We start from the raw sequence: 72089 nt of genomic DNA, 5'->3' as shown, positions 1-72089 counted from the left end.
CTTTTCAATACCAATCCCGCACCTGCACCTTCAATACACGATGCACCATCTGTATATAAATCCCAGATTTCGTGTTAAAGTGGTTTTAATTGCGTTCTTTCATGGATAACCTCCAGTTCACCCATCATTTCTGCAAGGTAATCTACTAAAACCTGACCTTTTACATACGTACGCGGTAAATATGATATTTCAAATTCTCCAAGCTCGATCGCCCATTTTGTGAGTCTTCCTGATATCGCAGGTGTGCTCAAAACATGTTTAACCGGCAAATCAGTTAAAAAGTGTATTGGATGACCTTGAAAGTATCTACACAACCTTCTTGATGTCAAAACTAACGCGTAAATAAATTTTTCAATTGGCGCATAGTTTATTTCACTTCCCGCAAGCGCCTTGCTAACAAAATAAACTGTCTTCTGGACTTTATTCCATTCCGCCATAAGTACTGAACCAAATGCCTCATTCGTAACCGAAATATAAAGGTATAAAATTTCACCATCCTCATGCACAATCAATGTAGGTAACGTAGCAAGCAATTGCTTCATTTCTTGAAATGCCTTGTCTGCCTCTTCTGTCCATACAAAGTTCTTCTATTTCAAACACCCTTTAAGTGTGCGAAAGAAAGGCAACTGCCTTTCCACAGCCTTTGAAAGGAATATGGTTAAAGCCGCAATCTTTCCAGTTAAAATTTGTACTTCTTTAACGGTTTTAGGCGCGGTCATGTTTTCAATTGCGGCGATTTTCTTAGAATTTGCTTGTATGCCTTGCTCAGTGACATAGTACCCTAGAAATTTGCCTTTCTTTTCCCCAAAACTGCATTTAGACGGATTCAACTTCATATTGATCTTTCGCAAATTTTCAAATGTTTCCTTCATATCAAGCAAAATATTTTCTTGCGTTTTGCTTTTTATAACAAGATCATCAACATACGCCTCAAGGTTACGGCCTATTTGGCCCTCAAATGCTTTATCAATTAATCGCTGATAAGATGCTCCCGCATTCTTGAGGCCAAAAGGCATTTTAATATAACAATAAATGCCTTTTCCAGTATGGAATGCGGTTTTATCTTCGTCTTCTAATGCCATTGGTATTTGATGATATCCTTTTGCGGCATCCAAAAAACATTTATAAGGATAAGCATGCAAGGATTCCACTTTGAGATCTATTTCAGGAAGCGGATAGTTGTCTTTTGGACAAGCTTTGTTTATGTCTTTAAAGTCTATGCACGTCCTCCACGAACCATCAGGCTTTTTTACCAATACTGGGTTTGCAACCCATGTTTGATACTATACTTACACAAAATGCCTGCATTAACTAACTTGGCCACTTCCGCACTCAACCATTTTATGCAATCAGGAGCCATTCCTTTACGCTTTTGCACAATTGGTTTTAGTGCAGGATTAACATTTAATCGATGCTCTGCGACATTACACGGAACTCCAGTCATGTCCTGCTCACTCCAAGCGAACACATCCTTGTACGCAACAAGCATTTGCATAATCTTTTTTCGTATTTCTTCATCTAACTCGATGTCGATTTTTACTTTTTGATCTGGGTAACTTGTGATGACCCGTCCTAATCCATCCGAACGAAGTCCATATCGATTATAAACGATTCACAACAGTTGATTACATCGCGAGGTACTTGACCTCTATATGATACATTTTACAAACATTGCATTCGTTTTTGAAAAGACAATCTTTCATTACATCAAAAGTTGACAGGCATGTATACCATTTCATAACATATCCAACTATAATTGACTTGATAATAATCTTGATGAACTCGACGACTCGAATGCAACGTCTTTTGAAATATGCCATGAATGACTCCAAGTAATATCTATAAAATGAGTAAATGCACAGCGGAAGATTTCTTTCGTACCTGAGAATAAACATGCTTTAAAGTGTCAACCAAAAGGTTGGTGAGTTCATTAGTTTAACATAAATAATCATTTCCATCATTTTAATAGACCACAAGATTTCATTTTTAGTTCTCATAAATATACGTCCCATACATATAGACAAAAATAATCATTCATATGGATTGAACACCTGGTAACCGACATTCACAATATGCATATAAGAATATCCCCATCATTCCGGGATCCTCCTTCGGACATGATATAAATTTTGAAGTACTAAAGCATCCGGTACTTTGGATGGGGCTTGTTGGGCCCGATAGATCTATCTTTAGAGTTCGCGTCAATTAGGGTGTCTGTTCCCTAATTCTTAGATTACCAGACTTAATAAAAAGGGGCATATTCGGTTTAATAATCCAACCATAGAATGTAGTTTCGATCACTTGTGTCCATTTCGTAAAACATTTATAAAAGCAGCGCATGTATTCTCAGTCCCAAAAATATATATTGCAAAAGCACTTAAAAAGGGAATAATGAAACTCACAATATTGTATTTTGTAGTAAAAATACATACAACGACATTGAACAATGCAGGGTTGGCCTTGGATTCACGAACCTATATCATTTGTATATCTATTAAAACATATAATTGTAATCGAATAAATATTTATATTATTATTAGTGATAATTTTTATTATATGTTCATTGTATATATTCTAGATAACTAGAAGTATGAATTTATTTAGATTATGGGTGTTAAATATATTTTCGTATATTTACACTTTTGTTTACAAAATACTAATTATAATAGCACTAAAATAATTATAATGTTATTAATAATAATTTTCATACTATTAATAATAATGATAGTATTAATAATAGTTTGTATAAAAACATAGATTTTAAGTAATGATACTTTTAGTAATAATTATATTAATTTTTAATAATAACAGTAGTTGTTAATAATATTCATACAAACGAAAATGCTAAAATTAATAATAATACTTACGTCAATATTAATAATATTAATAATTATAGAATGATACTAATACTAATAATAACAAATTGTATGATTTTAATGTTAATAATAATAATAATCATAATAATAATAATAATATTAATAATAATAATAATAATAATAATAATAATAATAATAATAATAATAATAATAATAATAATAATAATAATAATAATAATAATAATAATATTAATAATAAAAGTAATTGTGTATACCCTCAAAGCTTTGTCTAAAAAGAATGCTCCAGACGGGACTCGAACCCGGGACCTTCCGCTCACTCGTTAACACCTTTAAATTAATGAACCAACGATTTATTTTTAGTCTTAACCCGCATGATTAACTTAGTTCATCATCATCAAACACTTATCATTTCATCATCATCATCGTCATGAACTAATATCATCATCATTCTTGTATCATAATCATCTTATCATTATCATATTCATAATCACAATCATAACTATAATCATATTCATGATCATAATCATAATCATTATTTTTCCCGAATCTTAAATATCATCACCATCCATTATCATCATCATAACTAAACCATAATCATCTTATTGTCCAATCTCTCGTCCCAATCTACCAGAATCGGCCCAACAGAAAACAACAACAAAATTCGGCCCAACGGACAGACAAACACACACGGCCCAACAGTATCTTTTCTGAGTCCAACTATAAAGTCCAAAAAAAATATATATATATAACGGCTAAATTTGAATTCGTTGGCTTTTAGATTACAGCTGCTTTCTATATCTCTACCCCATATATAAAATTAAAAAGCACTTCCCTTGACTGTCACCTTTATTTGATTGTACACGTCCCAATCAAAAGGAAGAAAAATGGTTTCCATTTATCTTCAAAAAGTAGCTCTTCCACTAAGAGTTAATTATAGCCACTTAAGTTAACTAGTTGTAAAGTTAAACACTTATATAATACAGCATCGTATCACTAGCTGGGTTGATGATATATATCAATAGTCTGCGAAATGTTTGTTGGGCAGTAAAGCCGCTATCCAAAGAGAATAAGCTTCATCTTCTTCGCGTTCTATGTTTTCATTAGCAACCGCAAGTAGCAGCAGGTTCAAGGTTTTGTTGGGTGATTCATTAATGGTGGTTTCATTTTGGTTTATGGTTCTAATCGAATACTTAGCAGTCGGTTGTGGCCTGAATAAAAAAAAACAGCCATCGAGAATAAAATGAGGTAAGTGGTTTATTTGTTTAACAATCTTGTCGGCTGTAATCTTATAAAATCTCACCATCACGATTAAATTAATCATGAACATATTCCTCATCATTCACGTGTATGTCGTTCCCCCCACAATCATTAAACAAAAAAAAAGATTCGTTGTTTGTATATCCCACAACAAGTCTAGCGAAAATAGTAAAAATTGTGGGGTATTCGGTTATGATTAAAGCAAACGAAGAAAAAGGAGAAGAAAGAAATTAAAGGTGGGGTTGGAGCCATGGTTCGAGGTTTTAATGTTGGTCCACGGTGGTTGTGGGTTTCGGTTTAGATGAAGGTGGTGGTGATAATTGTCGACAACCGAAGTAAGAGAGAAAGAGATTGAGATGGTGGTTGAGAGTGTGAATCAGAAAAGAAAAGAAAAACGTAGCAATAGCATTGATTTGGTAGTAGTTTTTGTTACTTTAATGGTGGTGCTTAAATGGGTTTAAGGTGATGTAAGGTGATGGTGGTTTGGGTCCTCGGCTAACAACAGTGAACAAACGTGACATTTGAATGTGAGTGTATTCGATGATGGTATGTTGGTTGTTCACAAATATAGAAGTAGGAATTGATGCAGGTCATGGTCTTGACGGTGATGGGTGTTCGGTGGTAGTGATGGTGATGAAGATTGTAGGTGTTCGCAACCGGGACGGTAACATAAACGATTTAATGGCTTTTCGAATAGTAGTAGTTCGGAGTAGAAGTGATCATGGTGGAGTTTCAAAGTGGGTTATTTGATGAAGAAAAAAGAAAACAGAACTAATGGTAGTAGCAAGCCAAGATGATCCATTTTTTTTATATATTAAATGTGTGTTGACATGATATCACAAGTTGAATAATAAAGCATAAGAATAATTAGAGTTGAAAGTGATATGAAACTAATTTTGGTTTTATCTGTGCTTCAATTTCAACTCGTCGTTTAGAGACAGGAAAATAAACTCACTAAAGTTTGATGTTGATGTAAATCAGATTCTGCATTATTTATTTGATATATCGATTAATATTAAATATTAATATTTAATAACTATAAATATATTAATAATAATAATACTTCCAATCTTAATAATAAAAATAAAAATGACGATAACAACATTAATAACAAGTATAGTGATAATTATTAATATTAATAATATTGTTAACAATGATATTAATAATAATACTATTATTAATGATACTAATAATGAGTTGTATTTTAATAATAAAAATATTTATAATAATTTTAATAATAATAATAATAATAATAATAATAATAGTTAAAGTTATATTTATTATACTAATTATAATAAAAATGATATTAATAATGCTAATAATAATATTAGTAATTATAACTCATTATATGTATCAATTTCATATCTATATATAATATATAGTAATATTAATAATACTGATATTAATATTAACATTAAATATTAGTATAACAACTATATTTTTCTAACTTGTAATTAATATTACATATGTCATTTTTTACAATTATATAATATATAATAACATATTTTATTTACAACAATTGTTCGTGAATCGTCGGGAATGGTCGAAGGTCAATTGAATATATGAAGCGGTTCAAAAATTTTGAAACTCAACATTACAGACTTTGCTTATCGTGTCGAAACTATATAAAGATAAGTGTAAATTTGGTCGAAAATTATCGGGTCGTCACAGTACCTACCCGTTAAAGAAATTTCGTCTCGAAATTTGAGTGAGGTGGTCATGGCTAACAATAAAAATGTTTTCATGACGAATTTGAGTTGATAAATAGAGTTTTATCAATATTGAGTAATATTCGATTACTCTAAGCGTACGTGTGAAGTTATCACAAAAGGTGAAAAAGTAGAAAGTCAAAATTGTCTTAACTTTTGACGTAGTCAGGGTTGAATTCCGGAATTCAAGGGATTTAAAGAAAATCTTTGAATCTATGTAAAATTTGATTCTTCAGTGATTAAGGAAATTAGAATCCTCTTTGATTAAATGTGATAGTCTGTTTTCATTACTTTGTCGGATATTTCACCATAAATCCACCCTCTTCCTTTCCTTTATATTTTGGAGTTCCATCCTTTTGTTTCCTCTTTCCGACTTTAAGTCAAGCGATTAATGGTCCAGAATTCGTAGATATTGAGTTTCAAATGAACATGGCAAATGTTCTAAGAGAGAAATTGTAATAGCACGATCTTGATTGGTTAAATTACCAGAATTCAAGAGAAAAGATAGAACTATCAAGAAAATATGTTCTTGATTTGTTTGGAGATTAGGTAGAATGTAAGAGTCGTGTAACATGGCACATGATGACGTTATGGTCTGTGAATCGTCATGTTCCATTAGAAACTCAGCATGACTTACTGTAAAATAATCACGTTGATCAAGTGTCATTATATTATACTAACTCATGCTTCAGTTCCCAACACTACTTCAAAATTATTCATAATTCAAACTCGAATTTTAAAGAAGTTTTAGAAACTAAAGTAGTTTCCTTTATGATGTAATATAGATAGCACGAAGAGATAAATAATTTCGAACGAGAATATTTATGAAAATATCTTCAGAAATATCGAAGATATTTATGATGATATTTTGGAATTTCTAAGTTCGATGGTTAATGAAGAAAGATTTTCCGCAAGATTTTAACATGAGTACGGAGCAAGATATTCGTTGAAGGTTTCATTGGATCCAGAATTACCTGGATTCTTTAAATATAGAGTATGGTCCTTGTATTTGTCCTTAGTCTCCTTCATGGTTTGCTCAATCTGTTTTTTCAGTACCAAATTTTCTATCGAGCGTTCCCAACACTCTCTTCTTTATCATCAAACTTTTGACCGTTTAGACCATCTACAATTTTTCTGTTTCCTCTGCATTTAATGCTATGATATCTGAATCATTGGTTATCATTCCGAAGTGGTTTCAACAGAATTGTGTTTTTAGATGATTAAACGCTGATGGTAACATGGTGGAATATAAAAGGTTTTCCAGTAACAATAAAGAGTACGCATATATATCAAGGTTATAATGAGGTTGTTTCGGACGAAGAGTCAGAGTTGACTTGCTGGAGCTGTGAAAAATTTGGCTAATTTGAAAAGAGATTGCAAAGTTATTTTCGGTAATAATAACGCTAAAGGAATTAGCACAGCTATACGTTAAACGTTTACTCAGTTTCCGAGTGTTTTCAGGTGCATAACTATATGCATCAATCTTTTCTTCCATAGATGAAGTGCGGTTGGTTCAACCTCTCGATTGAGGTGTTTTTAAGAATCATGAAAGGTATGAACGCAGATTGGAATCATCCAGATACAAATGAGGTTTAAGATGAAATCAAGTGGCAAACTTGAAGAGTTGTTTAGTTTCATATGTTATAATCAATATTTTAATTCATTTTAATTGTCCAATGTTGGTAATCCATAGTTCAAAGTCCACAGTTAACAGTCCAATAATTCATATATAGCTTAATATATAATATTCGAATTAATTAATACGTATCGTGACCCGTGTACATGTCTCAGACTCGATCACAACTCAAACTATATATATTATTATAGAATCAACCTCAACCCTGCATAGCTAACTCCCGCATTACTGCATATAGAGTGTCTATGGTTATTCCAAATAATATATATAGATGGGTCAATATGATATGTCAAAACATTGTATACATGTCCCGATATTTAAAGTGCGTAAAATAAATAATAGAAATTAAATGACGATAAATAAAGTGCGTAAAGTAAATAACAGAATTTAAATGACGATAAATAAAATTGCGATAATTAAATTGCGATAAATAAACTGCGATAAATAAAATGTAATCAGTTAGCTAGGAACAGTTAGCTAGGAACTGTTAGCGTGGATTCTTAACAAAATTTCTCATAGTTAATTTGTTTGTTTCTAACAAATTTTATTTTGTCCAATGTTTTCTTCATTATGCCACTTGTTGGATTATGATAAATCAAAATCCAAATATGAATTTGAATAAAAATGGTTATTCTGCGGTGAACGGATACACATATTGGTGGATGTAAGTAGGATAGTAAACGACTGTTGAATCAGCTTCGAAGAATGTACAGTGTAACTTATTAACGTGAAATCTAAATATTTCTCTGGTATTACCTACCCGTTAAAATATTTTCACCATTAACAGTTTATACAAAAGAAATTTTAATTACAATCTTTAGGAAAACATATATACATATATATTTTCTTCAGATGTAATCCTGGATTTAATGAGTTAATATGATATTAAACTCATTTGATTTACCGTTAGAACTAGAATATATAATCTCTAAAACATTAGAGATTTCATAATCACCATGTCGAACGAAGATAAATGATGTAAAACGATACGTAGAATGATGATTATGCTCGGGGTACATAATGAGATGTTGAGGCGTGTGATGTTGAAACTTGGGTTGTTGGTGGTACTGGTATTGATGTTGGTGGTACTGTTGCTGCCAGTGATGTTGCTGAAGCTGGTAAATTTTTGCACCATATTTTTCCAAGACTATAACTCGGGCGCGAAGTTCGCTGACTTCTGGTATTACTCCGGGTTGATTGTCAGTCGGAACGAATGGATGAATAAAGTTTAGAATTTTAGATAGAATATAATCGTGGTGAGATATTCGGGAAATGAGGGTGAAAATGGTGTTTCGGTGTGGTTCGTCGGTAAGTGCTTCAGGTTCTTCACCAAGAGGTGAATTTGGTTGATGGAAAGGATTACCTTCTTCTCGTCTCCATTAATTAAGTCGACTACGAACTCATCATATGAATTGGGGATGGTTGGTTGGTTAATTCATTCTGGTGACACTGCTTTCGGAGCTTAGGTGAACGTCCACGTCGGAATAGCTGTCGGAATAACTATCGGAATAGCTATCGGAATTCGAGGGACTCGAACTGGTTGAAGGATTCATCCCGTACAATCAGATGAAGAATTTTCGATAAGAAATAGATTATAGGATGTAGATTAGTAACTTGCAATACATAATTTACATATGTATATATAATACTAAAATCCCATAAGTTACGGAGGAATCTACGAAAGCTGTCAGGCAAAGTAACAACAACAGATATGCTAAGATATGAATTTATCTATACACTGTCTATACAATAGCGGCAGTAAGACGTGTCTAGACTTTAAGGATGATAAACAAGTAATTTTCGACACGAAATAATAAGCAAACCTTTTGACATGCAGACACGGTCGAAGTCCAGACTCACTAATGCATCCTAACGACTTATCAGTTATACACACTAATGCAGACCTGGTTCGCTAAGACCACCGCTCTGATACCAACTGTGATGACCCGTCCTAATCCATCCGAACGAAGTCCATATCGATTATAAACGATTCACAACAGTTGATTACATCGCGAGGTACTTGACCTCTATATGATACATTTTACAAACATTGCATTCGTTTTTGAAAAGACAATCTTTCATTACATCGAAAGTTGACAAGCATGTATACCATTTCATAACATATCCAACTATAATTGACTTGATAATAATCTTGATGAACTCGACGACTCGAATGCAACGTCTTTTGAAATATGCCATGAATGACTCCAAGTAATATCTATAAAATGAGTAAATGCACAGCGGAAGATTTCTTTCGTACCTGAGAATAAACATGCTTTAAAGTGTCAACCAAAAGGTTGGTGAGTTCATTAGTTTAACATAAATAATCATTTCCATCATTTTAATAGACCACAAGATTTCATTTTTAGTTCTCATAAATATACGTCCCATACATAGAGACAAAAATAATCATTCATATAGATTGAACACCTGGTAACCGACATTCACAATATGCATATAAGAATATCCCCATCATTCCGGGATCCTCCTTCGGACATGATATAAATTTCGAAGTACTAAAGTATCCGGTACTTTGGATGGGGCTTGTTGGGCCCGATAGATCTATCTTTAGAGTTCGCGTCAATTAGGGTGTCTGTTCCCTAATTCTTAGATTACCAGACTTAATAAAAAGGGGCATATTCGGTTTAATAATCCAACCATAGAATGTAGTTTCGATCACTTGTGTCCATTTCGTAAAACATTTATAAAAGCAGCGCATGTATTCTCAGTCCCAAAAATATATATTGCAAAAGCACTTAAAAAGGGAATAATGAAACTCACAATATTGTATTTTGTAGTAAAAATACATACAACGACATTGAACAATGCAGGGTTGGCCTCGGATTCACGAACCTATATCATTTGTATATCTATTAAAACATATAATTGTAATCGAATAAATATTTATATTATTATTAGTGATAATTTTTATTATATGTTCATTGTATATATTCTAGATAACTAGAAGTATGAATTTATTTAGATTATGGGTGTTAAATATATTTTCGTATATTTACACTTTTGTTTACAAAATACTAATTATAATAGCACTAAAATAATTATAATGTTATTAATAATAATTTTCATATTATTAATAATAATGATAGTATTAATAATAGTTTGTATAAAAACATAGATTTTAAGTAATGATACTTTTAGGAATAATTATATTAATTTTTAATAATAACAGTAGTTGTTAATAATATTCATACAAACGAAAATGCTAAAATTAATAATAATACTTACGTCAATATTAATAATATTAATAATTATAGAATGATACTAATACTAATAATAACAAATTGTATGATTTTAATGTTAATAATAATAATCATAATAATAATAATAATATTAATAATAATAATAATAATAATAATAATAATAATAATAATAATAATATTAATAATAAAAGTAATTGTGTATACCCTCAAAGCTTTGTCTAAAAAGAATGCTCCAGACGGGACTCGAACCCGTGACCTTCCACTCACTCGTTAACACCTTTAAATTAATGAACCAACGATTTGTTTTTAGTCTTAACCCGCATGATTAACTTAGTTCATCATCATCAAACACTTATCATTTCATCATCATCATCATCATCATGAACTAATATCATCATCATTCTTGTATCATAATCATCTTATCATTATCATATTCATAATCACAATCATTACTATAATCATATTCATGATCATAATCATAATCATTATTTTTCCCGAATCTTAAATATCATCACCATCCATTATCATCATCATAACTAAACCATAATCATCTTATTGTCCAATCTCTCGTCCCAATCTACCAGAATCGGCCTAACAGAAAACAACAACAAAATTCGGCCCAACGGACAGACAAACACACACGGCCCAACAGTATCTTTTCTGAGTCCAACTATAAAGTCCAAAAAAAAAAAAATATAATGGCTAAATTTAAATTCGTTGGCTTTTAGATTACAGCTGCTTTCTATATCTCTACCCCATATATAAAATTAAAAAGCACTTCCCTTGACTGTCACCTTTATTTGATTGTACACGTCCCAATCAAAAGGAAGAAAAATGGTTTCCATTTATCTTCAAAAAGTAGCTCTTCTACTAAGAGTTAATTATAGCCACTTAAGTTAACTAGTTGTAAAGTTAAACACTTATATAATACAGCATCGTATCACTAGCTGGGTTGATGATATATATCAATAGTCTGCAAAATGTTTGTTGGGCAGTAAAGCCGCTATCCAAACAGAATAAGCTTCATCTTCTTCGCGTTCTATGTTTTCATTAGCAACCGCAAGTAGCAGCAGGTTCAAGGTTTTGTTGGGTGATTCATTAATGGTGGTTTCATTTTGGTTTATGGTTCTAATCGAATACTTAGCAGTCGGTTGTGGCCTGAATAAAAAAAACAGGCATCGAGAATAAAATGAGGTAAGTGGTTTATTTGTTTAACAATCTTGTCGGCTGTAATCTTATAAAATCTCACCATCACGATTAAATTAATCATGAACATATTCCTCATCATTCACGTGTGTGTCGTTCCCCCTACAATCATTAAACAAAAAAAAAAGATTCGTTGTTTGTATATCCCACAACAAGTCTAGCGAAAACAGTAAAAATTGTGGGGTATTCGGTTATGATTAAAGCAAACGAAGAAAAAGGAGAAGAAAGAAATTAAAGGTGGGGTTGGAGCCATGGTTCGAGGTTTTAATGTTGGTCCACGGTGGTTGTGGGTTTCGGTTTAGATGAAGGTGGTGGTGATAATTGTCGACAACCGAAGTAAGAGAGAAAGAGATTGAGATGGTGGTTGAGAGTGTGAATCAGAAAAGAAAAGAAAAACGTAGCAGTAGCATTGATTTGGTAGTAGTTTTTGTTACTTTAATGGTGGTGCTTAAATGGGTTTAAGGTGATGTAGGGTGATGGTGGTTTGGGTCCTCGGCTAACAACAGTGAACAAACGTGACATTTGAATGTGAGTGTATTCGATGATGGTATGTTGGTTGTTCACAAATATAGAAGTAGGAATTGATGCAGGTCATGGTCTTGACGGTGATGGGTGTTCGGTGGTAGTGATGGTGATGAAGATTGTAGGTGTTCGCAACCGGGACGGTAACATAAACGATTTAATGGCTTTTCGAATAGTAGTAGTTCGGAGTAGAAGTGATCATGGTGGAGTTTCAAAGTGGGTTATTTGATGAAGAAAAGAGAAAACAGAACTAATGGTAGTAGCAAGCCAAGATGATCCATTTTTTTTATATATTAGATGTGTGTTGACATGATATCACAAGTTGAATAATAAAGCATAAGAATAATTAGAGTTGAAAGTGATATGAAACTAATTTTGGTTTTATCTGTGCTTCAATTTCAACTCGTCGTTTAGAGACAGGAAAATAAACTCACTAAAGTTTGATGTTGATGTAAATCAGATTCTGCATTATTTATTTGATATATCGATTAATATTAAATATTAATATTTAATAACTATAAATATATTAATAATAATAATACTTCCAATCTTAATAATAAAAATAAAAATGACGATAACAACATTAATAACAAGTATAGTGATAATTATTAATATTAATAATATTGTTAACAATGATATTAATAATAATACTATTATTAATGATACTAATAATGAGTTGTATTTTAATAATAAAAATACTTATAATAATTTTAATAATAATAATAATAATAATAATAGTTAAAGTTATATTTATTATACTAATTATAATAAAAATGATATTAATAATGCTAATAATAATATTAGTAATTATAACTCATTATATGTATCAATTTCATATCTATATATAATATATAGTAATATTAATAATACTGATATTAATATTAACATTAAATATTAGTATAACAACTATATTTTTCTAACTTGTAATTAATATTACATATGTCATTTTTTACAATTATATAATATATAATAACATATTTTATTTACAACAATTGTTCGTGAATCGTCGGGAATGGTCGAAGGTCAATTGAATATATGAAGCAGTTCAAAAATTTTGAAACTCAACATTATAGACTTTGCTTATCGTGTCGAAACTATATAAAGATAAGTTTAAATTTGGTCGAAAATTACCGGGTCGTCACATAACTAGTGTTCACAACAACCATATCATCTTCTGCAATCTTATGCGCAACACCGGCATCTTGCGTGTTTATAGCAGCACAAATTGACTGCATAGCCATAGAGTTTATTGTTGCCACACCCTTGCACGTAGTAAATTGAACCATTCCATGTATTGTAGATGGCACTATGCCATGCCTACGCAACGCAGATCTTCCCAACAACATGTTATAAAGTGAGGCAGCGCGTATGACATAAAAGTCTAACTGCGCTTGCCTTGTGAGTTTCACCTCTATTTCATCACACAACTAAATTTTTAGTGATATTTGCCCCATTGGCCAAGCAGATTCACCCGCGAAACCAGACAAAGATATCGCGGTTGGCTTCAATTCTTCCTTAATACATTTCGGTAATTGACGAAAACACTGCTCGTATATCAAATCTATACTACTACCAGTGTCCACATGTATTTTCATAATTGTTATTCCAGTATCCGCGATTTTACACGATATAACTAGAGGTGTGTCATACATGTCGCGGTTTTGCTCAAATGGGAAAGTAATGTGTGCGAGTTGCCATTTTTCAAGCATTTCTGCTGCTTTTCACTTTTTAAAACCTTTCTTCTTGTGTATTGTGCTTATTGTTTTCGTATCATGCACCTTTTGCAGCTCTTTTTGCGAATTTTTATTCAGAAAAGCTTTGCATACTTTATGCACCTTCAAATTCATATTCCACTCATTTACCACCTTTTTGGTAGCTAAAAACTTTCATTGCTTTGTCATTTTGCGTAGCTCACAACTTTTATTAGAGAAATTATGTTTTCCTGCAATGTAATAAAAAAAATAACACGATTAGAATTGGAAAATGAGTTTAATAGCTCGATTAAAACGAACATGAATTTCTCATTTCAATTCTATTCGCGTCCCACGAATGGCGCCAATTGATCAATCCTAGATTATCCAATTAAGGCTAATCAAGGATTTAGTGCAATGAGGGGGTATAATGGATGTCGATTATGGTTTTGGGACCTTATTAAAATATTTCGTTAAGTGCTAAACGATCAACAACCATGTCCCGGTCTTCGTAAATTACCTTAACCAACAAAGATCAAGTCTGGGGCAAATTCATGAGAGAGATCAATATGGCTAGAGCAATTCTTCCAGAATCAACAACCTCAAATGAGAGGCCAAGCTCCCTATTTATAAGTTCGGGACTTACGCAGAAGTAAGATGTGCGGGCACTTAGGCATTCCACACAAGTACTGCGAGAATCCTACACACTCTTTAATATTCTGCGTAATCCTACCGCATTCATTAAGATTTATCGCGGTTTACGTGTCTTGTATCTTTACCTTTAAGTGGCTTTTCGCACTAAAAATAAACATACACATATGTATGTATATGATCATTAGTCATAACCTGTTTGGCATTTTGCAAAATCAAGAAGTGATTAACTTCTCGTCCTCATGCCCTATCCTTCATACCTCACTCTTTAGCAACGGCTTTGCACGTGAACATTTTTGGCCCAAAGACTTATGTCCTGATGATTATCAAAACTACATTTAATTCATTAAGTTTTCATTACCTAGTAACATGTAACCCGATGATTCAAAGAGTTTTCACTCAATCTTTTTCAACTCGTAACCTCTGAAATACGAAAAACTATGTTTATCAAAAATTTTACACGTTGCTTATTTGTGCGGTCCTCACAAGATTTATAGACAAATGAAAGTACTAAAAACTTTTCTGTCACTTATGCGATTTATAAAATCATATATGTATAAATTTACCCATACTTATTTTGGTTAGTACATACCAAGTTATACCTCCAAATTATTTAAAAATTGCTCCTTTATTGAGTTGTTTAACTGAAGTCAAATAGTTTTGTGCAAAATGGTACACGTTGTACATACTTCTAAATTTACTAGGAACTTCGTTCCATTTATGTTGTCACATCAAACGTTTAAAGGATTTTCAAAACTTCCTTGGTTGATTTTACTAAAGGTTTTCGTATTAGACTACACCACGTATGGATCACACTTCTTCTCGCCCTCCGTTAGGGATGAAGCTTACTATTAAGATCTTTGTTAAAAACTCTTGAGCCACTTTGGATGGCAATTTTACAAAATTTGTTAAGAAGTCTTTGCGCTCATGAAATGTTCCTTTTAAGGTTAGACATGGCAAAAACGCGGGCCGATAAATCAGTTTTCTGGGAAACGCTCAGTGATCACCCTCTCGTAGAAAAGGCACTAGGCAGGTTTCTACTCTCAATATTTCATGACTAAACGCAACACCCTCGTAAACATCATCTCTATGAATCAGTATGTTGAGGTACAAGAATCATTTTTGAGATTCTTTTCACTCGGAGAAAACCATTCTTTATGACCTAGGGTTCACATATCTTCTCATTCGCGCATCCCCTTAAGTATAAGGATAAATTCAGAATAAACCGCTCGAAGAGTTCACTCTCGTTCAAAGACCACACCTTTCGTGCAATTTTCTTTCAAAAATGTAATATAAAATACTTTAGGAATCTATGAATCTTGTTATCCTCTTGGAAGGGGACTGCTTAAAATATCTACTACACTGATGTGGTTACTCTACATATTCCTTCCTTCATTAGTTACAACTATATGTTTTTCTAGTTAATGTTAACCCTAACTTCAACATGTAACTGAAAGGATAAAGTAACATTATGGAACTGTGCTTTCATTCCATCTAAGGATGAGTTCACCTGCAATATGGCAAACTAGGTGATATCCTTCATTGTTCGTTCAGACCGTCCTGAAGACACAATAAATAATTATGGCTTGCATTGCATATAAGTCCGATTAGTCACTTTCAGCTAAAATTTCAATTCATTTAGTCAAATGAAACGTTCTTAAATATCGGGTTCTTTATACCTATGGTCTCCTTTCGAAATTAAGGGATTAATAAAATCTGTGGTTAACACTATCCAGACATCAAATCGCATGGTTATGATCACCATGTTTTCCATTCTACCTGTCAGCTTTGTATTGCAACATAAGTGCTCAATGTTTTAGATGAGCTTGGTAACATTCATGATGCATTTCATGCATCCAGCTTACTGAAGATGCCTGTAAGGCTAAAAACATCATCTTTCCTTTTGTGGGTATATATATTCAGAGGACATGTTCATGTTAACAAGAAACGAAATCAATTTGTTGATCTCTTAGGACAAGAGACTTAATTAATGGCATATACCTATTCTTACTTTTATGCGCCCAAGTACCTTTCAAGGCAACTAATTCACTTCTGAGCCCTCGAGTCTCTCGGAACTTCGATACGCTCCTTCTTATTCAAATACGGTACCATTGTTGGTCACTCCTCAAAATTTCGGGACGAAATTTTCTTTAACAGGTGGGTAATGTAACGACCCGACTTTTTCGACTTGCTTTTGTGCTTTGTGCTTTCATGAAACTGCGTATATGTGCGTACTGAGCTAGCTTAAGCTCTGGGATCTTATTTAATTATTAATTACTTTCATTAATATCTTACAACGTGCTATTAAGTGTGTAATCACTTAACTTGATCCCCGAATGCTTTTACGACCGTTGGTGTCACTTGACGTTTGAAACGAGCTATGTACTTGGTACATGTTTAACTTTGGTCATAATCGGAATATTATGACTACGTAATACTAAATGTTATTTTATAATAACAATTACTTGGGTTTTTTAGATGCCTAATTACGCTTAGTAATTTACTAGAACAAACTAGTTAGTCTTGTTGGACTTTCTGCCTTGTTGGACTTTAGTCCACCCTACTCTAGCTAATGGACTATTTAATTAGCCCAATTTTAATAAGTTTATGACCCATATAAATGCAAGACAAAAACCAATTTATTAGAGGGAACATACTAGCATTTTTGTTAACCATAATCACAATTGTTGCATGGGATCCCAACATAAGCACCAACTTTACACAACCATTAATCAAAAAGCAAAAGTTGTCTCCCTCTTGTCCCCCGTAAACCCACGGCCAAGCACCCCTCTTTCCCTATAAATACCACTCAAACCTCACCCATTTTACACTTGATCTCATTCACAAATTACACACACTTACTCTCTAATTCTCTCTCTAGTCTTTCTCACTCTAAAAAGTGTAAGTTTTAAATTTTCTTCTTCTTCTTCTCTTCTAAATGTCGACATCATCATCATCATGCAAGGATCTAGATTTTTAGCTTTTTGATCTTGCTATGTCTTGTAGATTCAAACTTGGGTTTGAATCCTTCAAGAACATGAAATATTCAAGCTTTCTAGCTTTGAATCTTCATTTACTTGTTAGATCTAGGTTTTCTAGCTTATGATTCTTTTATTTGTTATAAAGATCAAAACTTGTGTTTATGATCTTCATGTAACTTGAAGATCTAGCCTTTTGCTTTAAGGATCTTCAAGAACATTAAAGATCCAAGCTTTCTAGCTTAGAGTTTCATTATTTTGTTAAATATCTTAGCTTTTTAGCTTATGGTCTCATTACTTTCATTAGATCTTAGCTTTCTAGCTTATGGTCTCATTAATCTTGTAAAGATCCAAGCTTTCTAGCTTAGGGTTTTCTTAATACTTGAGATCTAAGTTATTATTATAGATCTCACTTACTTGGAACCTTTTTGTGATTGTTGTGATGATAAATATTAAGTCTTCATCATCTCATATGATGAAGATACATAAACTTGTGTAAAAAGGACAAAGGTTGAAGCTTTATTGGGTTTATGCAATAAAGAGGCAACCTTGATGTTCAAAACTTGAAGAATGATAGCTTTTGCTCTTGGTTGTGTGTTGATGGTTGAAACTTGGTCAAAGTAATGCTAAAACATCAAAGAGTTGTACACTTGAAGCTTACACGCATCAAGGATGAGAACCGTGATGAGCATCAAGCACCAAGAATCCCACCGGAATACTTATTTACTGTTTTTCGGGGTCTGATCAGACTCTCTGGGCTTTTGAAAAGTTGATTTTAAAATAGTTCATTTCGAATAGATGACTTTTCGTTTAGGCCTCGCCTAAATCCGATATACGGTTTAGGATTTATAGCCTCTCGAAAATCACTACGCCTTTGTAACGTTATGCTAAAATTTCTGACCTACTCGCACTTAAATCGTCGCCACGGTCAAATGAAGACGAGTTAGGTTCTGAAAATTGGTCAGTGGTTAGAGGACTCACATACGGAGCCTTGGCCACTGACTACTCGTCTTTTTGATTTGTATAGAGGTCGTAACAGCTATCCAAAGTCAGCCTTTTATTTCAATCTCTATTCTTGTTAAACTTACGTTAGCTTTGATGAATGATGATGATGATGATGATGACACTTAAACTTAATTTATGCACTTTTAAACTTATGGGGACAACATACCGACCTAGTGACCTTTGACTTAGGTTGATGACCTTTCGGACCGACTTACTGCTTGCATACGTTTCATATCAACTTTTACTGCTTATCCACTGTGAGTTATAGCATCCCTTACTACTTTTTACTATTTTTGGGACTGAGAATACATGCGCTTTTTATGTTTTACATACTAGACACGAGTACTTAAACTTTATATATGTGTGGGTTACAAAACGGCACAAAGATTCCCCTTAGCTCGGTAACATTTAATCATTGGTTTTCTAACCGTGAATGCGAATCTTAGATATGGATCCATAGGGTTTGACAACCCCACTCGGGCTAGTCGCGCTAGCAGACAATGGGTGTTTAATACTTCGAGGACAAACGCACTCGCCAAGTGCAATTTAAGGGAGTGATATACATATGTTAAGTCTAGTTACCGGGTGCCCACGGTTAAGCATATACTTTTCATACTGATTTTTAAACTGTTGGTTGAAGCACTAAAATCTCGTGGTCTACATTACTTTACTGATTACAAACAAACTATAGCTCATCAACATTCGTGTTGACTTTTTAAGCGTGTATTTCTCAGATGCTTAGACGTTGTTGCTTCCGCTGTTAGACTTGCTGTCTTGGTGTTAAACTTGCTGTTACAAACTTACTGCGTTAGACTTTCGCTGCATTACTTAGAGATGTCTCAATCATGGAACTTTTATTGTGCATTCGCAACTTACGTTATTTTTAAACAATGGCTTTGTAACGACCTTTGTGTCACATACTTATGTTAATGCTTCTATTCATAGGAAGCACGTTATCTTTTGTAAAACGCTATCTTTTTATGAATGCAAAACTGGTTTTCAAACAGCATATAGTGTTTGACCTTGTAATGATCCTGTTGTTGATGATCCGTACATGTTGATTTTGTACGGGGCGTCACACGTTACAAAATGTTTCAAGGTGTATTGATGTTTTATATTCAACTGTGTATATGCGAGAATCTACGCATTAGGATGCAGAACGTTATATTCAAACCATGAGGAGATTCACGAATTTCTGGAGATATTGGGTAGCATAGATTGTATGCACCTGGCTTGGGATAGATGCCCAAATTTCTAGCGAGGTCAACTCATTCGAGGTGATCATCAATATCCAACCATCTAAGTAACTAGAGGGGGTGATGTAACGACCCGGAAATTTCCGATCAAATTTAAACCTTAATCTTTATAGGTTTCCGACACGATAAGCAAAAATCTGTAATGTTGAGTCTAGAAAGTTTGAAATCTATTTTCGGATAATCAGTTACACTTTTGACCGTTCTCGACGATTCACGAACAATTAATGGTTTGTAAAAATACATACATATGTTTGGAAATGGATCACTCAATATAACAAACACGTTTCTTATTTATATTATTATTATTATTATTTTATTATGCAACTGTGATTGTATGTATATTGATATTAATTGATTTGGAATCCAAGAGAATAAGTATTATTACTCCCGTGATATTTTGATATGTCTGCACCTCTCATTCCCTATATATGATATCTATATTTATGCATGATACATCACAACATTACACACAATACATCATCGCCTTTTCTTATTTCTTTCTTTTGGTTGAACATCTCCCCATTTCTCTCTACGTTTCTTGATCAAGAACTACCATCCAAACTAACTCAACTATCATTCATCATCACCCCAAAACTAAAACCCATTTAGGTTCAGCCTTTGAATCTCTGCTCAAGTCTTCTTCTGTTTACTATAGCCACGACCGAAAGTCACTAAAGGATTGTAGCTGCTCAAACACGAACCCAAAGATCACCATGAATACTCCTATTTCTTTTCTTTCGTTGTTTCCTTTGTGAATCTACACAAACCCACCACTCTTTGCTCTCTTTCTTCTTCTAAGATACAACCACACACCACCACTTATTCACACCCGTAATCACCATGCCACTTCCACCACCACCGGAACACCTCTACTATCACTCTCTCTCTCTCTCTCTCTCTCTCTCACTATATCACTTCTTTTTCTGTTTAGAAACCAAAAACAAAACATAACCACCTTCATCAAACATTCGAACCATCACCATCTTTCACCTTCCATTTTCAAGAACACACCATGCATTCTTTATCTTCTTTCTTTTCTTTATCCCAAACCAAACCGAACATCACCTAGCTACATATTAAGGTTACTGTACGAAGGATATTGCTTGTGGTTTATTTTTTTTTTATCATGTATCACCCAAGAACCCAAGAACCATGAAAAACCATCACCATCATCATTAAACTGCTGCTGCAGGTTTTTGTTTAGATCACACGCTAAATCATCATGGTTCCTTCTAGTTTCTTCGTATCCAACTCTGTTACGTTTTAATATATAATAAAAACGCCTTTTGACTTATGATATTCGACTAGTGGGTGGATATCATTAAACAAGTATATTGACTACTAAAGTGATGCATGTGGAATTGTTATTTACGTCCCCAACATCTGGTTCAATTTATTTTAATATTGGTGGACCTCACAAAATGCCTTTAATTAGTGTTTATGGTAAGAGGTGATGTACATGAGCATAATACTTCTCAAGTGCCTTCCAACTTGTACAAGGGAGTTATTAAAGTTAATAAAGATCCTGTTGACAATTAAAATAATGTATCTTGAAAATTTCGCTGGATGTATCGTTTTGAGAACAGGCTGTAGGCCTTAAATTCCTATTATCTTGGGCCGTAGTGATCTTGGATCATTTAACCACTGAAAACGGGCTGGACTTGTTACTTAAGCTGGGCCGTAAACTTGATTTGGGCTTATGATTTTGGATCACTACCAGTTTTCTATTTCGACCGTGATCCCAACCCGAACAACGTCACCATCACGTCTTCTTTTTCCTTGTTCGAAGGTATAAAACTTAAATATAAGTTTTGATATATTCTTTAAGCATATAATACATTATGACACTATGACTTTAAAAGAAACTAGTTAAGTATTATGATTAGGCCTAACTTTTGATAAAGGGTTATGATTTTGTTAAAACATATAAAAGATTTACGTTAATGAATAATAATACTAGATACAAAGTCTTGAGTTAAACTAATTATATATAGGATAAATTTAAATGGTACGAATAATAACCAAATATGTCTTGGTCATTTTAAATAATGAATCAAATATCATATATTACAATTTTATATAATTAATATTAAAGATTTTTAGTTATTATTAGTATGTAATATATTAATATTTAAGAACTTACTTAAGTTAAAAATAAATATTAACTAATTATTAATAAGATAGAAAATGAAAATATAAAGAATATTACTAAAATTAATATATAAATTACTTGATTACATTATAGGTTTTAATATATGTATTTGATATAGGTTCGTGAATCCGAGGTCTACCCTATAAAATGACGTCATATGTATTTTTACTACAAAATACATTAGGTGAGTATATAGTCCCTTTTAAACTCTAAATATTTTGGGCTGAGAATACATGCGCTGTTTTTATAAATGATTTACGTTATGGACACAAGTGATCAAAAATAAAATCTACGTTGAGTTGTACCATGGCATATTTCTTTATACTTGGTAGCTCATATTTACGTGAGGAGCGTAAACGCGAATCCTGTTGATAGATCTATCGGGCCTGACAACCCCAACCGGACTGGACGACCAGTATTTAACGGTTGCACAGTACTTCGTTTCGTTACTACACTTTGGTACAGTGTAGGGTTTATTTAAGAATATGCTGCTATGATTTAAATGTTAAGTATGGTTACCAAGTGCTCAACGACTTTTCATACACGAGGAGTGTATTATGTATAAACATTAAATCTTGTGGTCCATAGTTATTACGCTGCTAGCATCAAACCTATATATCTCACCAACTTTATGTTGACGTTTTAAAGCATGTTATTCTCAGGTACGAATTAAGTCTTCCGCTGTGCATTAGCTCATAATAAAGATATTATTTGGTGTCGATCATCGTAATGGGACCAACTGTTGAAGACTTCGTCCGGATGGATTAGTTGCGGACGTTTCAGGTGAATAGTTACTTAATAAGATTTTAACACTTTTTCGATGATCAACAAGATTTGAACAATCCTTGGTCACTTTAATCAACTCAAACCAATGTGTGTCGTGTTTATGTTTGTAATAGTGCGGAATGTAAAGTAAAGAACATAAACACAAGTATTTATAGTGGTTCAGGTGGATGTTAACTAATCCACCTTAATCCACTCCCCGATTCACTAATCGAGAGTTTTGCTTCACTAAGCACCTTTCTCCAAATTCGGTGGAGATTCGATTTACAAGCCTTGTACTTCTTCTTAGACAACAAACCTAATCCTTTTATCCCTTTGAAATATTACCTCTAACTTAGATCAACTTGTCTTCACCTTGGACAAGTATTAATTTCCAATGGAAATCAACTCCCTAGTTCCCTTTAAGGAAGATGATAGCTAAGCTAGCATATGCTTCTAGTTACAAAGTACAAGACTTACCCTTTCTAGTGTTGACAATCCTAAGACAATGCTAAGGATTAATACAACACTATGTAAACTCACAAAGATAGTAATTTAATAGTAAGTTTATAACCCCTTCTATAATCTATGAGATTATAGAACTTCTCTTGCTAATCACAAACATATGTATAAGTGTTATGTTCTTGTGATTCTATCATGATTTTGAGTTGTAGCATGCAAGAGGTCCAAGTCTTCAAAGTTCTCAAAGTCTTGCTATTTATATGGAGAGATAAAAAAAAAAAGTAGCCATTGCTGCGACTGGGACCACGGTCGACCGTGGGTCGACCGCACGTGGTCCAGTCAAAAATTTCTATCCGCCGTTTGAATCGGTTTTGAACTTTAATCTTTGGACTCTTTACTTAATTTAACACCTGCAAAAGATACCCAACATCCTATACAAGTAATATATGCATTAAGTGTTTATTTACCTTGGATGTATTGCCTTGATAGTGACTTGTCATGCTTAAAGTGGAAAGTCTAACATTCTTGAATACAAGTCATGATTATCATTTGAGGCAATCTCAGTTTTGTCATAATTTTTTATTTGCAATTAACACATTTGCTAAATCCCTATTGGTTGGTCAACATGTCATTGATGACAACAACCTACTTTAATCACAATGCACACTAGCATTCAAATTTAAACTTGTTTGTGAATTAATTAAGTATTTTCATGATGTCTTAACAATTTAAGCAAGTAATATCAACTAAGCATGTTATAAGACATCAAGTAAACCAAGTCTAAACCATTCATAAACTAGATTTTAGACTTAAGCAAACATATGCGTGTTAATGATTCGTTGTCTTTTAAGATCACTAGATTATGACATGTTAAGCATTATCTAAGTATCATAAGCATACATTGAAGTAGTCCAAATACAAGTTGATGAAATTTCAACTTGTAGCATATAGCAAGATAAGGTTCATACATATTAAGTAACTACTTAGCAAGTTAGCATTTAACACATATTCGAATAATACTCATGTATTAATAGCAAGTAGTCAAGTAATATTCATGTAATGACTAGAAAGAGATTACTAATTAATCTAGAATTAAACATATAGTGATAACATAGCATTGAACTAAGACTATGTAAGTTTTACTTGCAAAGTGGCATTTGCAAGATTAAAGTATAAGTATACACTAGTGAAATGACCCGTGGAACCACGGGTTTGTTTAAAAGAAACAGTTTAATGATATGCTTTAGGTATTAAGTAAACGTAAATGCTAAAGTTATTTAGTTTAATGACTCGTGGAATCACAGAGTCCGACTAAGAAACTCGCCAGCTGAACATTTCATCAAACACCTAAAATGCATACTAAACAATTCACATCCAATCATAAGAGATAATATTGGTTGTGATTTTATTTTAAAAGTGTAAATTAAAATATAAATTTAGAATTGGTTTCCTTCTGCCTAGATTTTATACCTTCTCGTACTCAATTCAAAATAATTAATTAATATAATTCAAAATTATTTAATTTTAATAATTAAAATAATTATTAATAAGATTTAATAATAATAATTAATTAATAAGATTTAATTTTAATTCAAAATTATTTAGATTAAGTTATCACCCACCATGTTTAGATTTTTTTCATTTTCTTTTTGATTTTTTTAAACAAAGTAATTAGCCTAATAATGACATCATCATTATAGAATTTTAATATTAACTATAGATTAATATCCAACACATGTACAAGGAAGGAGCAATTCTTGATTGGGACTTGTTGATCATTCTAAGTATGTCTAAATACATATTAGATGTACATATATATATAATATATATATATATATATATATATATATATATATATATATATATATATATATATATAACACATATGTATTTTCCTTAATCAAGGTTTAATCGTCATTAAGGTGTCATTAGGTGTGATTAACCAAGATTGGTGTTTAGTGATCAAAACTCCTTTGAGTATGAAGGAGACAACTATTCTAAGCATGTTTAAACGGATTTCATAAATTATGGATGCCTCAAAATGGTCGAACTAAAATTGGTGGAAATTCGGGCAAAAAACTTTACGGTCGACCCACGGGTGACTGTGGGGTCGACCGTGCACACCTGGTTTCACAAACCAGGGTGCAAGGTTCCACGGTCTGACCTACGGTCGACCGTAGACCTAACCGTGAAGCTTATGTTCTCATTTTAAGTTTTGTTTGGTTTTGATCTTTTGCTAGAGTAAGTGTGGATTGGTATAGTCATTAAGAATAATCCCACATTAACCCACATTCTCCCCCAACAAACCATTATACTAGAAGTTGTTGCATCTTATGTCATGTGGATTTGGCATGCCTATCTTGGGGTTGCAGATGCAAATAATGACTTGAATGTTTTAAAAGAAAGTCCCTTATTTAACTCAGTGCTACATGATTGCACCCGAGCTTCCGTATAATGTAGCGGGAGTAGATTACCACAGAGGATGCTATCTACCTGACGGTATTCATCTTTCATGAGCATCGTTTTGTTAAGGGTTTTCAAGTGTTGCTGAGGCTAAGCGGTCATATTTTTAAAGGAAAGAAGCATCTGCACGAAAGGATGTTGAAAGTACTTTTGGTGTTTTACAGCACATTTTAGAGCAACCAGCAAGAACATATAGTAGAAACGCAATATGAAGAATCATGTATTGCTACATAATCTTGCATGATTATCGAAGACAACGGTTATAAGTTATAACATTGCTAAAAGTGAAAAGTATTAAGTGCCGGTAGGAAATATGCAATGTACGTGGATCGTAAGATGTGAAACGTATAGAAGAAGGTCAAAAGAGCTTCGTGAATCGTGATAGAGATATGCATAAAGAATTATGATCTGATATGATTGAACATCTTTGATTTAATCCACAACTGCAAAGTCAAAGTCAAATTCAAAGTCAATATGAAGAATCATGTACCTTTGATAATCAACATTGCTTTTGTGCAAGTCACCGCCCTAGTTTAGCCCTTTAAATCTCATATGGAGCGTCTGATTGAATGCTATCAAACGTCCAATAATTTTTCAACGGTCAAAAAATCCAAAGCTACAAATTCTCTCAAATTCCTACATCCCTCATAAAACCCTTTACAATCTCTGTAGAAATGAATGTTTATAGCGAATACCAGGGCATGATTAATGCAAAGAAAGATGTACAGATATGGAACAATGGAGTTTTCGATAATACTAGCGATTCAGAGTGTTTGAAATCTAACAATCTGATTCAATCAAATAATTGGTTGTTGAATAAACCACCTGTTTCAATAAACCCGTGCTCTGATTCTTTCGATTCATCGTTTTCTAGTAAAGAGAATCAAAGCCCAATTGGATTAACAAATTCCTCTGTTCTTGTTCACCGGTCGAAACCGAAACCAAAACCCTTGAAGAATCTTGAAATCAAGAATGGTTCGTTGAAATCTGAGGATCGGGGAAAAAAGACTGATGAAGAGATTGAAATCGAGAATGAAATTAGTAGATTGTATGCGAAATTGGAATCGATTCGATCGAAAAAAGTAGAGCAGAATGGAAATAAAATTCTTGAAAAACAGGGGAAGAATAAAGATTCAGGTGTGCAGAAGATGGAAGAATCTGGGTTTTCGAAAGGGCAATTTAAAAGAAGAGGTTTTAGTCTGGGACCGAATGAGATCATGTCTGCATCGAATTCGAACTCGAAACAAATGGGTACAACTCCAGTTCAATCTACAAACAGAAGGAAATCTTGTTTTTGGGAACTAGATGATATTCAAGAAGAAAATTTTGGGTTTTCTAAAGTGAGGAATTCAAGTCTTAGACAAGCTGTTACAACTGTTGGATCAAAAAAGGGAATAAAGAAAGATGATTTGATTCTTGCAAGTGTTCAACCCAAAAAGCTATTTGGAGAACAATCTGTTCCTGTCAAGAAGCCATTGAAGCCTGGTAGAGTGATTGTTAGCCGTTACAATCAACCTACGATCAATTCATCGATGAAAAATAGATCGTTTACTGATAATCCTGACCGAAAGTCACGTGGTGGGACCGAGGGCCGAGTGAAGAAGAAATGGGAAAATCCAAATGAGATTGTGGTGCCAAAAAGATTGGAACTTTATGATGATAGTGAGAATGAAACTGATGAATTTGTAGGCCCGATTGGTGCGGTAATGCCGATAGTGTTACCGAGGATTAGAGCAGTTCGAATTGTTGATAATTCGGGTCAAGATTCTGGCCCTGCTAAAAGGGTTGCTGAGTTAGTTGGCAAGAAATCTTACTTTCAAGAAGAGGATGATGAAGAAGAGGAAGCTGTTTCTCAGAAATTAAGTTTTGAAGAAGATTGAAATTAAAAAAAAAAAAAAATAATGTAAGCAAATGTTTTGTTGCTGATTTTTTTGTGAATTTGTGAATTGTGATTGATTTGTGTTGGACATGAAAGCTTGACTTTCGCTTTTATTTTATGAATATGTGGATACAACAAGATGATTTCATTACAGATGAGTTATAATCATCTATTATCTTCAAGAACTACATTTAGTTCTTAAAGTAACACAGAATTATGAACTTTTATACTAGCAGTTTATTTTGACACATAGGAATAGGAATAGGAAGTAATGGTAAAACATGCAAGTGTTCTTGAGTGAAAGTCACCAGGAGTCTTACTCTATAAGCCAATTTATTAATTTCTTGTCATAGTTATATATGCAAGAATTTATAGCCTTAGTTCTCTTAGCACTATTGTAAGTTTAACAACGATACAAATGATACCATGACATAAAATTTGTGACAACAAAGTGTTGTGGATGCTGTTTATCAATCCAACGTTTGGTTACTCAATCGGGATGTTTTCTACTTCATTCCTTAACGAATCAAATAGCACCGTGGACAAATAACGTTCACCAAAACTTGGGAAGACCACCTGTTCATATATTATAAGTTTGTTTGAAAAATAACTTGGTCATCAAACTTATAAAACTTAAAATGTGTCAAGTATCATTTTCTTAGAGGTAAATTTAAGGAAGATTAATCATCTTACAACAATGAGCTTTCCGGCATATTCTGGCCTCTTTGCTATTGTGATTGCAGCAGCAGCTGCTGCACCAGATGAGATGCCCACCTACAGTTGTCACATTGCAACAGAATCAAAATATAGTTAAAGACAAAGAGTGATGGATACTAAAAATTACAGTTGCCATATAAAAATAGGACTTTCATGGCCATAAATATACACTCTCCCCACAATTTGACCCGTTCCCTCTTGAGCGAATTTTCTGTTTGACCTGTTTGACCCGTTACAGATATAATTACTACTATCATTTCCCAGTCATAGCATATGTCTATTTGTGTAAAAAAATGCCACCTATTTAAAACTTTACCAGTAAACCTTCTTTGAGTGCAAGAAGCTTAGCAGTTTCAATAGCCTCTTCACTAGATACCTGAAAAAAATCAGTATAGTTGGAATGAGAATTATCTTGCAGTGGTTTAATTTGAGACGATTTAGATTCTCCAGTTGGTTTTAATTTATGATCTTAGCTTAAAAAGAAATGATTCAAGTGTGTCAAATGGGTAAACGGGTGTAAATTCTCCCAAAATATATCATAACACTTACAAACTCCAATCTGGTTGATATTAGTGCTTGATCACAAACATTGATTTAAGGGGCTCTGATTTTAGTAAATGATTACTATTTTTGACTAAGATCACATATAATAACTTAAACTACTGAAACTAAAATTCAAAAGCTCACCATTATAGTTTCATCAAGAATACTGACATCCAAAACATCAGGAATCATCCCAGCACCAATCCCTTGGATCTTATGAGGTCCTGTCGAATTACACTCAATTTAGCGAACCAATATGAAAGCATTTCAACAAATCCGCTCACAATGTCGAGTCAACCCAATATGCAGCACATAAAACATACTTATTTAAAAAGTTCTGTTATTCAATGCACAATACATATATTCTTCCACCTTATATAGATTATTCAAAATCTTCAAATATACTTTAAGACGTAGCGCAAGTCTTAAATGATAAATACAGTTAACTGTAAAATGTATCAACGATCATGTCCAAGGTTAGAAGTCTGAGCTCTATTATATAACATATTAACTTACCAACAGTTCCTCCATTTAGAATAGCACTTTCAGCTGGCTCTACACCATATATCTGTGTTCATTTAATATATCAAATCAGGCAATCAGCCAGTTCAAAATACAACTTTACCGTGCTTTTAGAAGATAATAAACTCGCCTTTATATTTGGATTCTTCTCCTTAAGAAACTTCCCTACACCAGTCACAGTTCCACCTGTTCCTATACTCGAAACAAACGCATCTACCTTCCCTCCAGACCCATTCCATATCTCCGGCCCTGTCGTTTCATAATGAATCTACAAAAAAATAAAGTACATAGTAATACCCACATTATTGACCCATGTGCATATGAATCATGAATTGATTGATTCAGGTTATATTTATGACTTCTTCTCAAACCGAGCATTTTAAAAAAAAAAAAGTTTAACAAGAAACGGGTCAAAACTCACCCATTTTGACACCTCAAGCCTCACAGTAATATTCATGCATAATTACCTGCGGGTTAGCTGGATTCTCAAATTGCTTAAGGAAATAACTATTGGGTGTTTTCTCTAACAACTCGTTGACCTTGTTTAGAACACCATCTATGCCCTTAGCAATATCTGTAATGCACAACTCTGCTCCAAAAGCTCGAATAATAATCATCCTCTCCATGCTATATGTTGACGGCATAACCAGGATAAGTTTGTAACCTCTTATTGCTGCAATAAAGGCTAGCCCAATCCCGGTATTACCACTAGTAGCCTCAATCAACACCGTCTTCAAAATGCATCAGTTTAAAAAGCTCAACCAATAAATAAATAATAGTAATAGTATGAAATAATAAATTTATGTTCAGTTCAGGCGGATATTTTTTAAAAGCGCAGATGTGAGGATGTTAACTAACTTTCCCAGGAGTGATTAGTCCCTTGTCTTCCGCGTCTTTAATCATGCTATACGCAATCCTGTTTTGTTTTTGTGGAATTATTTAGATTATAAAAGGGATCAAATTTTAATTAGAATAATTAAAGAACTATATTAATAGTGAAAATGTAACGTATAATTTACCTGTCTTTCACACTAGAACAAGGTTCCATAGTTTCTAACTTGGCAGCAACACGTCCAACGCAGCCATCTACGATATTTTTAAGATACACCATTGGAGTATTTCCTATAAGCTGCAGATTATAATGGGTGAATAATAATAGTACTATTTATTCAACTTCATGGATATTAATCTTACTTACAAGTTTATACAATTGTTAATCTTACTTCAGTAACATCTTCTGCAATTCGGATTGTGGGTTCCATATTTCCTTAAATTCACTGAAGAATACTTACATAAAAAAAGTCAACGTTCAATGATCTGATAATCAGTGTATGAGGAGGTTAAGTTGTTTAATATGGTAAAGTACTAAAATGATATGGGGTGGGTGAAGAATAAAATAACATCACTGCTTACGTTGAAATAAAAGGTTACTTAGCAGTTGATTATATCATGCATCTGTTGTTTGTAGATAAAAATTGGCAGTATAACTTTTTCAAAAATGCATTAATAAAATAGAAGTCAAGCTTATGTGGTTGCTTCATACCAGATTTAATCTTTGTTTTAACAGGACATTGTTTTGACTTTGACTTTTATTTTACACCAAACATTTTCACCCAAGTGTTTGAAAAAAAGGGAGTAAACAATGGTGTAGTAGTTTATTTACTACTCTTCTCCGTCCTAATTTAATTTCTTTCAACAAAAAATACACATTTTAAATAATAAACATAATCATTACTATTACTTTCTGTGTATACAATGACAATTTTACCCTTGAACAATTAATTTTTTTTTTCTTTCAGTTTTGTACTCCATGTTTGATAAAAATCAGTTTTCCCCGAGTAAGTTTGACTAGATTTTATTTTAGAATAAACAATTAATAATAATAAATAGAGAACATTTTAGAAGTTTAATGATATATGTGTTATAATATGAGTACAAAAAGTCATATGGATGATAAATTTTAGTCAACTTTGTATAGCTTGCATAGTAATATTTTACACTATAAATAGGCATGTATGGTAGCCATTTAATGGTGTACCATTTCTCTTGGAATATCAATATCAATATTTCTTCTCTCTTTGTTCTTATATATTGTTACATATTTAAGTAGTTAATAGGTCACTAAAGGTAGTTATAAGCCTACTGAATTATAACACGTTATCAGCACGAAGTGCTCCGTATAATCAAGGTTTATCTAAGCAAGCACACGTCACTAATCAAGGTAAGAAATTATCTAACTTTTATTAACTTCACTAACATTTATATTTATGTTATTTAAGTTATATATGGTCGGTTATACCGCCTGAATTATATTTCTGTAATCTAACTTTTATTAACTTCACTAACATTTATATTTATGTTATTTAAGTTATATATGGTCGGTTATACCGCCTGAATTATATTTTCTGTAATCTAACTCTTATTAACTTCACTAACATTTATATTTATGTTATTTAAGTTATATATGGTCGGTTATACCGCCTGAATTATATTTTCTGTAATCTAACTCTTATTAACTTCACTAACATTTATATTTATGTTAATAAGACCTCATGATTGTACGCAACACGTCATTTGACAACACGGTACTTTATGTACGAAACACGTCATTTGACAACACGGTACCATGGGTCGAGATTAATTTCGATCAATACGAATACGATGGGGTCTTTATATGTTATCTAACATTTGTGATTACTTATGCAATTAATCATTATTTATTTCATGCATACTAATGTTTATTCTTAAATTTATAATCTTAAAAGTTAAAATAAGAAAAAGTAGTTTGTATTTTTATTAAAAGTAAATCTTAAAAGTTAAAATAAGAAAAAGTAGTTTGTATTTTTATTAAAAGTAAATTTTAAAAGTTAAAATAAGAAAAAGTAGTTTGTATTTTTATTAAAAGTAAATCTTAAAAGTTAAAATAAGAGAAAAAGTAGTTTGTATTTTTATTAAAAGTAAATCTTAAAAGTTAAAATAAGAAAAAGTAGTTTGTATTTTTATTAAAAGTAAATCTTAAAAGTTAAAATAAGAAAAAGTAGTTTGTATTTTTTTTATTAAATGTAAATCTTAAAAGTTAAAATAAGAAAAAAAGTAGTTTGTATTTTTATTAAAAGTAAATCTTAAAAGTTAAAATAAGAAGAAAAAAAAGTAGTTTGTATTTTTATTAAAAGTAAATCTTAAAAGTTAAAATAAGAAAAGGTAGTTTGTATTTTTATTAAAAGTAAATCTTAAAAGTTAAAATAAGAAAAGGTAGTTTGTATTTTTATTAAAAGTAAATCTTAAAAGTTAAAATAAGAAAAATATATTATAATAATATATATTATAACTTAATATATATTATAATAATATTATTAATAATATAATATGAACCTATATTCTATCCTTCCCTTATGGTTTTATTATTTGTAATCATATCATTATTCCTTTGTTTGCTACTTATGAATTTAAAATGATTCTAATTTCATTTTATTATTTGTCTATGAATAGTAGTTGATTATGATTATGATTTATGTTATTCATTTTTTTGATAATAGAAAATGTCGAATTTCAAAAGGCTTAAATTTGCTCCTTTAGAATCAAGTGGGAACAACTACTTAACATGAGTTATGAATGTAGAAAAACATCTCGAATCAATCGGTATTTTAGAAACCCTGAATGAAAATAACAATTGTTCCGAATAAGAGAAAGCAATAGCAAGTATTTTTCTTAGGAAACATATTGACGAGTCTTTAGAATATACATATTAAATGATCGAAGATCCAAGTGTATTATGGAAAATACTCAAAGATAGATACGATATTAATTATCAAGAAATAACGGTGATCCATGAAAGAATAAAATTGAAGATGTTAGTAGACGCTCTTATAAGAATTTCGAAGATTCTTATTAGTGATCTGGTAACGTGGATCATCAGTCTAGTATTTCTTGAATACATGAACATCTTGTTTAGCTCTACAAATAAGTCCCAAAAGAAAAGAAAACGAGAGTGAATCTGTTGAAAAATCTTGATTAAATAAACCCTGAGCTACCTTGAGACTTGAATGGTTTGAATTTTCTAAGATGCCTAGCTTGTTATGTATCACTCATAAATAAATGGTTTTAGACCACAACGCATATGTTTTATTAAGTGTTATCTTTTATGTACTTCAGATTATAACTTGTTTGCACGTAATATAATTTGATTATCTTGCTGAAATATAACTCATTATTTGCTTATCTTATTTGAAGTTTTAATATGAATCCTGCTGAAATACAACATCATTTAAATGGTAAAAACCTATGTATTGCAGATAGTGGTAATATACACATTATGATCAAATCTAAGAAATGTTTCATTGATTTAAATCAAATGAAAAGCGCAGCGCATATGATTAAAAGCGCATATGATGAAAAGTGCATATGATGAAAAGCACAGCGCATATGATTAAAAGCGCATATGATAAAAAGCGCAACGCATATGATTAAAAGCACATATGATGGAAAGTGCATATGATGAAAAGCGCAACGCATATGATTAAAAGCGCAAATGGTGAAAAGGATATATGATGAAAAGCGCATATGGTGATTAATGAAAAAAACACATATGGTGATTAATGAAAAGCACATATGGTGATTAATGAAAAAGCACATATGGTGATTAATGAAAAGCACATATGATGATTAATGAAAAGAATATTGAGAAAGAATCACCAATGTTTCTTGAAAGAATTCAAGGTTATATATATGGACCAATTCATCCATCATGTGGACCATTTTGATATTTCATGGTTCTAATAGACGCATCTAGCGGATGGTCTCATGTTTGTGTGTTATCAAGCCGTAATATGGCATTTGAAAAGTTTCTTGCACAAATTATTAAATTGAGAACACATTATTCTGATTACACCATTAAAAGGATGAGACTTGATAATGCTGGTGAGTTAACATCTCAAGCATTAAATGATTATTATATGTCTAAAGGGATTGTTGTTGAACATCCAGTTGCTCATGTGCATACACAAAATTGGTTTAGCTGAATCAATAGATAAACGCTTGCAGCTAATAACTAGACAATTGGAAATGAGTACAAAACTCTCAATATTTATATGGGGACATGTAAATTTACATAATGCGACATTAATTCGCATTAAACCAAGTGCAAGTCATAAATATTCTCCATTACCAACTCAATTTTGGTCGAGAGCCAAATATTTTCCATCTTAGAACATTTGGTTGTGCAGTGTATTTTTAATTGCACCACCACAACAAATGGTTCCTCAAAGAAGGATTGAAATATATGTTGAATATGAAACATCTTCAATCATAAGATATATTGAACCCATGACGGGTGATGTTTTTACAGCACGTTTTGCTGATTGTCACTTTAATGAAACATTGTTCCCTAGATTAGGGGGAGAAATAAAAAAAAATAAAGAAAATGATGTTTCATGGTGTGAACCTCAATTAATGTATCTTGATCCTCGCACAAAAGAATGCGAGATTGAAGTTCAATAAATAACGCATATGCAAGAACTTGCGAATAAATTGCCTGATGCATTTACAAAAAAAAAAAAAAAAAAAGGTGACTAAATCATATATACCAGCAGCAAATGCTCCAGCCCGAATTGAAATTCCAAAAGCTGGCAATAATGTCACTCTTGAGTCTTTGCCACGTCTGAAAAGTGGAAGACCAATTGGTTCCAAAGATAAAAAATCCTCGAAAAGAAAATCAGCTGATAATGAGGTAAAAGAAAGTGTTCAAGAAGAACCACAAATCAATATTCCTTCTGCAGAGGATATTGATAAATATAAATACATAAATTGCAATAAATTATGCAATAATATGGAACCGAAATGGAATGACAAAATATTGATGAGAATTTTTCATATAATCTTACAATGACATCATGAATAAAGATGATGATCTAGAACCAAAATCTGTCATTGCATGTCAAAATAGACATGATTGGACTCAATGGATAGGAGCAATACAAGCTGAATTAGAATCGCTCAATAAAGAAAAGTTTTCGGATCAATCGTTGTCACTTTTAAAGATGTGAAACGTATGAGATAAAAATGAATTTTTATCCGAAAAAGAAATGATAAAAATGAGGTTACAAGATAAAGCTAGACTTGTAACTCAAGATTTCTCTCAAAGACCATGAATGGATTATGAGGAAAACTTATTCTCCTGTTATGGATGCAATTACTTTTAGATACTTAACAGCCTAACAGTTTCTAAAAATTTAGAAATGCATCTCATAGATGTTATTACTACTTATTTAAATGAAGCACTTGATAGTGATATATACATGAATATCCATGAAGGGTTTAAGGTATCAAATGCAAAACACAAAGAGATGTACTCAATTAAACTACAAAGGTCTTTATATGGATTGAAACAATCGGATCGCATATGGTATACCCGATTAAGTGATTACTTGATAAGAAAAGGGGTATACAAATAATCTCATTTGCACATGCGTTCTTATTAAGAAAACAATGTCCGGATATGTGATTGTAAGTTGTTTATGTCAATGATCATAACATCATATGAACAACTAAAGAGATCAGTATTGACTTGGATTGCAAATTTAGCACCTGCCTAATGGTTTACTTGTACATCAAACAACTTATACCGAAAAGATTTTAAAACATTTTTAAATACAAAATCATTGGTTGATATATCACTCAATATTGACACTGATCCATTTCATCTCCGTGAAGATTCTAAAGATCTTTACTGATCAGAAGTTCTATATCTTAGTGCAATTGGGGTTATTATGTATTTTACAAATTGTACAAGACCTGATATTTCTTTTGCAGTTAATTTGTTGACAAGGTTCAGTCCAACTCATACAAAAAGACATTGAAATGGGATCAAGCAGATACTTTGATACCCTTGAGGAATTACTGATTTAAAATTATTTTATTCTAACGCTTCAAAACAAGATTTGGTTGATTATGTATATGCAGGTCATTCATCAAATCCTCATAAAGATAAATCTCAAACTCGATATGTATTTCTATTTGGAGGTACCACAAAATCATGGCATTCTTAAAACAAACACTTGTTGCAACATCATCAAATCATGACGAAGTGATTGCGTTATATAAAACTACTCGAAAATGTTTTTGATTGAGATCAATGACACAAATCATTATTGATTCTTGTGGACTAGAACGCTATAAAAGACCAACAACTATCTTCACCAACAACTATGAAGATAATGCAGCTTGCATAATACAAATGAAAGAAGAGTATCAAAAGTGACAGAACAAAATATAAATGCTGACGAGGTGCCAAAGTCATAGACGGTCTTAACGGTCATAAGTTTGATGGAAAAGAATGGTATGTTGGTAAGGCTCAGAAAAGACTAAAAGGAAATAGGAATTGAAACAAGGGTTTGAGCAAACCATGAAGGAGATTGTAGACAAATCACATGGGCTAAACTTGTACATAAAAGATTTAGATGATACAGTTTCAGATGAAAACCTCAGATTCTTCTCATATAAGACAACCAGATTAAAATGAGATACGTTCAATCAACAACTCTGCTGATCTTTATACCAAAGCACTGTCAACCGCTGTTTTCAGAACACACGTTCACAATATTGGCATGAAGCAAGTTCAAAATATGTGTCGACTCAGCGATGTCTACTTGAGGGGGAGTCAACTTTATACTGCACTCTTTTTCCCTTGACTAAAGTTTTTATCCCACTGGGTTTTTCTTTAGCAAGGTTTTTAATGAGACAGTACTAGTTGCACTCTAATAAAATTGATCATCCAAGGAGGAGTGTTATAATATGAGTACAAAAAGTCATATGGATGATAAATTTTAGTCAACTTTGTATAGCTTGCATAGTAATATTTTACACTATAAATAGGCATGTATGGTAGCCATTTAATGGTGTACCATTTCTCTTGGAATATCAATATCAATATTTCTTCTCTCTTTGTTCTTATATATTGTTACATATTTAAGTAGTTAATAGGTCACTAAAGGTAGTTATAAGCCTACTGAATTATAATAATATGGTAGTATCTTTTGCAAGTGTACATTTTTTTGAAACGTATCTATTATATAGTATCATATAAATCTTTAAAATGATGATGTCATAAATAAAGATTATTCAAGTTTAAAAAAAATTCAAAAATAAATAAAAATCTAAATCTCCCATGATGATGTCATTAAAATAATTAATTATATTTAATAAAAATATTATTAACATGTTAATTGTATTGTATAATATATAAAGCATTATGTACAACTTTATGGTAAAACACTCTCATTATCATATGTACAATATCTGAAGCATTATGTATAACCTTATAATAAAATACCTCATGATCATATGTACAAACTTTAAAACAAATTGTACAATCTTTTACAAAATACCACATAAACACATGTATAAACTTTGAAGCATATTGTAGAACTTTTATATAATAATTGTATTTTAGTTTTTGAAAAAAATTCAAGAGACATTTGTTATTACTAATAATTATTATAAAAAATAAAAATACTCATTTTTAAAGCAAACTTTAAACAATAAAAGGTTGTAATATAGACTTTTATAACAAGAAAAATAGTAATGTGATGAAAATTGGAAGAGGGTGGTGAGAGAATAAATGTACTTCATTTATTCTGAGCAAATTAAGTATATCAATATATTTGTAAAAACAACGACAAGTTTTTTAGTCGAAATCCTTGGTTCCACGGTTCATTAAACTAAATGACTTTAGTATTTACATTCACTTAATACCTAAAACATATCATTAATTTGTTTCGTTTAAACAAACTCGTGGTTTTACTGGTCATTTTACTAGTGTGTGTGTGTGTGTGTGTATATATATATATATATATATATATATATATATATATATATATATATATATATATATATATATATATATATATATATATATTAGATTAGACAATTATTTTAATACGAATAAAGTATTAGCTAAACATGATACGAATAAAGTATTAGCTAAACATGATACAATAATAAATTTATATTTATATGCATTTATATTATATATTATTTATATTTCATATTAAAATTAGGATGATCCCCTGGTGTAAACTTGAGCAAGGCCTGCATACTTCTAATTATGCCTGGCAAACGGGTCAGGTTGGGTCAATTCGGGTAACGGGTCAAAATGGTTTTGGGTTGAAATGGGTCATAGGTCAAACGGATCAATTTTTTAAATGGGTCAAAATGGTTCATGTTGGGTTGGTTTGGGTAACGGGTCGAAACGGGTCACAAGTCAATTGGGTCAAATGGGTCAAACGGGTTACATCACTTTTTTTACATTTATTACATTATTTTAGTTATTATTATTTATTAAATATACATAAGAAACATTAATATACATAATAAATGATATAAACATGAATGCTTTATGAATTATTGACGGATGGAACTTTTTATGCTTGACCCATTTGACCCATTCACAAAACCCATTAGACCTATTTCTATTTATTGATCTTTGAGTATTGATACTCATTAGACCCGTTCATTCATTTTTTGTATAGGACTCAATATGTTGGAGAGAAACTCATTTGAATCTTTTTTTAAGTTTTAATTTACATTGTTAGGCCTAATTTTTCTCAAGACCCAATTGACCTGAAAGTTTGACTCATTTGACCCGAATTTGAGTGTTTGGGTCACAATTGTCCGGTATACTTCTAATACTTTAAGGCCGAGTGGAGCTCTAATATTGAAGCCCAATCTTTTTTAATGAACTAATCTTTTCTAATGAACTGGGCTTTGGCAAGTTTTGGAAGACTTATTAATAATACTTACGCATGGCACTATGGTACGTCTCGGTCCGGTTCTAAGTTGGGAAGGTTCCACACTTCCACAGTGTTAATTGCTTTTTAATATGTTTTTATTTAAAGTTAACCGATTAGACATAAGACATAAGACAGTCTACAGTAATAATAATGTTCGTTGACGTACACACATAAGACATAATAAATCTTTAACTCTGTTTTCACTTAATTTACCGTTATTGACCGGTTAACTCCAAATGGTTTATTCGGTCTTAGTTGATTGAATCGGACGTGCCAAACTTGATTCTAAAACAAAATGAACAACTTTAGTAAAAACTCCTCAATATTACATTGTTAATTCGATAATCAATCACTTAAAATATAAAATGATATCGATTGATAATTAATGCATGCATATCTATTTCTAAAAGGCGATACTTCTAAATTGTATACTATAAAGATTAAACTTGGGATAATAATGTATTAAATGCAGTTTTATTTTTATTTTATTTTTTAAAAAACCCGTGTTTCCAATTATGTTTGCAAACGGACTAATCAATCAACTGGCGCCCATTTTGCAGTAGCTTGGAGTCATCGGGTTGAACCTTCTTGACCACAAAAAAGTATATCTTTTGTTTATGTGATTCGAACTTCGGGCCTTTAAGTATTTCATCCTTAAAGATTAAGTCTGTACCACTAGGTCACTAACTTTATACGAAGTAGTATAATTGTAATTTTAGAAATAGATAAATAAATAAACAAACATTTACATAAATGAATTACAGTAATAAGTTATTATGGAATACAATAATTACTAACATTAACTGTTATTCAGGCTTGCAACTACAACGTAATTTCTCAAATCAAGAAATGATTCGATGAAAAGGACAATAATGCATGATTTAGTCTTGGTCTAGGTCAACCCAAGTCAATCAGATGACCCCTTCCAACACTCCAAAAGAAAAGTTTCTCGTCAAGGTCGTATTAGTCATTTATAATAACGTGTCATCGAATATCAAAATATTAAATGTTTGAAAATCTAAATGATTTAAATAATTTTGATTAAAAGTGATTATGAAAAACAATAATATTTTTAAAACATTATTTAAAGTATACATTTTGAATGGTGTAAAGTTACTTTATAGAATTCTAATACGGAGTATCATCTAGGTGATGTCGATATCGGCATTTGAAAAGAAAAAAAAAGAAAAATATATATATATATATATATATATATATATATATATATATATATATATATATATATATATATATATATATATATATATATATATGGGCAGGATCAATGGGGAAGTAACCAATCGGGGGGAAGAAAAAAAAATTTCGTTTTTTCTGAAAAAAAAAAATTTCGGCATCAAGATCACACAAAAATATGAACATTTAGAAGAGACACTTCGTGATGAATGTTATTATTTAGGCGGGAAAACGATCGACAAAAATAAAATTCAAGATAATATTGTTCGTGAAGAATATGAACGTTTTTTTCTTCTTCATGTTTTGTGAAGTAAAATTTAGCCCGATTTAGAGTTTAGGGTTTAGGGTTTGGTGTTTTGGGTTTATTCCATAAACCCTAAACCCTAAACTCTAAACCGTTCGTGTTACCGACGAGCTTCTAGCTCAGTGGTACCCGATGCCTTTGATCCCTGGGCCCACAGTGGGGGAAGCTTTGACACAAGGAAGGCGCAAGTTCGATTCTCAGTCTGGGCGCTCCGCATGGAATTATTTCTCCTCCGGGGGGAATTTGTGAAGTGTTTTCGGGGGTCTAGCTAGCTGGGGTAAAAATTGCTCTTGCCGCCACTGTGGGTACTGGGAGGAGGTACTTTTCTGGCACAGGTCTCTTTCGGGATGGGATTGGTGGGTGCTACGGCACACAGGGTTAGCGTGTCCCTGCAATATATACACGTTTTGACACAAACCGTTCGTTTTAAAAACTCAATCTAAATCCTAAATCTAAACCCTAAATCTAAACCCTAAACCCTAAATTTCTAAACCATAATATCTAAACCCTATAAACCCTAATATCTAAACCCTAATATCTAAACCCCAATAGCTAAAACCTCAAAATATGCTCGAAAAACACAATAATTGTTATATATTACTTCTTCGAGCGTTTTTCCGCCAAAATAAAAACATTTATCACAAAGTGTCTCTACTAAATGTTCATATTTTCATCTCATCTATAATGTTCGTGAACAAAGTTTTTTCAAAAAACAAAAAGAAAAAAAAAAGTTTTTGCTTCCCCCGCTTCCCCCCGAATGGTTACTTCTCTCTTGATCCTACCAATATATATATATATATATATATATATATATATATATATATATATATATATATATATATATATATATATATATATATGGAAAATAAAAATGTTAAATGTTTAAGAGAATATTTTATGATCAACGCGTATTTTTTGTTCAACCTTATTGTGATTAAATAATTCAACAATTACAAGCGACTTGGTAAATTAACCGCAACCTAGGATTTCATACAACCCCTCCCAACGGTAAGGGCTTTTGTTTGTTGTAGCGTTAGTTTCATGGTTCGTTCTTTTTTTTTGGCCGTACGTGTTCGGTTTGTTAAAGTTCCGCTTGTCTTGGTTCTCTTGTCTTGTTTTGTTGCAAATCGGAAGACTTGCTTGTATTGTTTTTATTATAAAATATTTTATCCATTATATTATTCGTGATTAATTATATTAAAAAATTATTTAGTTTCCTATTTAATACTACTATGTTAACTTGCTATGCAAGATATCTTAACTTATAGATAAGTTTTAATTGAGTTTACTTTAATATAATAATAGTAATAATAATAATAATAATAATAATGATGATGTAACATTCTTAATAATAATAATAGTAATAATAATAATAATAATAATAATAATTGAGTTTCATGGGATCTGCTGTGCTTGTAGCCCCAAAACGCGCTGTGTCTGGTAAGGATGGAAGTTACCTTATAAGAGACTCAAACAATCTTACACAATTCCACCTTACCGCGACCACAATATTGTCCGCTTTGCCCGTAGGCGCACGGCTTTTTCTACGAGGATTTCCCAGGAGGTCACCCATCCTAGTACTACTCCCGCTCGAGCACGCTTAATTGCAGAGTTCTCATGAGATCTGCTGTGCTTGTAGCCCCAAAACGCGTTGTGTCTGGTAAGGATGGAAGTTACCTTATAAGGGACTCAAACAATCTTACACAATCCGATGTGGGACGGGGTGTTACAAATAATAATAATAATAATAATTATTAATAATAATAATAATAATAATAATAATAAGAAGAAGAAGAATTGATTATATTCTATTTATAATTTCTATCAGTTTTAGAGTTTTTTTATTCTTGGATGAAAGTTTACCGCCTTGGTTTTTCGCTAAAAATAATAAAATCGACCATCCTAGACTCCCAGACCCCAGTCAACTCAGGGGCAGTTTCGTAAATCAACCGTAACAATTCTACAAAAAGTGGGACCCCTTCCCTCGTGTTTTTAAAATAGTCCGCCAGTCCAATTCTCATCCACTTCCTAACCCTTTCCCTTATTTTTCTTTGGACACAAAACAAAATCCAAAAAAAAAAAAAAAAGAAAAAAAAAAAAAATAGAAACCCATCATCTACTATCGTGCGCCATCTAATCTTCCGGCGGCTTTTATAACCGATCTGGTGTAGTAAACCGTCGCCGTTTGTAAATATGGCCGAACAAGAATACATAAAATCGAAGATATCAGTATGGTGGGATATAGAAAATTGTCAAGTACCTAAAGGTTTTGAACCGCATTCGATCGCACAGAATATAAGTTCTGCGTTGGTTAATATGAATTATTGTGGGCCCGTATCAATTTCTGCTTACGGTGATACTAATCGGATCCCTTCTTCTGTTCAACAAGGTCTTAATAGTACCGGAATCGCCTTAAATCACGTGCCCGCTGGTATATATATATATATGCTTGCACTTTTTTTGTTTCTATATATTCTATATTTATATATTCTATATTTATATATTCTATATTTATTTATTTATGTATTGTATATATTACTGTACATGGCAGAATTATATTAAGTTGGAATTTAATTTGCTACTTATAGTATATGAGTGAGTAGACCGTGGTGGAATTGATTTCTATAAACCCTATTATGAGATGTTTAACACTTGAGTATATCTGTTTTTACAATTGATGATCTATTTATGTAATTTTTATGATTGAAGTTATGAGTTTTAGATTTTTTTTTTTTTTTCCCTTTTTTTGTTAACTTGATGAAAATATTATGTTACAATATTTTTAATTGTCCTAATGTATGTTATGCATCTCATAACCATTTTATTTTTTTTTAATTTTTTTTTTTTTTTTTTTGAGTCTAGGTGTCAAAGATGCAAGTGACAAGAAAATATTGGTGGACATGTTATTTTGGGCCGTCGATAATCCCGCCCCTTGCACTTATTTGTTAATATCTGGTGATCGAGACTTCTCGAACGCTTTACATCAATTAAGGATGAGGAAATATAATATTCTTTTAGCACAACCTCATAAAGCATCCGTCTCACTCCTTGCCGCAGCAAAGAGCGTGTGGCTTTGGACTAGTCTATTAGCCGGAGGACCACCATTAACAAATGGTGAATCACCTCAGCCAGTTGATAATGGCTATGGCCATGGCCAGTCAGGACATATCCCGGTTTCTGAGCCGGTTCAGATATTGGATAATGGGTATGGCAATCCGAATCCAGGGTTGCAGAAATTTGCAAGTTTAGGAAAAACAACTGATTTTAAACCCAAGGGAAAACCATTAAGGAAAAACTTTAGTCAACCAGTTATGTCTATAACTTCGAGTCCGCCGAATGGGAGTATGGAGTATCAAATTAAATCAAACTCTCAACAACCTGGATATATGCAGCCTAGTCACACTGCTAATGTTTCTTCAAGTGGATCAAACCCTAATTACATTCATGTTCACCCTGATTATTCGTGGAGCAATGGAAATAATGCGACTGGCTACCAAGGTCATCATCCACAGTCAGTAAAGCCTATTAATCCCCCGGGAACTCCTGCACTTGCACCAATAAATTTCTTTCCTCCCAATTCACATACGCGTCCTCATTATACGCCTCACAGGCCTGAATATGTTCCTGATGTTGGTAAGCTTAACTTAAAAGAAAGCTCGGTAACAGCTAAACCACTTAATGGTAGACATCCGATACAGAATTCCACTAATTCTGCAAATCATGCATACGCAAATAGTCCACAAAAAGGACATGGTATGCCAAACAAATCTACTCTGAACAAATACCCGGCTAATAATCCCGATTCTAAGCCATCAACTTCCTCACCACCGGACACCACAAATGGTTGCGGTGTGTGGGGTACACCTGGATGCCCAAAACCACCAGAATCTGTTCAACGCATGATAGGGATAATTCTACTTGCCTTGAACACACTGAAAACTGAAAAGATATTGCCTACTGAAGAAAACATAACTAGTTGCATTCAATATGGTGATCCCAAACAGCGTAATATTGATGTTAAGAAGGCCCTAGAGAGTGCCGTCAAGCAACAACTTGTAGTGAAACAAAATCTTGGTTTAGTACCATTATTTGTTGGTAAAAATGAAAGAGTATGGAATTGTGTGAATCCTGAGGGTAATAACATCAAAGATTACTCAAAACAAACATGGGATAAGCTGCAAAATTTCTTATCAACTCCTGCTGCTCGATCTGCGATAGCAAATTCTAATTGCAGGTAGCGTGTGTTCTCAATTCATATTAGTTATGTCGGTTAAATAATCCAAATAAAAAATTCAGTTGTAACTGAATGGAACAGACAATGTTTGAATGTGCTATGTCGGTTGAAGTTGTAGCGATAAGCTATTCTGTGTTTGAGTTGATAAAACATATTTTCTATTGAATTTTATTATTATTTATTTTTAATACCAGTTTTATGTTAATAAATTTGGAAGAAAGTATCTTAAACATTTTTTTAACGATTACCTGTTATTAAAAAGTTTATGACTGATGTACATTTAGCTTATCTAAATTGATTATGTGACCCCTTAATAATCAAATAAGTAAAGTGAGAACCATTACCAATGCTGAAAGCTAATTATTGTCACTTCAAGTAGTAATAATCAGTATCGTATCGCATATCCGAACACCACCTTTATGATTTGTGTTAAGCATTATCTGACATGTGATCAATTTTGTTTTGGATAGATATGAGGCTGCACTTATCATACAAAGGTCTTGCTTAAAAGATAGCGCTTTGGGTGACGTAATTCATATTTTGTACTTGGCTATCACTGGAAAAAAGTGGATCGTACCTAATCCTGATGGATGGCAACCTGTTACTATTACTCTTCTGGGGTCCACCCCCACCCCGTCATCAGATCATTGAAAATTAACGGGTTTGGAAGGCCTGATTAGTCTAATCAGGATAAGTAAGTTGGCCTTTATAATTTATTACAAATTTAGTGTAGAATTCTAGTAGTTAAGTTTGACTAAAACCGGGTCAAACGTAATAGAACAAACTTAGTTTAGGTCGTAGAGAAATAGTTTCTTTTGAGGTTTTAGTAGGGGTTTAATCATCTTTATTTTCTAAGCCATCCGTATACATTCAAAAGATCAGGTTAATCGTACACAATCCAGAAGAGACTGTATGAACAAACACAAAATAGCAGTCAAAGGAGTATGTGGCTAGTTTATGTCCTGAGACTGGTGTAGTTTTTAAGATGAAGATGATGATGAAACTTTTGAATATGTTATGTTCTGAAATTGAAATTTTCTTTAGAAGATGGGGATCAAATTGAGTATGTTAATTTTCTGAAACTGAAGGTTTAAGGGGGTAGAGATCATTGTTTGTATAGTTATGTTTCAAAAATGAAGTTTTAAAGGAAAGGATGATCAAGTTTGAACATCTTATGTTCTGAAATTGAAGTTTTTAAAGGGAAGATGGTGATTAAATTTGAATATGTTAAGTTCTGAAACTGTTGTTTTAAGGGGAATGTATAGTTATGTTTCAAAAGTGAAGTTTTACATGGAAGGATGATCAAGTTTGAACATTTTATGTTCTAAATCTGAAGCTTTAAGGGGATAATTATGATTAATTTCGAGTATTTTATGTTCTGAAACTGAAGTTTTAAGGGGAATGTATAGTTATGTTTCAAAAGTGAAATTTTCCAGGGAAGGATGATCAAGTTTGAAAATTTTATGTTCTGAACTGAAGCTTTAAGGTGATAATTATGATCGATATCGAGTAAATTTATTTTCTGAAACTGAAGTTTTAAGGGGAAGATGATGATCAACTTTAAATATATTATATTCTGAAACTTGTGAAGTTGTATAAGGGGAAGATGATGACCTGATTATAAATATGCTATGTCATGACAAATGGTGAAGATAATCAGATTTTTATTATGCTTTATGTTATGAAAATACAAGGGGATGATGATGATGATCATTAATTGAGTAGCACATTATCGCAAAGAATGTTGAGTCGGAATCAAATGAAAACACTATGAGGATATATTTTTGTTACTGCATACTAGCTTCAATCCGTTAAGGTAATGACGGACAAATTTTATGACATGAATATATCTTAAGATCTGCTAATGTTCATGAAGGCGGTAGCTATATTGACAGTCTTGCATTTCGATATTAAAAGATTCATATTTGTATATTTGTTATTTCTAGTATGACATTAATAAGCATTCAAGATTTCATGAACAAGTTTGGTTTTGTAATAATGCTGCTTATTATATGACTGAATACGAATGTTTATTAAGGTAATTTTCTTTAAGTGAACTGTTTGATTATATGATGCATGCATTACTGGATAACTGGAGGTTTGACTTGTACATGCACATAACACTAGTTTGTGTGTGATTCGCAAGTGGTAATCTTGGTATAAATGGAACACTGATGTTCAATTCCAATCGACAATTCCTCAATATCTTGTTCATTCGCAACAAAATATTTTCTTTGTGCGTTGGTAAACAAAAACATGCTTTTTGGGGGGGAGAGATACTATTGCAGCAATCGAGTCACTATTTCAGCAATCGAGTCACTGGTATCTAACATATTCATACCTAAGGCTTTTTCACAAAGTGGTGATGAAACATATAACTTGTACAAATCTTTCCATTTTCCAAGTCGATCCAATCCATTCGTTCGTAGAGCTATTTACTCAATCGCAGACATTTCTGAACCCGATCATGGTCCTAGGATTGGTAATTGAATAAAAGATTTTTCTAAAACAATATCATATTATTATTAGTTATTAAATTAAATAATAAAACAATATCATATCGATTGTGTACTTATGTATTCTCAAAAGTTAAAAATAAATATTAAGCGTGATAAATTGGTAATCGAATAAAAGACCTTATTTTGTAAAATCTTGCCTACTTAGTCATTCTAAAACGTGTATATAAGTAGTGCTATTATCAAAAGGCGTATTGGTCTAGAGTTATCCAGGTGGTCTCTAACTTTCAGATTATGTTCAAGTCAAAAAGTGGTCAGATTATGTTAGAAGTATGAGTTGCCTGATATAATCAAAAAAAGAGAAACTAATCGGCTTTATTGCAAACTGTAATAAAAGATGAGAAAAACAACATATGACAGAATGTAGCTTTAGGCATTATGGTACATGTGAGAGCTCAACGTCGAAAAGTAGTAATTAGCAGAATCAGATCAACCACTGGTTCAAACAAGTTACACAAGTTTGGCAACTAAACAACCATACTGCCCAAGATGAACACTTTACTTCAACAGGTATACTAATGATTTGTTACCTTCAGATCAAGAAGATGATTTGAATCATCCTCAATATCACATGATCATTTTCAAACTGCACACAACAAGTCAAACACTGAACGCACTTTGAACTAAAAAGCAACAACTAATATGAAAATGCATACCTCTTTCAATCTTGAAAAACTTTACATGTGAACCCAGTATCAACAAGATTGCAAATGGCATCCCTAAATCTGTAGTAATCATCAACAGTGTTATAAATCTGATGAGATATCCTAGCATACCCTGTTACCGGGTTAACTTCCCCATCCTTAGGTTGCCGATAATATATCGGAACTTCAACCTTAAAACAATCCCTCAAACGAGACCTCAACTTCAACGTATCAGAATCACTCATAATCCCCAAACAAGCAGGCAAACCAACCATCGCCATACTCGAACACATTTCCGGAGGTGAACCAAGATGAGTCCCCCAAGCCTTCACCAACATTTCCGCCATCTCCATAACCTTTTCATGATTCCACTTCCTTATTCCATCAAGCCCACCTTCAAACTTATTTACAAACTCTAAAGCTTCAGGTACAACTAACTGCGCACTATAATCCCTAGTACCAATCCACGAACTCTCTATAGCTATCCCATTTCCATATTCATGAGACACAACGGGATGATGCAAGTTCGACAATTCAGGATTCCTACAATGCAAAAACGCAATCGACGGAGGACAAAATAACCACTTGTGCAAATTACTAGTGTAAAAATCAGCACCGATATCGTTCACATCAACCTCAATCGATCCGATCGCATGGGCAGCATCAACGAATATACGGTCAACACCTTCTTCTCTACACATTTTAACTAACTCTTTAACAGGAATCACAACACTCGGCATCGAAGTTATATGATCAATCACAGCTAACCTAACCTTACGATTATTCGATTTCGCTAATTCTAAAGCATCTCTAAAAGCATTAATAATTTCATCGTTACAACTAACAGGAAAGGGCATTTTAACCTCAATCACCTTACCACCAGCTCGAGTAACGTAGGCTTCAACGGACTTTTTAACGGCACCGTACGCGTAATGCAGTATCACCGCCGTATCGCCGGGATTGAATTTTGAGTCGAAAAACGACCATTTAATGTGTTGCAGAACAATTGCAGCAGCAGTTGTGGCATTATCGACAATTGAGATCTCGTCGACGTGATTTGCGTTGATTAGGGTTTTGATGGAGTGGCGAGAACGGAGATTTAAGGGTTTGAGCAGATTGAAATAAAAGTGGTCGGGTTGTTCGAGGAAACGGAGCTGGTACTGTTGTTGAGCTTGGATGACGGAATTAGGGCATGAACCGAAACTGCCGTTGTTGATTCGGGCGACGTTCGGGTCGTGATGTGCGAATTCGGATCGGATATCAATTGTGGTGGTGTTGGTGGTGGTGCCGTTGGATGCCATAGTGGAGAATTGGGGTTTGAGATGAAACTGTCAAGAGTGAGTGGGGAGGTTTAGTCAGCAAATACATAAACAAATAGTCGATGGCCATTGCTTGATTTTGACTTTTTAAGTTTGACTTTTTTATTTGACCTAAAGAAGATAAGGTACGTGCATTAATGCAAAAAAAGAAATAGGTAAAGCCGTAAAAGTGCTAATTGAATTAGTTGAACATGTAAACTGATGGAAATAAACTTTTTTGTTATTTGTTCATTGAAGTTTATGAATGGGTTAACTAAGAGATTTAATGTATGCATATTTTGTTGCTAGTTTGATGGTGTCAATAACAGTAAATCAAATCACATAATCATACAAGATTATATTATCAGAACGTAAATGCAAATACTACTAGTAGAGTAGTAGTATAACAAAAAACAAAATCCTCGAAATACAAATATGGCTTTATGCGGGAGGTCATAGTCATACCCGTTAGTAAGAGCCCATTACAAAAACACAATCCTCGAAATAATACTTATATTATGAGAGAGCCCATTTTTATCGTATATGGGTCTATGGGAGGTCATACTCATTAGTCATTAGCAAGAGCCCATGGGTCAAGCACGTGTACTATTTTACGGTGGATTTAATGACCTCTTGATTATCTTAATTAAATGGTTAAGCCGTAAATATTGAACCATTTAGACCTTCTTTAACCCTGGCGTGTTGGGTCATGTGTTGGCCAACACGCCTATAACCATGGTGTGCTGCTTCGTGTGCTACATGTGTGCTTCAAGTGAGCACCGAGACCTTCGTACGCGTGCTGCATTTATTCCCATTATTTAATTAGTTTTTATCCCCCTTTTCACCCAACTTCCAATCAGATTTTAACACATCACCCAACACGCCACTTAACACTCCACCCCATTACACACCGGTATGGCAGCACGCTCATCAAGCACCTCACCCCACCCAGCAACACGTCCATCATACCCTTCAGGGATAAAGATGGTCTTAGTATTTTGCACATTTTTTCTGACCAATTTATGGTGCGAAACCTTGGGTGAAATTATGAGAACTTATGTGGATATGATTACTCTTGACAATGGCGAGTTTAGATTATAGTCCGTAGAGTCACGGGACACCACTAATTTAAAATTTGTATAGAAAACACTCTTTAAATTGTACATGACACCACTAAATTTAACTAAGAGGATTCAATATATTTTTTACAAGTCTAGTTTTTTTTTTTAAACCTATATGGGATGGGATTCCACTAAATTTAATTACTCGGATCACATATATTTTTCGAATTTTTAATTTTTTTAAGATAAACAACCATTGATATAACATTCAAATATAATTAGTAGTGAACAAAAATTCCAGAACTCCATTAAATATTGATCCTGAAACCGCCACTGATAGCTGATCTTGGTATTTTCGGAGATGTGTGTAGGCGGAGTGTGACTGTGTGAGAATGGAGGGCTATACTCATATAAGTGATCTGGCAATACCAAATTACCAATGATTACCTCATTTCACAAGTTAAGCCACGCATGAAAGAAAACCTCGTGTAACTATTGGAGCCAAAAGGAGTTCACTTTTGGTTGTGAATTCAAGGACTACGGTTTATCAGTTTTATATTCTTATCAACCACACATCTATCATATTTGGTTTATTCTGAAGTCTTGAATTATTAGACTAAGATACAAGTATATAAGTATATAAGATTATAAGATATTATAAAAATAACCTTGTTATATTAAAGCACTTTTTGCTGCCAATGATAAAGTTATATCAACCTAAAATACCTTATCTAACATATGAATATACTTTTGTTGTGATTCCTGAGTTTGTCAGTTTGTAGATTAAAATGACATGTTTATTTAATTTATTGATATTTCGAAGGTTAGATACTTTTAGGTACGAAGGATTTGGATTTTGGTTTACTAAATACATCGGGAAGTTTCCTGGAAAGTACCGCCTGTCATATTCGAGGGTTGAGTACCAATGCCAGTTATCTAGCATCTTGTGGAATTAACCCGTATTTAGTATACTTACAAAACCTATTCTCACACGGATCTCATAATACTTGGTTTAATACAGTAATATTAATTATCTAATTAATTAATAATAATGAATAATTATAAATAATTCAACTCTACAAATATGTATTCTAGTTCAATTAAAATAATTTTATTTATCTAATTTATTTTGATGTTTTTTTTTTTTTTTTTGAAAACAGTACTGGATCACCGAATGGGGACTTAACTAGGGATGACAATGACTACCCGATCCGGTGAATATGCACCCGATCCACCCGCTTCGTGATAAATATGGATGAACCTAAATGGATATGGATACGTATATGGATGAACCTAAATGAATATGGATATGGACATGGATGAAAAGTTTCATCCATGGATGTATCCATTACCACCCGAAATACATATACAAATACGTAAATATAGATATATGGTTACATATTTACTATCACAAGCTCATTTACTGTTAGATTTACATTTTGCTTTTAACCCTATAATGAGATAACTTTAATATATTTACAATAAAACATGTGTATCTGTAACGACCCGCCAAAATCGCTATTGACGCAGTACGTTATTCACCGGTTTCATTGCGAGGTATTGACCTCTATATGATACGTTTTGTAAACATTGCATTCTTTTGAAAAGACACACCATAAATGAATATCTAAATTCAAGGTTTTCGACATCTGATGATTTCTACATATATACAATCACCGTAAATAATAGTTTACAATAATACGTCCATTGACAATGCAATCAAAATAAGATACATGGTGATGATTTTGTGAATGCAAAGTTTTCTCGAATAAAGCATGTATGACTCCATGCACTTAGCTTGTATAACGTATAAGCAAACAGCGGAAGACTTCTAGGGACTGAGAATAAACATGCTAAAAGTGTCAACACAAAGGTTGGCGAGTTCATAGTTTTAATGTTGCGCATAATATTTATATAAAGGTGGACCACAAGATTTCATTAATTTCATCCAAAACGTTTATCAAAATATTCTACGAAATTGAGCACCCTGGTAACTAAACTTAACGTATATATAATAAGTACCCCTGTTTTAACATACATGCAACCAACATGTACAATACACACAAACCAACGTGTACTAAACTCAAATAGCATACGTCCGCTTTATAGTTCAAGCTAGGGTCTCTATACCTGGAACGGACGAGTGTGACGACCCGAAAATTTCCGATCAAATTTAAACTTAATCTTTATATGTTTCCGACATGATAAGCAAAGTCTATTAAATTGAATTTCAAAATTTTTGAACTATTTTATGAAATCATTTAACCTTCGACTGCTCTCGACGATTCACGAACAATTAATTGTAAATAGATATGTGTGTATGTATATATAAATAATAATTCGAAATATAATTTGAATTATTATATGTTGTTGTTATTAAAAATTAATAAAATAAAAAAATAGGATATTATAATAATAATTATTTAAAATATATCTCTATATATAAATAGAATATATTAAAAATAAATATTAAATGATTATAATGCTCGTTTGATGTTCCGATTGATATTAAACAAGTTAAAATCGAACTTATGTGATTTTAAAATAAACAATGATCCGAAAATGAGTTTTACAAATTATAGACTTATTAAAAATGTATTTAGGAACTATTTATTGAATTTTAAAACTTTTTATATTTTATTTGAGGCTGAGAGTGAATAATTAATGTAATTTTTATTTAATAGTTAATGACCAAATCTTATACCATAATGACCAAAATAAATAAAGATAGTCACTATAAAAATTTGAAATTTTTCCGAAGACTTTTTATCCGCCACTAATTATCAACGGGGTACGATATATTAGTCCATTAAAACTGTCGGTAACTAGATAACAAATTTTACATCCGTGAATCCAAATTATTGATCACTAAACTAAACTTTATTAAAGTTATTGGCCATACAACTTGACAAATAACAAATTGGTACTATAATATTGATTATTAACTGCCTTATTACAATTCATCAATTCATATCCCATGATTGACCAACTATACAAGTATTAATTGGTATTAAGATATATAATCACCACAACCTGCTCCCATTTCTTCAAGCTTCGATCAAGGATAAGTTAAATGGCTGCTTAGCTGTGTGCTCATTTCCCACGTTTCATTGATATTTTATATTATATTTATATCACCTATCTTTTCAATATATATAGACACAAACATATGGTAACCACCATCTCCACTCACTGAAATGTCCCGTTCATATTGATTATAAACGTTCCATATTAATTGATTTCGTTGCGAGGTTTGACCTCTATATGAGATGTTTTTCAAAGACTGCATTCGATTTTAAAACAAACCATAACCTTTATTTTATCGATAAAGGTTTAAAATATTACGACGATTATCAAATAATGATAATCTAAAATATAACGTTTTCACATTATTATTACATAATGGTTTACAATAATAATACACAACAATATATGTCTTCGAATGCAGTTTTTAAACAATATTATACAAACATGGACTCCAAATCTTGTCCTTAATTTAGTATGCAACAGCGGAAGCTCTTAATAATCACCTGAGAATAAACATGCTTTAAATGTCAACAAAAATGTTGGTGAGTTATAGGTTTAAATCTATATATCAAATTGTAATAATAGACCACAAGATTTCATCTTTTAATAACATGCAATCTGCACAAAAATCATTCATATGTTTGAACACCTGATAACCGACATTAACAAAATGCATCTAGAATATCCCTATAAATAATATCGAAGTACTAAAGCAGTTCAAATTCTCTGACTGATGCGTGTCAAAGCCCATAGATCTATCTTTAGGATTCGCGTCAACTGGTGGCAATTATAATAAACACCAATTCTTAGGTTACCAAGTTCAACAAGGGCGATATCCGGTGTAACGATTCAACATAGAATGTGGTTTCAATTACTTGTGTCTATTTTGTAAATCATTTTCAAATCTGCATGTATTCTCATCCCAAAAATATTATATATTAAAAATGGGACTATAACTCACTTTCACAGATTTTTCCTTCATCGGGAAAATAAGACTTGGCCACGGGTCGATTCACGAACCTATAACAAATATGTACATATATATCAAAGTATGATTGAAATATATTCACAACATTTTTTTTATTACGTTTTTATGATTTAAGTTTATTAAGTTAGCAGTCCTCGTTAGTAACCTACAACTAGTTGTTCAAAGTTAGATGTACAGAAATAAATCAATATATATTATCTTGAATCAATCCACGACCCAGTGTATACAAGTCTCAGGCTAGATCACAACTCAAAGTATATATATTATTTTGGAATCAACCTCAACCATGTATAGCTAACTCAAGCATTACTGCATATAGAGTGTCTATGGTTGTTCCGAAATGTATATATAGATGGGTCGATATGATATGTCAAAACATTGTATACGTGTGTATGGTATTCCAAGATTACATAATATGTATAATACAATATAAATTAGTTAGGATATATTTAGTCTAGATTTGTTACAAAACTTTCGTAGCTAAAACTAGCAATTTTATCCAATTTTGTTTTACCCGTCATTTCTCCGTTTCAAATCCGTTTTAAGTGATTCAAGTTGCTACGGTTTCATAATGAACTGAAATTTATGAAACTAAATAGAAAAAGTATAAGTTTATAGTCGAAAATACAGGTTACAAGTCATTTTTTAAAGAGGTAGTCATTTCCGTCGAAAGAATGACATCTTGATGACCATTTTGAAAAACATAATTCCACTTTGAGTTTAACCATGATTTTCAGATATAGTTTCATGTTCATAAGAAAAATTATTTTCTCAGAAGAATAATTTTTAAATCAAAGTTTATCATAGTTTTTAATTATCAAACCCAAAACAGCCGGCGGTGTTACTACAACGGCGTATGTCCAGTTTTACGGTGTTTTTCGTGTTTTCAGGTTTTAAATCATTAAGTTAGCATATCATATAGATATATAACATGTGTTTAGTTGATCTTAAAAGTCAAGTTAGAAGGATTAACTTTGTTTACGAACAAGTTTAGAATTAACTAAACTATGTTCTAGTGATTACAAGTTTAAATCTTCGAATAAGATAGTTATATATATATATATATATATATATATATATATATATATATATATATATATATATATATATATATATATATATATATATATATATATATATGAATCGAATGATGTTATGAACATCATTACTACCTCAAGTTTAGTAGTTAAACCTACTGAAAGTAACAAAAATTGATCTAGCTTCAAAGGATTCTTGGATGGTTTGAAAGTTCTTGAAGTAGAATCATGACACGAAAACAAGTTCAAGTAAGATTTCCACTCGAAATAAGATAGTTATAGTTATAGAAATTGAATCAAAGTTTGAATATGAGTATTACCTTGTATTAGAAAGATATCTTACTGTAAATAAGAAAGATTTCTTGAGCTTAGATGATTACTTGGAATGGATTAGAAAGCTTGGAAGTAGACTTGCAAACATGAAAGTGTTCTTGAAGTTTTCTTGAGTAGTTGTTTTATAAGTTGATATAGGTTAGGATTTATGAGCTAGATTATGTAGATTATGAAGGAAATGATAAAGAACACTTAGAACAATATGAGAGAACAAGATAGAGATCAATTTGATGCATGAAAGTTGAAAAATGAGAGTGATAATGGTGATGTTGAACGACGTGGTGATGCATGTCCATTTAAGGTCACATTAGTTTGTAATTTTGTGTAATCATTCATGCTAGTTGTCAAATGATGGTTCCCACATGGTTAGGTGACTCACAAGGGCTGCTAAGAGCTGAATTATTATATATATATACCAATAGTATATACATCTAGGAGCTGGGTATTGTATGAGTACGAATACGGGTGCATACGAGTAGAATTGTTGATGAAAATGAATGAGAATGCAATTGTAAGTATTTTTGTTAAGTAGAAGTACTTTGATATGTGTCATGAAACCTTTCAAAAGTGTACTAATACATCTTAATATACTATATGTATATATATTTTAACTGAGTCGTTAAGTCATCATTGGTCGTTACATGTAAGTGTTGTTTCGGAACCTTTAAGTTAACGATCTTGTTAAATGTAATTGATCCATTGTTATTACACTTAAATGAGATGTTAAATTGTTATGTTAACATGTTAACATGGTGTATTAATATATATTAATATATATATATATATATATATATATATATATATATATATATATATATATATATATATATATATTTATATATATGTGTGTGTGTAAAATACTATTACAACGATAATTGTTACATATATGTATTGTTTCGAAATCCTTAAGTTAGTAGTCTCATCTTACTCGTGTAGTTCATTGTTAATACGCTAAATGATATATGTAATTATCATTTCATGATGTTAAACATAGTGTATTAATATCTTAATATGATACATATGTATTTAGTGAGACGTTGTTATAACGATAATCGTTATATATATCGTTTCGAGTTTTCTTAATTCAATAGTCTCATTTTATGTATATAACTCATTGTTAATATACCTAGTGAGATACTTTATTATCATAATATAATGTTAACTATATATATATATATATATATATATATATATATATATATATATATATATATATATATATATATATATATATCCATATATATATATATATATATATATATATATATATATATATATATATCATATAATTTTTACAAGTTTTAACGTTCGTGAATCGCCGGTCAACTTGGGTGGTCAATTGTCTACATGAAACTCATTTCAAATAATCAAGTCTTAACAAGTTTGATTGCTTAACATGTTGGAAATATTTAATCATGCAAATATATAATCATGGAAAAGTTCGGGTCACTACACTCACAAACTCTTAACCGATCACTGTGTCCTTTTAATACTTTATGATTTTTATTATTACATTTAGAGCCCATGTGTTTGTTTTCTCTTTATCACTACCTAATTTAATCTATATATATTATACACATACACATATATGAAAAACATTTCATAATCACACATCACCTTCCAACAGCCTACTGCGACTACTATCTTGCTGTTCTTGACCAGCCTTGAACCACCAACACCTTCGGCTGCCACTAAACCACCTCCATCACTTCAACCACCTTGCTCGATCTTATTCTGTTTCTATTCGGCCCATCACCATCGAGCACCCGACATCATCCCATTGATTCAACACCTTTCACTGCCATAATGGCTTCTGTTTTTACAGCTCAATATAACCACCACTAACCACCATACCACCACCTTTCACCACATTCGCGAGTCACCACCATCATAACCCATATCATCACCTCTTGTTGCTGCAGCTGCTTTTGATTTGTTCCCGTTTCAACATTCGTAAACCCACCTTCAATATTGGAAACCACCATCAATTGTTTATCATTAAACATAACCGAACACCCCAGACATTCACCACCACCGGAGAATCATTACAACCCGATCATCACCTTCATTTTTTTTATTCAACCACCACAAACACCAACACCCTGGAATCACTTTCTCTCCATATATATAAATACATACACATGCATATAAGAAACCCAATCATACAAACCTTCATTTTTTTTTCGTGTGATCATGCAACCACCACCGTTACCGCTATAATTACCACCATAACACCATCTTCACCACCCACCTTCCACCTTGAACGCGTTAAACTTCATGAATCACCATCACCCTATAGTCACTTTAAAACCCAAACTCTCGCTTATTTTGTTTTCGATACTGATATTGCTCAATAACAGTATATATCTATCGCAATATCGTGTAAAATGCTCTAGAATCAAGGGCAATAAAGGCGTTTCTACAAGTGATAGGCCAAGATATGCAAATTTGTATCGGAGAGTGATTTATAAAGAGTCTTGATGATTTATGACCGTGGTTAATCCTTGAAATGTCCCGTTCTTATTGATTAAAAACGTTCCATATTAATTGATTTCGTTGCGAGATTTTGACCTCTATATGAGACGTTTTTCAAAGACTGCATTCATTTTAAAACAAACCATAACCTTTATTTCATCAATAAAGGTTTAAAAAGCTTTACGTAGATTATCAAATAATGATAATCTTACACACGACCATTACATAATGGTTTACAATACAAATATGTTACAACAAAATAAGTTTCTTGAATGCAGTTTTTACACAATATCATACAAGCATGGACTCCAAATCTCGTCCTTATTTAAGTATGCGACAGCGGAAGCTCTTAATAATCACCTGAGAATAAACATGCTTAAAACGTCAACAAAAATGTTGGTGAGTTATAGGTTTAACCTATATATATCAAATCATAATAATAGACCACAAGATTTCATATTTCAATACACATCCCATACATAGAGATAAAAATCATTCATATGGTGAACACCTGGTAACCGACATTAACAAGATGCATATATAAGAATATCCCCATCATTCCGGGACACCCTTCGGATATGATATAAATTTCGAAGTACTAAAGCATCCGGTACTTTGGATGGGGCTTGTTGGGCCCAATAGATCTATCTTTAGGATTCGCGTCAATTAGGGTGTCTGTTCCCTAATTCTTAGATTACCAGACTTAATAAAAAGGGGCATATTCGATTTCGATAATTCAACCATAGAATGTAGTTTCACGTACTTGTGTCTATTTTGTAAATCATTTATAAAACCTGCATGTATTCTCATCCCAAAATATTAGATTTTAAAAGTGGGACTATAACTCACTTTCACAGATTTTTACTTCGTCGGGAAGTAAGACTTGGCCACTGGTTGATTCACGAACCTATAACAATATATACATATATATCAAAGTATGTTCAAAATATATTTACAACACTTTTAATATATTTTGATGTTTTAAGTTTATTAAGTCAGCTGTCCTCGTTAGTAACCTACAACTAGTTGTCCACAGTTAGATGTACAGAAATAAATCGATAAATATTATCTTGAATCAATCCACGACCCAGTGTATACGTATCTCAGTATTGATCATAACTCAAACTATATATATTTTGGAATCAACCTCAACCCTGTATAGCTAACTCCAACATTCACATATAGAGTGTCTATGGTTGTTCCGAAATATATATAGATGTGTCGACATGATAGGTCGAAACATTGTATACGTGTCTATGGTATCTCAAGATTACATAATATACAATACAAGTTGATTAAGTTATGGTTGGAATAGATTTGTTACCAATTTCCACGTAGCTAAAATGAGAAAAAAATTATCCAATCTTGTTTTACCCATAACTTCTTCATTTTAAATCCGTTTTGAGTGAATCAAATTGCTATGGTTTCATATTGAACTCTATTTTATGAATCTAAACAGAAAAAGTATAGGTTTATAGTCGGAAAAATAAGTTACAAGTCGTTTTTGTAAAGGTAGTCATTTCAGTCGAAAGAACGACGTCTAGATGACCATTTTAGAAAACATACTTCCACTTTGAGTTTAACCATAATTTTTGGATATAGTTTCATGTTCATAATAAAAATCATTTTCTCAGAATAACAACTTTTAAATCAAAGTTTATCATAGTTTTTAATTAACTAACCCAAAACAGCCCGCGGTGTTACTACGACGGCGTAAATCCGGTTTTACGGTGTTTTTCGTGTTTCCAGGTTTTAAATCATTAAGTTAGCATATCATATAGATATAGAACATGTGTTTAGTTGATTTTAAAAGTCAAGTTATAAGGATTAACTTTTGTTTGCGAACAAGTTTAGAATTAACTAAACTATGTTCTAGTGATTACAAGTTTAAACCTTCGAATAAGATAGCTTTATATGTATGAATCGAATGATGTTATGAACATCATTACTACCTTAAGTTCCTTGGATAAACCTACTGGAAAATAGAAAAATGGATCTAGCTTCAACGGATCCTTGGATGGCTCGAAGTTCTTGAAGCAGAATCATGACACGAAAACAAGTTCAAGTAAGATCATCACTTGAAATAAGATTGTTATAGTTATAGAAATTGAACCAAAGTTTGAATATGATTATTACCTTGTATTAGAATGATAACCTACTGTAAGAAACAAAGATTTCTTGAGGTTGGATGATCACCTTACAAGATTGGAAGTGAGCTAGCAAACTTGAAAGTATTCTTGATTTTATGTAACTAGAACTTGTAGAATATATGAAGAACACTTAGAACTTGAAGATAGAACTTGAGAGAGATCAATTAGATGAAGAAAATTGAACAATGAAAGCGTTTGTAGGTGTTTTTGGTCGTTGGTGTATGGATTAGATATAAAGGATATGTAATTTTGTTTTCATGTAAATAAGTCATGAATGATTACTCATATTTTTGTAATTTTATGAGATATTTCATGCTAGTTGCCAAATGATGGTTCCCACATGTGTTAGGTGACTCACATGGGCTGCTAAGAGCTGATCATTGGAGTGTATATACCAATAGTACATACATCTAAAAGCTGTGTATTGTACGAGTACGAATACGGGTGCATACGAGTAGAATTGTTGATGAAACTGAACGAGGATGTAATTGTAAGCATTTTTGTTAAGTAGAAGTATTTTGATAAGTGTCTTGAAGTCTTTAAAAAGTGTATGAATACATATTAAAACACTACATGTATATACATTTTAACTGAGTCGTTAAGTCATCGTTAGTCGTTACATGTAAATGTTGTTTTGAAACCTTTAGGTTAACGATCTTGTTAAATGTTGTTAACCCAATGTTTATAATATCAAAAGAGATTTTAAATTATTATATTATCATGATATTATGATGTACGAATATCTCTTAATATGATATATATACATTAAATGTCGTTACAACGATAATCGTTACATATATGTCTCGTTTCAAAATCATTAAGTTAGTAGTCTTGTTTTTACATATGTAGTTCATTGTTAATATACTTAATGATATGTTTACTTATCATAATATCATGTTAACTATATATATAACCATATATATGTCATCATATAGTTTTTACAAGTTTTAACGTTCGTGAATCACCGGTCAACTTGGGTGGTCAATTGTCTATATGAAACCTATTTCAATTAATCAAGTCTTAACAAGTTTGATTGCTTAACATGTTGGAAACATTTAATCATGTAAATATCAATCTCAATTAATATATATAAACATGGAAAAGTTCGGGTCACTACAGTATCTACCCGTTAAATAAATTTCGTCCCGAAATTTTAAGCTGTTGAAGGTGTTGACGAATCTTCTGGAAATAGATGCGGGTATTTCTTCTTCATCTGATCTTCACGTTCCCAGGTGAACTCGGGTCCTCTACGAGCATTCCATCGAACCTTAACAATTGGTATCTTGTTTTGCTTAAGTCTTTTAACCTCACGATCCATTATTTCGACGGGTTCTTCGATGAATTGAAGTTTTTCGTTATTTGGATTTCATCTAATGGAATAGTGAGATCTTCTTTAGCAAAACATTTCTTCAAATTCGAGACGTGGAAAGTGTTATGTACAACCGCGAGTTGTTGAGGTAACTCAAGTCGGTAAGCTACTGGTCCGACACGATCAATAATCTTGAATTGTCCAATATACCTTGGATTTAATTTTCCTCGTTTACCAAATCGAACAACGCCTTTCCAAGGTACAACTTTAAGCATGACCATCTCTCCAATTTCAAATTCTATATCTTTTCTTTTAATGTCAGCGTAGCTCTTTTGTCAACTTTGGGCGGTTTTCAACCGTTGTTGAATTTGGATGATCTTCTCGGTAGTTTCTTGTATAATCTCCGGACCCGTAATCTGTCTATCCCCCACTTCACTCCAACAAATCGGAGACCTGCACTTTCTACCATAAAGTGCTTCAAACGGCGCCATCTCAATGCTTGAATGGTAGCTGTTGTTGTAGAAAAATTCTGCTAACGGTAGATGTCGATCCCAACTGTTTCCGAAATCAATAACACATGCTCGTAGCATGTCTTCAAGCGTTTGTATCGTCCTTTTGCTCTGCCCATCAGTTTGTGGATGATAGGCAGTACTCATGTCTAGACGAGTTCCTAATGCTTGCTGTAATGTCTGCCAGAATCTTGAAATAAATCTGCCATCCCTATCAGAGATAATAGAGATTGGTATTCCATGTCTGGAGACGACTTCCTTCAAATACAGTCGTGCTAACTTCTCCATCTTGTCATCTTCTCTTATTGGCAGGAAGTGTGCTGATTTGGTGATACGATCAACTATTACCCAAATAGTATCAAAACCACTTGCAGTCCTTGGCAATTTAGTGATGAAATCCATGGTAATGTTTTCCCATTTCCATTCTGGGATTTTGGGTTGTTGAAGTAGACCTGATGGTTTCTGATGCTCAGCTTTGACCTTAGAACACGTCAAACATTCTCCTACGTATTTAGCAACATCGGCTTTCATACCCGGCCACCAAAAATGTTTCTTGAGATCCTTGTACATCTTCCCCGTTCCAGGATGTATTGAGTATCTGGTTTTATGAGCTTCTCTAAGTACCATTTCTCTCATATCTCCAAATTTTGGTACCCAAATCCTTTCAGCCCTATACCGGGTTCCGTCTTCCCGAATATTAAGATGCTTCTCCGATCCTTTGGGTATTTCATCCTTTAAATTTCCCTCTTTTAAAACTCCTTGTTGCGCCTCCTTTATTTGAGTAGTAAGGTTATTATGAATCATTATATTCATAGATTTTACTCGAATGGGTTCTCTGTCCTTTCTGCTCAAGGCATCGGCTACCACATTTTCCTTCCCCGGGTGGTAACGAATCTCAAAATCGTAATCATTCAACAATTCAATCCACCTACGCTGCCTCATATTCAGTTGTTTCTGATTAAATATGTGTTGAAGACTTTTGTGGTCGGTATATATAATACTTTTGACCCCATATAAGTAGTGCCTCCAAGTCTTTAATGCAAAAACAACCGCGCCTAATTCCAAATCATGCGTCATATAATTTTGTTCGTGAATCTTCAATTGTCTAGACGCATAAGCAATCACCTTCGTTCGTTGCATTAATACACAACCGAGACCTTGCTTTGATGCGTCACAATAAATCACAAAATCATCATTCCCTTCAGGCAATGACAATATAGGTGCCATAGTTAGCTTTTTCTTCAATAACTGAAACGCTTTCTCTTGTTCATCATTCCATTCAAATTTCTTCCCTTTATGCGTTAATGCAGTCAAGGGTTTTGCTATTCTGGAAAAGTCTTGGATGAACCTTCTGTAGTAACCAGCTAGTCCTAAAAACTGGCGTATGTGTTTTGGAGTTTTTGGGGTTTCCCATTTTTCAACAGTTTCTATCTTTGCCGGATCCACCTTAATACCTTCTTTGTTCACTATGTGACCGAGGAATTGAACTTCTTCCAACCAAAATGCACACTTTGAAAACTTAGCGTACAATTCTTCCTTCCTCAATACTTCTAACACCTTTCTCAAATGTTCACCGTGTTCTTGGTCATTCTTTGAGTAAATAAGTATGTCATCAATGAAAACAATGACAAACTTGTCAAGGTATGGTCTACACACTCAGTTCATAAGGTCCATGAACACAGCTGGTGCATTAGTTAAACTAAACGGCATAACCATAAACTCGTAATGACCGTAACGTGTTCTGAAAGCAGTCTTTGGAATATCATCTTCTTTCACCCGCATTTGATGATACCCGGAACGTAAGTCAATCTTTGAATAAACAGACGAGCCTTGTAGTTGATCAAATAAGTCGTCGATTCTCGGTAGTGGGTAGCGATTCTTGATGGTAAGTTTGTTCAACTCTCGGTAGTCGATACACAACCTGAATGTACCATCTTTCTTCTTGACAAACAAAACAGGAGCTCCCCACGGTGATGTGCTTGGTCGAATGAAACCACGCTCTAAAAGTTCTTGTAATTGGCTTTGCAGTTCTTTCATCTCGCTGGGTGCGAGTCTGTAAGGAGCACGAGCTATTGGTGCAGCTCCTGGTACAAGATCTATTTGAAATTCTACGGATCGATGTGGGGGTAATCTCGGTAATTCTTTCAGAAATACATCGGGAAATTCTTTTGCAACGGGAACATCATTGATGCTCTTTTCTTCAGTTTGTACTTTCTCGACATGTGCTAGAACAGCATAGCAACCTTTTCTTATTAGTTTTTGTGCCTTCAAATTACTAATAAGATGTAGCTTCGTGTTGCCCTTTTCTCCGTACACCATTAAGGGTTTTCCTTTTTCTCGTATAATGCGAATTACATTTTTGTAATAAACGATCTCTGCTTTCACTTCTTTCAACCAGTCCATACAGATTATCACATCAAAACTCCCTAACTCTACTGGTATCAAATCAATCTTAAATGTTTCGCTAACCAGTTTAATTTCTCGATTCCGACATATATTATCTGCTGAAATTAATTTACCATTTGCTAATTCGAGTAAAAATTTACTATCCAAAGGTGTCAATGGACAACTTAATTTAGCACAAAAATCTCTACTCATATAGCTTCTATCCGCACCCGAATCAAATAAAACGTAAGCAGATTTATTGTCAATAAGAAACGTACCCGTAACAAGCTCCGGGTCTTCCTGTGCCTCTGCCGCATTAATATTGAAAACTCTTCCGCGGCCTTGTCCATTCGTGTTCTCCTGGTTCGGGCAATTTCTAATAATGTGGCCCGGTTTTCCACATTTATAACAAACTACATTGGCATAACTTGCTCCGACACTACTTGCTCCGCCATTACTCGTTCCGACACCATTTGTTCCTTTCCTTCTGTTAACCCCTGGTCCGTAGACCTCACACTTCGCCACGCTATGACCATTTCTTTTACACTTGTTGCAAAATTTGGTGCAGAACCCCGAGTGATACTTTTCACACCTTTGGCATAGCTGCTTCTGATTGTTGTTGTTGTTGCGGTTGTTATTGTTGTTGGGATGATTGTTGTAGTTGCTGTTGTTGTTGTTGTTGTTGTTGTTGTTGTTGTTGTTGTTGTTGTTGTTGTTGGGCCGTTTGTTGTAGTTGCGATTGATGTTGCGATTGTTGGGATAATTGTTGCGATTATTGTTGTAATTGCTTTTGTTGTTGTATTGGTGATTCTTATCACCGTTTTCCTCCCACTTTCTTTTGACTTGCTTCACATTGGCCTCTTCAGCAGTCTGTTCTTTAATTCTTTCTTCAATCTGGTTCACTAGTTTGTGAGCCATTCTACATGCCTGTTGTATGGAGGCGGGCTCGTGTGAACTTATATCTTCTTGGATTCTTTCCGGTAATCCTTTCACAAACGCGTCGATCTTCTCTTCCTCATCTTCGAACGCTCCCGGACACTGTAACGTCCTCCCAATAGGGTCTGGAAGAAACGTTACTAATATCAAATAAAGCAACATATTATAATACGAGAACAATACTAAATGAGAAAATTTAACTTTATTGAGTACGCAGCGGAAAATGAAATGTCGTTACAATAATGGAAATAACGATAAAGTAATTGTTCATATGCAGAAGTAATAAATGCGATATCTCTTGATCCTAAGTCCAAGTAGCATCACATAAGTAGTAGATAAGAAAGCTTGAATCAAACAGCACCTGAGACAAAACATGCTAAAGTGTCAACCAAAAAGGTTGAGTGAAGTTCATAGGTTTAACAAAAGTAGTTATCATTGTTTTTAGACCACAAGATTTAGTTGTAAAGTTGATCTCCCGCAGGATCAAAAAGTAGATCTCGCAGATCCAAAAGTTATGCCAGTGCGTGATATTTAGACTAAACGTTCAAGTTTGCCCCATGACAAGTTGTGTCTGTCCTTGTCGGTTTAAATTTCATTATCAAGTAATACAAAGACTGAGTCAAATGTATCGGGGACGTTACTCCCGATAGGCCTACCCCCAATAAATAAGCATGCCGCAGCACTTAAAAATATCACTGTAGGGACTTAGTCGGACATAGCCGGGTATAGCATAGTTTTAGCAGTTGGTACTTGTGTCTAAATTGTAAATAGTAAAAGCAGCATGTGTCTCACCCCAAATAAGTTAAATAAGTTTGCTAGCAATAAAGAGTGGGGCTATGAATTCACCTTAGTAAGTAGAGAGAGAGTTATTCCTCGGAATAAAGAGTTGAACGAGTGAGCAGGAAAATCAACCTATTGACATTTAAGAGTAGTTAAGTGTTTTGCCCATGTTTAAGTTTAAGTATGTGTTTAAGTATAGTTTGTTTTACTAAGTTTCTATTCCTAGTAAGTTACTATTTTTATAAAGTTTCCATTTTTAGAAAGTTTCTTATTTTACTAAGTTTCTATGACTAGAGAGTTTCTACTTTTGTGAGTGTTTTCCATTTTAGGATACTTGCCGTATTAGATAAGCTTCCAATCACCCCTTTCCCTTTGAATGGCTAATTTAGATCTAGGGGCTTGAGCCATAGGACCCTTTAAATCGGAAATCCAAACCCTCTGCCTAGAATCTCGTAGAAACCATTCGTCAAGAAAGTTCGAAGATCTATACATCTCTAATACATATCCCAAAATATTTTTGTGCTACAATATAAGTAGTAGGTTATAGGTGCTAGTAATAGTAATAGTGTATACATGTTAAGTACTAGTATAAGTAGTATTAGGGTTTAAGGTTTTAATATGTATATGTATATATAATTTGTATATATATGTGTATATATATAAAAATATTTTTTTACATGTATATATGTATATATAAATCTAGGTGTGTTTATGTATATACTTATGAATAACAAGTTTATAATATGAATATGAATTAACAAAGATTAAAGTTTATGTAAATAGTTTAGGGTTTATGTTATACCTTTGAAGATTCAAGATAATTAACAAAGAAAAGATGAACACGATGAAGATGGAAGATCAAAGCCTTGAAAATCTTGAAGAACTCCTTGAAGATTCTTGAAGAACACGAAGAACAAGCTTGAAGATCCGAATATCATAAGAGAGGGAGAGGGAGAGATTGTTTTTGAGAGAGGATTTTGGTGTGATTTGTGAATGAGAAACTAGGAGTCTAGGAGTGTTTATATAGTGCAAGTATTAGAGTGTTAGTCAACATAAGGATGTTCTAATTAATGATTTTATTTTGTTTTATAATTTTTAGTCAACAAAAGGTGGTACTAGTTTATAATTAGTCAACATAAGGATGTACTAGTTTATACTTTATTTTTAGTCAACATAAGGATGTAATTGTTTAAGATTCTTTAGTCTCATTATTATTACTATTATTACTATTATTATTTTTACATTTACTACATGATAAGTATTATTTTCTTTTTACTAATTCATGACTTGTATATATTTAGTTCCCAATTGTTTTATTATTTATATCAATGTCAATTTTTATTTATTACTTATAGGTTATTAGTTATAATATTACATAAATGCATAAATTTTAATTAGCAATGAGTGTCGACTAACAGTTTATTATTTTCATCTTTTATTAACTTATCAATTATTACACAAAATTAATTAATATGTTTTCTAACTCTTAATACTTAACAATTGTTGATTAAAGTTTAATCATTAAGTTTTAATTATATTGTTTGGGCATTTAATATTGGAAAAATATAGAATGGAAAAATGAGGGTCGTTATAGACACAATAGGCATAATTCTGTGAATCGTCTTTCGTACGTGGTAATATCAAATCCTTGGGTTCGTAACCCTCTAAGTTCTGTCTTGAGCTTATTGACCTCAGTTCTGGGACGGTACTTCTCGTTCATTAAGTGCTTGAATGCTGACCACGGTAGTGCGTAAGTATCATCTTGTCTCACTTGCTCTAGATAGGTATTCCACCATGTTAACGCAGAACCTGTGAAGGTATGCGTAGCGTACTTCACTTTGTCCTCTTCAGTACACTTACTTATGGCAAACACCGATTCGACCTTCTCGGTCCACCGTTTAAATCCGATCGGTCCTTCGGTTCCATCAAATTCCAAAGGTTTGCAGGCAGTGAATTCTTTGTAGGTGCATCCTACACGATTTCCTGTACTGCTAGATCCAAGGTTATTGTTGGTATGTAGTGCAGCCTGTACTGCGGCTATGTTTGAAGCTAGAAAAGTACGGAATTCCTCTTCATTCATATTCACGGTGTGTCGAGTAGTCGGTGCCATTTCCTTCAAAATAGTCAAATGGAACAAGTTAATCATACAGAATATTAAGAGTAGTTAATAGTATTTCGTAGCATAATATGAACTCATTTATAAAAGCTTTTTCTTCATATTAGCGTTTTATAAGTTTAAATTCGAGTAGTACCTACCCGTTAAGTTCATACTTAGTAGCTAATATACAATTCAACTACTACAATTCTATATGAAAAACTGATTATAATAATATTTCGCGTTCAAACTTTTACACAATATTTTACAAACTTACAATACCGCTTATTTTACATATAGCATAAAATATAGCACACAATAAATTTGATACAAGATGGTTGTGAAGATAATTCTAGCTAGTACACAAGTCGTTCAGCAAAGGCAATAAAGACACGTAATTCATACGTCCAGAAACAAGTCATGCATTCTGGTTTTACTAGGATTACTTCCCATCCTTGGTCTTGTGGAACATAACCGTTATGGCCGTTGATAAGACAGCGTGTTGTAACGTCGTCAAAGGGACGAGGGTTACGTAATGTCCAACAGTCCCGTAACAATCTAAAAACCTCATTTCTTACCCCAATTACCGACTCCGTCACTTGTGGGAACGTTTTGTTTAATAGTTATAGATCGATGTTCTTGTTCTCACTTTGGTGAGAAGCGAACATTACTAATCCGTAAGAATAACATGCTTCTTTATGTTGCATGTTAGCCACTTTTTCTAAATCACGAAGTCCAATATTCGGATATATTGAGTCAAAATAATTTCTTAACCCATTGCGTAAAATAGCATTTGGGTTCCCCGCAATATATGCGTCAAAGTAAACACATCGTAACTTATGGATTTCCCAATGTGATATCCCCCATCTTTCGAATGAAATCCTTTTATAAACCAAGGCATTCTTGGAACGTTATTCGAATGTCTTACAAACTGATCTCGCCTTAAATAGTTGTGCCGAAGAATTCTGACCGACTCTAGACAAGATTTCATCAATCATGTCTCCGGGTAGGTCTCTTAAAATATTGGGTTGTCTATCCATTTTATGTTTTTATACTGTAAAATAGACAAGAGTTAGATTCATAAAAAAATACTTATTAATACAAGCAATTTTTACATATATCATAAAGCATAAGCACACTATATTACATATATTACACCATACGAATACAACTATCTTATTCCGAATCGCTTGTTTCTTCTTCTTCGGTTTTGGTTCGTTTTGCCAAGTTTATAGGGATATATGATGTTCCCCTAATACGAGCCGTCGTTTTCCACATTGGTTTAGAAAAACCTGGTGGTTTAGAGGTTCCCGGGTCATTGTTACAACTTAAGGACTTCGGGGGTTGACGATACATATAAAGTTCATCGGGGTTGGAATTAGATTTCTCTATTTTTATGCCCTTTCCCTTATTATTTTCTTTTGCCTTTTTAAATTCAGTTGGGGTAATTTCTATAACATCATCGGAATTCTCGTCGGAATCCGATTCATCGGAGAATTGGTAATCCTCCCAATATTTTGCTTCCTTGGAGGAAACACCATTGACCATAATTAACCTTGGTCGGTTGTTTGAGGATTTTCTTTTACTTAACCGTTTTATTATTTCCCCCACCGGTTCTATTTCTTCATCCGGTTCCGATTCTTCTTCCGGTTCCGATTCTTCTTCCGGTTCCGACTCTTCTTCCGGTTCCTCTTCGGGAACTTGTGAATCAGTCCACGAATCATTCCAATTTACATTTGACTCTTCATTATTATTAGGTGAGTCAATGGGACTTGTTCTAGAGGTAGACATCTATCACATAATATCAAACGCGTTAAGAGATTAATATATCACATAATATTCACATGTTAAAAATATATAGTTTCCAACAAAATTTGTTAAGCAATCATTTTTCAAGTAAACACGGTCGAAGTCCAGACTCACTAATGCATCCTAACAAACTCGATAAGACACACTAATGCAAAATTCTGGTTCTCTAAGACCAACGCTCGGATACCAACTGAAATGTCCCGTTCTTATTGATTAAAAACGTTCCATATTAATTGATTTCGTTGCGAGGTTTTGACCTCTATATGAGACATTATTCAAAGACTGCATTCATTTTAAAACAAACCATAACCTTTATTTCATCAATAAAGGTTTAAAAAGCTTTACGTAGATTATCAAATAATGATAATCTTACATACGACCATTACATAATGGTTTACAATACAAATATGTTACAACAAAATAAGTTTCTTGAATGCAGTTTTTACACAATATCATACAAGCATGGACTCCAAATCTCGTCCTTATTTAAGTATGCGACAGCGGAAGCTCTTAATAATCACCTGAGAATAAACATGCTTAAAACGTCAACAAAAATGTTGGTGAGTTATAGGTTTAACCTATATATATCAAATCATAATAATAGACCACAAGATTTCATATTTCAATACACATCCCATACATAGAGATAAAAATCATTCATATGGTGAACACCTGGTAACCGACATTAACAAGATGCATATATAAGAATATCCCCATCATTCCGGGACACCCTTCGGATATGATATAAATTTCGAAGTACTAAAGCATCCGGTACTTTGGATGGGGCTTGTTGGGCCCAATAGATCTATCTTTAGGATTCGCGTCAATTAGGGTGTCTGTTCCCTAATTCTTAGATTACCAGACTTAATAAAAAGGGGCATATTCGATTTCGATAATTCAACCATAGAATGTAGTTTCACGTACTTGTGTCTATTTTGTAAATCATTTATAAAACCTGCATGTATTCTCATCCCAAAATATTAGATTTTAAAAGTGGGACTATAACTCACTTTCACAGATTTTTACTTCGTCGGGAAGTAAGACTTGGCCACTGGTTGATTCACGAACCTATAACAATATATACATATATATCAAAGTATGTTCAAAATATATTTACAACACTTTTAATATATTTTGATGTTTTAAGTTTATTAAGTCAGCTGTCCTCGTTAGTAACCTACAACTAGTTGTCCACAGTTAGATGTACAGAAATAAATCGATAAATATTATCTTGAATCAATCCACGACCCAGTGTATACGTATCTCAGTATTGATCACAACTCAAACTATATATATTTTGGAATCAACCTCAAACCTGTATAGCTAACTCCAACATTCACATATAGAGTGTCTATGGTTGTTCCGAAATATATATAGATGTGTCGACATGATAGGTCGAAACATTGTATACGTGTCTATGGTATCTCAAGATTACATAATATACAATACAAGTTGATTAAGTTATGGTTGGAATAGATTTGTTACCAATTTCCACGTAGCTAAAATGAGAAAAAAATTATCCAATCTTGTTTTACCCATAACTTCTTCATTTTAAATCCGTTTTGAGTGAATCAAATTGCTATGGTTTCATATTGAACTCTATTTTATGAATCTAAACAGAAAAAGTATAGGTTTATAGTCGGAAAAATAAGTTACAAGTCGTTTTTGTAAATGTAGTCATTTCAGTCGAAAGAACGACGTATAGATGACCATTTTAGAAAACATACTTCCACTTTGAGTTTAACCATAAT

General features: G+C 32.6%; 5 protein-coding genes across 6 annotated transcripts in view; 2 read left to right on the top strand and 3 right to left on the bottom strand.

The window, feature by feature from the left end:
• Window positions 1-542, bottom strand: part of LOC139853608 (uncharacterized) — a 978-nt gene extending 436 nt beyond the window's left edge. The window contains exons 1-2 of the mRNA XM_071842989.1: window positions 158-542; window positions 1-49 (exon numbers count right to left, since the gene is read on the bottom strand). The exon at window positions 1-49 is cut by the window's left edge and continues 436 nt beyond it. Coding sequence (XP_071699090.1) covers window positions 1-49; window positions 158-542 — 434 coding nt within the window. The remainder of the gene's footprint in view (window positions 50-157) is intronic.
• A 25940-nt stretch (window positions 543-26482) lies between these two features.
• Window positions 26483-27688, top strand: LOC139853607 (uncharacterized). The gene has a single exon (XM_071842988.1). It carries the CDS (start codon window positions 26483-26485, stop codon window positions 27686-27688), a length of 1206 nt encoding a protein of 401 aa, XP_071699089.1.
• A 227-nt stretch (window positions 27689-27915) lies between these two features.
• On the bottom strand, window positions 27916-30868 carry LOC139851746 (cysteine synthase-like). Of its 2 annotated transcripts, XM_071840908.1 has the most exons (10): window positions 30693-30863; window positions 30489-30598; window positions 30328-30385; window positions 29937-30200; window positions 29600-29737; window positions 29464-29515; window positions 29092-29171; window positions 28721-28780; window positions 28381-28461; window positions 27916-28263 (listed from the first exon to the last, which is right to left on the bottom strand). In XM_071840908.1, the coding sequence occupies exons 1-10, from the start codon at window positions 30729-30731 to the stop codon at window positions 28174-28176; spliced, it is 972 nt and encodes a 323-aa protein (XP_071697009.1). In that variant the 5' UTR covers window positions 30732-30863; the 3' UTR covers window positions 27916-28173. The 2 variants fall into 2 exon arrangements, with proteins under 2 accessions (XP_071697009.1, XP_071697010.1); XM_071840909.1 differs by lacking the exons at window positions 27916-28263; window positions 28381-28461 and adding an exon at window positions 28510-28624 and having other exon boundaries at window positions 30693-30868.
• Window positions 30869-42792: 11924 nt separating this feature from the next.
• LOC139852071 (uncharacterized) lies at window positions 42793-47036 on the top strand. The gene is made up of 3 exons (XM_071841295.1): window positions 42793-43183; window positions 43615-44986; window positions 45457-47036. The coding sequence occupies exons 1-3, from the start codon at window positions 42946-42948 to the stop codon at window positions 45635-45637; spliced, it is 1791 nt and encodes a 596-aa protein (XP_071697396.1). The 5' UTR covers window positions 42793-42945; the 3' UTR covers window positions 45638-47036.
• A 753-nt stretch (window positions 47037-47789) lies between these two features.
• On the bottom strand, window positions 47790-49471 carry LOC139852939 (probable L-cysteine desulfhydrase, chloroplastic). The gene is made up of 2 exons (XM_071842284.1): window positions 48159-49471; window positions 47790-48088 (listed from the first exon to the last, which is right to left on the bottom strand). Exon 1 carries the CDS (start codon window positions 49445-49447, stop codon window positions 48164-48166), a length of 1284 nt encoding a protein of 427 aa, XP_071698385.1. The 5' UTR covers window positions 49448-49471; the 3' UTR covers window positions 47790-48088; window positions 48159-48163.
• Window positions 49472-72089: the final 22618 nt, after the last annotated feature.

The sequence above is a fragment of the Rutidosis leptorrhynchoides genome, chromosome 6 (assembly GCF_046630445.1).
Source record: "Rutidosis leptorrhynchoides isolate AG116_Rl617_1_P2 chromosome 6, CSIRO_AGI_Rlap_v1, whole genome shotgun sequence".
Taxonomy (NCBI): domain Eukaryota; kingdom Viridiplantae; phylum Streptophyta; class Magnoliopsida; order Asterales; family Asteraceae; genus Rutidosis; species Rutidosis leptorrhynchoides.
This window is presented reverse-complemented; position numbering and strand designations above follow the sequence as displayed.

Coding starts and splice junctions, on each gene's coding strand:
- LOC139853607 (XM_071842988.1), top strand. CDS start 26,483: ATGAATGTTTATAGCGAATACCAGGGCATGATTAATGCAAAGAAAGAT.
- LOC139851746 (XM_071840908.1), bottom strand. CDS start 30,731: ATGGAACCCACAATCCGAATTGCAGAAGATGTTACTGAA. Junction 29,738..29,936: donor AGAATCCAGCTAACCCGCAG/GTAATTATGCAT, acceptor ATTTTTTTGTAG/ATTCATTATGAAACGACAGG. Junction 28,781..29,091: donor TTCTTGATGAAACTATAATG/GTGAGCTTTTGA, acceptor GATTTTTTTCAG/GTATCTAGTGAAGAGGCTAT.
- LOC139852071 (XM_071841295.1), top strand. CDS start 42,946: ATGGCCGAACAAGAATACATAAAATCGAAGATATCAGTATGGTGGGAT. Junction 43,184..43,614: donor CTTAAATCACGTGCCCGCTG/GTATATATATAT, acceptor TTTTGAGTCTAG/GTGTCAAAGATGCAAGTGAC. Junction 44,987..45,456: donor ATAGCAAATTCTAATTGCAG/GTAGCGTGTGTT, acceptor TGTTTTGGATAG/ATATGAGGCTGCACTTATCA.
- LOC139852939 (XM_071842284.1), bottom strand. CDS start 49,447: ATGGCATCCAACGGCACCACCACCAACACCACCACAATTGATATCCGA.